Genomic DNA, 72089 nt, shown 5'->3' with positions numbered 1-72089 from the left:
AAAATTGATGACTTAGATGTGCAACACACGAAGTAACGATTTTCTTCAATCAATGAAGAATATCACTCGAAGTGTGAAGAAATTAATGAAGAATTTGGTTCTCAAGGTCCTACGGCAATTGTACGCGGCGCCTGAAATCATCATTCGTATACGGTGGGTCACGCCCCCACCAAATTTTGAAATTCTTCAAAGTTGAAATTCTTCAATCCGAGACTTTTTCACAAATTCTTCAAAATTTTCAAAGTCCTCAAAATTTCCAAATTCTTCAAAAACAATTCTGTGATGATCTTCATTGACTATATATTATATATTGAGATTTCAATATCCTCAACAATATTCACTTATTGCTAAGTCTTCAATTTGGTATTTCTTCTAAGTGAATGTGATCGGACCCATTTCCCCTCTATGCTAAGCTCAACCCGGTCTATTCTTAATTCCTCATATGCGTTCTGTTTGACACTTGTTCAAAATCCTCACTAAGTCCTTGCAGCTGAGGACTTTGCAACAAAAACATCAAAATTCAAAAATTAATTTTAATGTTACCACAGTAACCGCACCCACTACTCACAATTGGATTAACACGATCTCCACCGCTTCGATCATGGGTAGCACATGTCATGCAGAGACGAAAGGGCAAGGGCAGTTTCGTCCGAAGTTTTCACTTCAGACCGTTTTCACCTAAGCTATAAATAGCCCCCTACCCCCTTCAGCCAAAAACTCATCTCTCCCTCTTGACTCCTCCGCTCGAGATCAAAACCTAGCACCGCCGCTAGCATCCTCGTCGCCGGTGAGGAACTGCTTCATTGCCTTGACCTAGCCATCGTCGGACTCACGCCGACTATAGAACATCTTCCTCCGTCGCCGTAGTAGCCGTCTTCAGTCTCCAATTAGGGCACTGAAGATCTGAGCTGGAGAACTTCCGTTTTTACCTCCCGGTCCATCGTGTTCTTCATATAGGGTAATTAAAATCCTATTTTACCATCCTTGTTTGATCCACTTTTGATTCGTGAAATCAGTTTTTCCTCAGAAAATCTCTCAGCAGTGCACACCCATGACTAGAACACTTGATGAATTTCACTAAGACCCTAAATTCTTCACGAGATTCCTCAATTGTGTAAATTTCGGAATCTGCACAACTCTGGAACCCAAGATCATAATGCTTAGTCAAATTCCTCAACACACTTGTCAAATTCCTCAACTTAAGAAATTTTTTTAATTTCCTCAAATCTGAGAACGCATATGACCTCTCCAAATTCTTCGCACCTATACTTTGTTCACAGGTACAAAATGTTAGCTGATGAATCACTAGGTTCTCATCAACTTAACTCATTTCCAGCATTTCTTGAAGAAACATTACCCGTGTCCTCATATTCCTCAAGAATACAAATTCCTCAGCAAAAACCTGAGCTGAAGAAAATGGAGGAAGACAAAAAACAGAAGGGTGGCAAGAAACTATAACAGAACACTACTTTAGAGATCCCACGGGAGATATATGTTGAGTATTGCACGTCGGATGAAGAAATTCATGGAAAAGAGACAATGGCAAAACGCAAGATAAGGCTCCAAAGGATTGAACACATATGGGCAAAGGAGTGGAAGGTATGTCACTCCAAAGTATGCCAAGAAGTTTGCCCTCAAACCGCCTTGCAAAAGATTGCCACAGGGAGACCAACAAGCAGCACATCCCTCCAGTGTAGCCACAATTGAGGACTATCCTGATGAAAAACACTAGTATTTGTGTAAGCTGCAGAAAAAGGCAAAAGTTGATGTCACAATGTTTAATGAGGACTCTGCTGTTGCAGCAACTGTTGCTACTTCTTCGGCTACTGAGGCTTCTGCTACAGAACAACCTCAGAAAAGGTCCTCATGAAGAAACCAAGTCTATAGGCAAAAACCATCAATAGCACTGTCAAAAGAGCAAATTCCTCATAAAGTTGCTATAACGGCCGCCAAGTCCTCAACTGTAGCAAAGTCTTCACCTCCTCTGCAGTCACGTCATCAACAGGAAATCCAAGTTCCTCACTACCATCTGCCTCAGGTTCAGCTCTAAAATCCTCACCTAGCATACTGAAGACAAAGATGACTGCTAGAAGAGGAACAAGGCCAAGCCCAAGCAAGATTGTCAACATTCCTTCTGCATCAAAAGGGAGTGAAGAATATGATGATGAAACTCTGCAAGCCATAGTCAAAACAAGCAAGAAAGGGTTGCACAAGCTACTTGCAACACCATTCCCCTCACACTGGATCTGAAAGTTGTGCTGAACTTCATCAATCTTTGGTATGAGGATCCAAACACTCCAATTGATGACTTGAAACTTCCACCTCGACTCAGCCATATGGTCACCTCATTTATCAATGAAGCAAAATGGAAGTATCAGCAAGCCAAAAATCTCGGGCTGCAAAGGTTAAAAAGGAGAAGTACTTGAAGTAAAACATCCTTGACCTGACGCCTGAGAAACTTGTTTCTACTCACGCAGAGCTAAAAACTCTCACTGATGCATACACAAGTCTTCATGCGGACTGAAAGGGTGTCAAAGTGAGGTTTGTCAAAGCCACAACTGATGCAATTCATGAATAGAACATCAGGGTTGCATCCCCAAAGCTACTAAAAAATCCTCATCCCAACTATATTGTACAATTGTCTAATTATGATGAAGGTGACGAAGCAGCTGCTGATGAAATCACTCAGCATATTCCTGCTGAAGAATCTGCCAAGCCTCACACTTCTCAAGCAATGCGTGATAAAAATGCTCATTCACCAAAGTCTTCAAAGGTGAATAAAGTGACTCTTCCGTCTACATCAGAAGTGAAGAAAACAAAGGTTGTTGAGAAGAAAGCAAAGAAGAGAAAGGCATCAACACCCTCAAAGTATTTAGGGCAAAACGCTTGAAGACTCTGCCTACTACATCATCAGCTCCAGTGGATGCAACTCCCCTCAGTGTTGCACCATCATACATGATTGTTCCATTTGGTGAAGAACACATCATTCCGTAACAGGATGAGGAAATGGATGACAATCGATGTGCTGCATCCACAACAATTGATGAGGAAATTCAAGCTGATCAAATTCCTCAAGTCTCAACACCTCCTCCTCACAACCCAGAAATGACTGCTGAAGAAAAGGAGGGTGATGAAGACATTGGTAGCAGAACACTTGTTATTCATGATGAGTTTTGGGAAAAGGCTCACCCAAACTCGCCAACGGCCACTCAAATTCCTCAAACTCCTGCAGCCATTGAAATTCTAATTAGCTCTGATGAAAAGAGCTCACATGTGAAATCAGCACCAGACCAAGAATCAACTGCATCAGCTGAAGAAACTGAAAAGGAAACTGCTGCACCACAAACTGCATCTGCACCTTCGTTACAGATAATTCCTCAAACTGAAGGAGAAGCTCCTGATGAAAATGCCACAGCTCAGGATAGAAATACTACTAATGAAACTGCAATTGTGGTTGAAAATCCTAAAACTGCAATTTTGGTGGCCAAAACTCCTCAATATGGTCAACATCATAATCTTCAACCAAAGCCTCATCAGCCCTTCTCAAAGAGGCCAAAGTTTCTGAAGGAATACTTCTATGATGAACATCATTTCTTCACTGGAGAAAATCCTTACTATAGGCTTTGTATCAGGCACAGAAAGTTCTGGACCGGAACTCAACTTACTTACTATGCTTCTATGCTTTATGGGAAAAGGAAGATATTTCATCACACCCACATTACTCATTGTGGCATGGAGGAAATTCCTTGCTTCACCCGAGTACTGAGTGTTCTTCACGATGGAGGGCTACTCCCATTCTGCACATATATTGGTGATTGGAATACTGATATTATTCTTCAGTTCTATGCCACACTACATATCTCTCGTGACCCCAAAGACAACAACTCTTGCGTCTTGGACTGGATGACACAGCACACTCACTACAAAGCTCTAGCCACAGAATTGCTTCGAGCCCTACCTATCTCAATTCCTTCCGATGATGCAGTCAAACTGTATGATGAAAGAGAATTGCCAAATAAGCTCATCGAGGTCCTCATGAAACCTTTGGCTCTGGGCCAACCTCCAAGGACAAGATCCCTCATGAAGGAATTGAAGTATGTACCCATAACTGTCTACAGAATATTGGCACATTCCATTGCACCTATCAAAGGACATGATAAGGAAGAAGATGTTGTTGGAATCATGAAGAACATCCTGTCAACGTCATTCAAGGCATAAAAATGAAGCTTCATGATTTCTTGTTAAGGACTTTGGGTGACAATGCTTTTTCACCATTTGAGCTAAAGATTGATGCGCCTTGGATCATGAGATTCATCACAAACAGATCCTCCATCAACTACCAAGCTGACTATCAGAATCACCTCGGTTATCTGCCACCTCTCAAAGTCATCAAGAAATCTTTTGAACCAGTTGAAGGCAAAGGCAAGTCAGTGATTGATGAAAGAAATCAGCCCCTGGATGGTTGATACGTCTCCGTCGTATCTACTTTTCCGAACTCTTTTGCCCTGGTTCTGAACTCTAATTTGCATGACTTGAATGGAACTAACCCGGACTAACGTTGTTTTCAGCAGAATTGCCATGGTGTTGTTTCTGTGCAGAAATAAAAGTTCTCGGAATATCCTGATAATTTACGGAGAATTTTTCTGGAATAAAAGAAAAATACCTGCGCAAAGGTCCACCGGATGGGGCATGCCAGTGGGCCACAAGCCCACAGGCCGCGCCCTGAGGGCTTGTGGGGCCCACGTGGCACCACCGCCCCGAAACTCAGCTCTATATCTTCCGTCTCGCCCGGAAAATAATCAGGGAGAAGAATTCATCGCGTTTTACGATACGGAGGTGCCGCCACCTCCTGTTCTTCATCTGGAGAGCAGATTTGGAGTCCGTTTTGTGCTCCGGAGAGGGGAAATCGTCGCCATCGTCATCATCAACCTTCCTCCATCGACAATTCCATGATGCTCTTCACCGTTCATGAGTAATCTCATCGTAGGCTTGCTCGATGGTGATGAGTTGGATGAGATCTACCATGTAATCGAGTTATTTTGACGGGGATTGACCCTAGTATCCACTATGTTCTAGATTGATGTTGCTACTACTTTGCCAGGCTTAATGCTTGTCACTAGGGCTCGTGTGCCATGATTTCAGATCTGAACCTACTATGTTGTCGCCAATATATGTGTGTTTTAGATCCTTTCTTGCAAGTTGTAGTCACCTACTATGTGTTATGACCCGGCAACCCCGGAGTGGCAATAGCCGGAACCACTCCCGGAGATGATCATATTATGAGGAGTTCATGTATTCACCAAGTGTTAATGCGTTGGTCTGGTTCTTTATTAAAAGAAGAACCTTAATATACCATAGTTTCCATTAGGACCCCGCTGCCACGGGAGGGATGGACAACAGATCTCATGCAACTTATTTTCCCTAAGCACGTATGACTACATACGGAATACATGCCTACATTAGATTGACGAATGGGAGCTAGTTACATATCTCTCCGTGTTATAGTTGTTACATGATGAATCACATCCATCATACTCATCCATCACCGATCGACTGCCTACGAGTCTTTTACTACTAGTCCTTGCTACATTACTTTGTCCAGGCTTGTCCCTTGCTACAAAAGGGATTGGGCCACTTTGCCACTACTGTTGCTACTGTTGTTACTCTGCTGTTGCTGCTACTGCTATTCCTTGCTACTTCGCTGTTACTTGTTGCAAGACCTTTTTCGACACCGTTGCCGGGGAAGAATAGTTCACCGTCCATATGCAACTTACTGGCGCCATTGATACAACAGTTAGAAATAGTCTGTAGTCAACAGATCTGTTTCTGGCACCGTTGCTATCATACTACTTTGCTAATAATACTTTGCTTGCAGACACTAATCTTTCAGGTGTGGTTGAATCTGACAAACGCAGCTGCTAATACTTGACAATATTCTTTCGCTTCCCCTTGTGGCGAATCAACAAATTTGGGTTGAATACTCTACCCTCGAAAACTGTTGTGATCCCCTACACTTGTGGGTTATCAAGACCTTTTTCTGGCGCCGTTGCCGGGGAACCACAGCTATATTCTCTGAGTCACTTGGGATTGACGTCTGCTGGTCACTATGAGGAATTCGAAAGATCCAAGGACTAAAATCTTGCCTTCCACTAAGAGGAGAGGTAAGGAACTACCATCTAGCTCTGCACTTGATTCACCTTCAGTTATGAGTAAGTTTGCGACATCACGTCCTGCTAGAAATCTTCATATGTCGCCTGTGCTTGATGATGCTACTTCTGCTGCCCATGATGCTTATGATGATGCTATGCTTGATACTATGCCTGAAGATGCTATGCTTGATACTATGCCTGATGATGCTATGCTTGATACTATGCCTGATGATGCTATGCTTGATACTATGCCGGATGATGCTATGCCTGATACTGCTTTGCCACTAGGTGCCCTTGATGCACAAATTGCTAGAGTTGCTGCTAGATGTGATGGTACTTCTGAAACTGCAGATACTATTGAAGTAGAACCTGCTACTATGCCTGAATTGCCTGTTATGCCTGATACGCGCTATGTTATGGAGGGAGAGATAGTTGAGGATTTTCTTGCGTGTAAGGATAACTATGATGTTGAGAAATTACTGCGCAAGTGGAAAGAAAAATCTCTCAACGCTAGGATGAAATACGACCCAGAGTTTGCCACTTTGCCTATCTTTTGACCGATAAGGATTATGAATATTCTGTCGACCCTGAGTTAATCACTCTAGTCGAATCTGATCCTTTTCACGGTTATGAGTCTGAAACGGTTGTAGCCCATCTTACCAGACTGCACGATATAGCCACCCTATTCACTAGTGAGGAAAAGATCCGCCACTACTACATGCTCAAGCTGTTTCCTTTCTCGCTAAAGGATGATGCTAAGACCTGGTTCACTTCTCTTGCTCCTGGTTGTGTGCGTAGCCCCCAGGATATGGTCTACTACTTCTCTGAGAAATATTTCCCTAGCCATAAGTAGCAAGCTGCCTTGCAGGAAATATACAACTTTGCTCAATCTGAAGAAGAGAGTCTCCCACAAGCTTGGGGGAGGCTCATCCAGCTACTGAATGCTTTGCCTGATCACCCTCTTGAAAAGAACGAAATACTTGATATCTTCTATAGTGGACTTACCGATGCTTCCAAAGACCACCTAGATAGTTGTGCTGGTTGTGTTTTTAGGGAACGAACTGTAGAAAAAGCTGAAATCCTATTGAATAACATCTTGTGCAATGAGAATGCTTGGACTATTCCCGAACCACCTCCTAAGTCAACTCCAAAGAAAAGAGGTATTCTATTCCTCAGTCCTGAAGATATGCAAGAAGCCAAGAAATCTATGCGAGAGAAAGTCATTAAATCTGAAGATGTCAAAAATCTACCACCTATCGAAGAGATCCATGATCTCGATAACCCGATACAGGGAGTAGAAGTAAATTCTCTGCGTAGGTTTGATGAGAGTGATATTCCTTTTGATAAACCTGCTAGGCTATGCCTGGATGAATTTGATAACTTTGTTGTCAAACAACAGAGTTTCAATGATTATGTTAGCACACAATTGGAACAGAATGCTCGTATGCTTAGTCATTTATGTGCTTGTGTGGACAGAAACGTCAATGATCTTAAGCTTCTAAGTAAGCATGCCTCTATGGTTACTACTCAGGTAGAACAAGTACTTAAAGCTCAAAATGACTTGCTCAATGAGTTGAATGACAATTCTGTCAGAGTCATTACTAGAGGTGGTAGAATGACCCAGGAACCTTTGTATCCTGAGGGTCCTCCGAAGAGAGTTGAACAAGATTGTTAAGGAGTTAGCACTGATGCACCTAGTCATCCTAGAAAGAAGAAGAAAGATGATAGGAACCTGCACGCTAGCAACCCTGTTGCTGCTACACCTGAGAGTCCAAACGATGTCTCTGTCTCTGATGTTGAAACACAATCTGGTGATGAACATGAGCCTAATGATAATATCAATAGTGATGTTCATGAAGATGCTCAACCTAGCAATGAAAAGGATGTGGAGATTGAACCAGTTGATCTTGATAACCCACAGCCTAAGAGTAGAAGATACGATAAGAATGACTTCACTGCTAGGAAGCATGGTAAAGAAACGGAACCATGGGTTCAGAAACCTATGCCCTTTCCACCCAAACCATCCAAGAAAAAGGATGATGAGGATTTTGAGCGATTCGTTGAAATGATCAGACTTGTCTTTCTGCAAATGAGTTTGACAGATATGCTCAAGATGTCTCCGTATGCTAAGTACATGAAAGATATTGTGACTAATAAGAGGAGGATACCTGAGGTTGAGATTTCCACCATGCTTGCTAATTATACCTTCAAGGGTGGAACTTCTAAGAAACTAGGTAATCCTGGTGTGCCCACTATACCTTGCTCCATTAAAGGCAACTACGTTAGAACTGCTTTATGCGATCTTGGAGCCGGTGTTAGTGTTATGCCTCTCTCTCTTTACCGTAGACTTGAATTGGATAAGTTGACACCCACTGAAATCTCTCTCCAAATGGCCGACAAATCAAATGCTTTCCCTATCGGCATTTGCGAGGATGTGCCTGTTGTGGTTGGTAACGTCACTATCTTAACAGACTTTGTTATCTTGGATATTCCCGAGGACGATGCCATGGCGGTCATCCTTGGAAGACCCTTTTTAAACACCGCAGGGGCTGTTATAGATTGCAACAAAGGCAATGTCACTTTCCATGTCAACGGTAATGAGCATACAGTGCATTTTCTGAATAAACAATATCGAGTACATTGCATCAATGCTATCGAAAAGACTTCATCGATTCTTATTGGGAGCTTTGAATGCCCTATTCCTCGTGTCAAGATGAAGGATTATTTGCTTGTTGGGGAGATACACATCCCCATTGAGGTAACCTAGTGACTATTCGAAAATTCTCCGTCTTCTTTTGCGATTCGAGAAAGTTTTTTCGAGGGGATTTGATCAACCCCATTGACGGATTTCTTTCGATGACCATGAGATGGATGAATCAAGGAGTCACAAACCTCTGTTTTAAGCTTTCACTTTAGTTTGCTTAGAAGAAAAATGAGAGATTTAGTTTAGTTTTCCCTATTTTCTATTTTAGCGTCTAGTAGAAAAGTACCCTGAAAATAAAAGTTATCCGAACGTACTGAAAATCAAGTATGATCTTTTCTGGAATTTTTGAAAAATTCTGAGACAAAGAGCTTGCCCGGGGGATGTACCAGTGGGCCACAAGCCTAGGGGGCACGGACACCCCCTGGCTGCGCCACCCAAGCTTGTGGGGCCCACAGGCACCCCCTCCACTCATTCTTGCTCTTATCTGGTTCTCCAACCTCCAGAAAAAATCGTTTCGCAGCTCAAACCCGTGGTCTTGCTCCTCTTGCTGGGATTTTCGATCTCTTTGCTCAAATCACCATTCTCCGAACTATTTTGTGGAAATTACTCCTTGGTAAGTGACTCCTTCATTGGTACAATTAGTTTTTTCTCTAGTGCCTTATACTCCGCGTATTTTTGTTGCCTTGGTGACCATGTTCTTGAGCTTTGCATGCTGATTTTAGCTGGTCCCAAGTAGTTTTGATGCGTAATATGGCCTCTAGGCACTAGTTGGATTAGTTGCTACGAGTTTAGTTGAGCCTTGTTCACTTTTCCTTAGAGTCACTAAAAATTTCAGAATTTTCGGAGATAGAAAAGGGAAAAGATGAGGAGGTTCTTAAGAGGCTCTTCAATCTGTGACCCAAGGATGATGGGAGTGAGAAGAAGCCCAAGTATCTGGTCCCTCGGGTCACAGAAGTTCGAGCATGCGAGTGGCCAAGCGACGTGTTCTTATGCGCCGCTGGAATTTATGAGGACTTTTATCACTTGGTGGAGAATGCAGGCCTTACCGCCTTCGTTGAAGATAAGTGTCTGCAATACCTCCTCCTCACTAATATCTTCGTACAAAGCTTTAACTTCTATCCGAGGAAGAATCCTCCTATGGTTGAGTTTAAACTTTATGATATCCCCCAGAGCATATCACTCTAGGATTTTTGTAATGTTTGCAAATTGCCTTATGTTGGGGATATTCATGAACCTCGTCCACGGGACTTGGAAGCTTTCATCGGTACTATTGCTCTAGGAGAGGAGAGAGGAGTGTCTTGTGCTAGAGCTGCTAACATTCATTTTCCCGTGCTTCGGTACTTCTCATTATTTGTGGGAAAATGTTTGATTGGCCGTGGGAAATCGGGGGTCACTTAGTTGCCCAGATCTTGCGATCTTGCGCGAAGCCCTTTATAATGATAAAACTTATAGCTTGGGCGCTATAGTAGCTCAATGGTTGAACCTTAACCGTTCTAAAGGTGTTGTATATGGAGGTATCTATGCTACTCGTCTTGCTAGACACTTTGAGATACCTATTAGACTGGACGAGGAAGAAGAGATTCTTCTTCCTAAGAGATATCTAGATTACGATAGCATGGTTTGCCATGACTTTCTTGATAGAGATATTAATAGAAGGATGATTTATAACCTGGTATTTAGTCAGGGTACTCGTGAGACTATCACTTTTCCTGCTCCTTCTTTTTTCAATCTTCATGCAGGCAGGTACATTATTATGCCCTCGGACATCTATGCATATTGGGGCCTAGCCCAACCACAGGTGCCCGTGCCCGAGCCACCAATCGATTACGAGACGCCAGTTTATTGGTGGGAGCCAGATGAGCTGACATAGCAGTGGCATCCTCAGTCCACTCCGGAGTACCCCGGAGCTGGTTATTTCCCTCCATGGGAGTAGACCAAGTTAGGCCAAAAGCCTAAGCTTGGGGGAGTACGTGTTCTCACCGACTTTACATTCTTGCTTATGCTTTCACTTTGTTAGCCGGTGTTCACACTTTGCCACTATATCATCCATGCTAGTTTATTTTCTTTTTCGTGTTTTCTTTTCGTGTGTCTGTCTAGTTTGAGAAAACCCAAAAAGATTTTCTTTTCTTCTTTTGCTTGTTGGGATCTTTCCTATGTAGATAGTTTTCTTTTTCTTTGGGTCAAGGTAGACGATATTGGTTACGATGTTTAGTGGCTCTTGCATGCATACCTGTTTAGCTTTCAAAGAGCCATATTACTTTGTCTTCTCCTTTGTGTTTGCCTGCAGATTCCAGCTTTAGCCCAATGCACGAGCATGCTTATTATTGTTCACATCATTCGGTCGTGCAAGTGAAAGGCAATAATGACGATATATGATGAAGTGAGTGAGCCTGAAAAAGCTGGTATGAACTCAATCTATTTTGTTTTTGTAAATATGACTAGCTCATCATGCCTGATTCAACTTTGTTGTGAGAGAAACATGTTTGCAATGACAACTTAGAGATGATAGTTGCTTATGCCATGCTTACTTAGATAGGAGCTTATAATGGTTTGTCTTGGATGCCAACATGAATGTTGAGATGACTATGATGTAGTATGATAGGATGGTATCTTCCTTTGAATGATTCAAGTGGCTTGACTTGGCGCATGTTCACGCATGTAGTTGAAACAAAATCAACATAGCATCTATGATATTCATGTTCATGGTGATTTATGTCCTACTCATGCTTGCACTCAATGTTAGTTAATCTCAATGCATTTTGATGACTGTTGTCACTCTCTAGTTGGTCGCTTCCCAGTCTTTTGCTAGCCTTCACTTGTACTAAGTGGGAAAACTGCTTGTGCATCCACTTCCATAAACCCAAAGTTGTTCCAGATGAGTCCACCATACCTACCTATGTGCGGTATCTACCTGCCGTTCCAAGTAAATTTGCATGTGCCACTCTCCAAACCTTCAAGAAATAATCTGTTTTGCATGCCCGAACCACTCATGTGGTGACAGGGGGCTATTAGTATCTTCCATGTTAGGCATGTTATCCTCGATATGTATTTATTCACTATCATTCACGAGAAAGGGGCTCGTAATTGGAATTCCCAGTTCCATGCTCAAATCGAAAAGATAATTGCAAACAAAACTCCCCCGGATTGATGTTAGTATGGACGGTACCCGAGGATTTGGCTAGCCGTGGAATATGATTGATTGGTGGTGGGGGAGTCAAAACTTTACTTTTATGTTTGGGAACCGCCTATAGCATGTGTAGCGTGGAAGATGTTGAGAACTCTTAGTCATTGCATTGACAATGAAAGCATGCCACCCAAAATTGTTATCTCTATTTTCAAAGCTTGAGCTCTGGCACATCTGCAAATCAATGCTTCCCTCTACGAAGGGCCTGTCTATTTATGTTCCTGTTGAGTCATCCTCCTCTTACAAAAGCACCAATTAGAGAGCACCTCTGTCATTTTTATGCTTTGTTTTTAACTGTGTTGAGTATTACTGTGACTGGATCTTCATTGCCTTGAATTACAATGTTTAATCAGCCCTTGGTCTTTGAAGGTGTTGTGCATTTATGTTTTGCGGTCTCAGAAAGAGCTAGCGAGATACCATCTATTCGTACTGCTACATGTTGTTTTGATTGAAGTGTTGACGTTTGAGACTTATTATTATTTGCTCGGTAGCTGATTATGCCATTGATATGAGTTTACCGTGAGACCTAGATGTCATTTGCTTATGTGGTTTGTTTGTGATCTTGCTGAAACTCTGGATATGAGTTAGACATAGTTGCAACAACAAGATCAAACTGAGTTTGTCAAAGTTTTTCTTTTGTCTCTTTCAGTTTGTCAACTGAATTGCTTGAGGACAAGCAAGGTTTTAAGCTTGGGGGAGTTGATATGTCTCGGTCGTATCTACTTTTCCGAACTCTTTTGCCCTTGTTTTGGGCTCTAATTTGCAAGATTTGAATGGAACTAACCCGGACTAACGTTGTTTTCAGCAGAATTGTCATGGTGTTGTTTTTGTGCAGATATAAAAGTTCTAGGAATGTCCTGAAAATTGACAGAGAATTTTTCTGGAATAAAAGAAAAATACATGCGCAAAGATCCAACCGAGGGGGCGTGCCAGTGGGCCACAAGCCCACAGGCCGTGGCCACCCCCCTAGGCCATGCTTAATGTTATGACCAATATATGTGTGTTTTAGATCCTATCTTGCAAGTTGTAGTCACCTACTATGTGTTATGACCCGGCAACCCCGGAGTGACAATAGCCGGAACCACTCCCGGAGATGACCATAGTATGAGGAGTTCATGTATTCACCAAGTGTTAATGCGTTGGTCCAGTTCTTTATTAAAAGGAGAACCTTAATATCCCGTAGTTTCCATTAGGACCCCGCTGCCACAGGAGGGATGGACAATAGATGTCATTCAAGTTCTTTTCCCTAAGCACGTATGACTACATACGGAATAGATGCCTACATTAGATTGACGAATGGGAGCTAGTTACATATCTCTCCGTGTTATAGCTGTTACATGATGAATCACATCCGCCATACTCATCCATCACCGATCCACTGCCTACGAGTCTTTTACTACTGGTCCTTGCTACGTTACTTTGTCCAGGCTTGTCCCTTGCTACAAAAGGGATTGGGCCACTTTGCAACTACTGTGGCTACTGCTGTTACTCTGCTGCTGCTGCTACTGTTGTTCCTTGCTACTTCGCTGTTACTTGTTGCAAGACCTTTTTCGACACCGTTGCCGGGGAAGAATAGTTCCCCGTCCACGTGCAACTTACTGGCGCCATTGATATAACTGTTACGAATAGTCTGCCGTCAACAGATCTGTTTCTGGCACCGTTGCTATCATACTACTTTGCTACTGATACTTTGCTTGCAGACACTAATCTTTCAGGTGTGGTTGAATCTGACAAACTCACCTGCTAATACTTTAGAATATTCTTTCGCTTCCCCTTGTGGCGAATAAACAAATTTGGGTTGAATACTCTACCCTCGAAAACTGTTGCGATCCCCTACACTTGTGGGTTATCAATGGTCAATTTCACAAGATTGCCTCCGATTCCTCATATGATGACACTGCCACTCAAGAATCTGATGGCAGTGCAAACCCTCCAAGCCGAACTACCCCAAGGGTGATTACTAACAGAGAGCTTCTCCTCAGTCTTCATTAGAAAGTCGATCACAATCACAAGTGGGTAAAATTGCAGTTTGGCTCCATTGTGGAAACCCTCAACGAGACTCAAAATGTTGTGAAGAAAAATCACTATTATCTTCATAAGGTATTTGATTGCACTTGGGACATATTGTCTCACCTGAAGACTCCACATGAACTTGTAGAATTGGAATTCATTCATGACTTTAATTGGTCATGGCCACCAAAGAAGAAATTCAAGACTATTCCAGTTCCTGACTTGGTGGATAGCTCATTTTCTTCATTCTGCGGTGCTAATTCAGACGAAGCACCTGTGGATACTGCAACTGGTCCAACGAGGAAGTCTAACTCGAAGAATTCTCATGCCTCTTCCTCAACATAGAAGTGAAATTATTCACGGGCGTTAGTCCTCAGTTTCGTCCCTTTTCGTCACTTGATGACAAAGGGGGGGAAATCTGAGAGTTAGTCTTCAAGCGGGATAAATTTATGGGCTTATAAACTTTATTAAGTTACAAACAATTGGTTCTTCTGAACTTTTTGATGTAATGAGTTGTAGCTTAAGCCCGATTGTGTTCTAACACTTTTGAACGACTTTCCTCGCATGCTTATTCCTCGAGTTAATTAATGCATGCATGCTGAAATTCGTCAGACACCATTTTTCATCATGCATTTCAAATTCCTCATACTATATGTCAAATGCATGCATGAATTACAAGATACACGAGGGGATCGAGGTAAAACTATGTGCATTTGATGTTCAAAGCAAATTCCTCAAAACATGCACATCTTCAGGGGGAGTTTCTCTCTATCTTACCTTCAAATTCCTCAAACTCAGTACTTACATTTCATATTACTATCCCCGTTGAAAACTTAACCTATTTGTCATCAACAACCAAAAAGGGGGAGACTGTAAGTGCATCCAGTGTCCCTTAGTGATTTTGGTGGTTTGAAGACTTATAGGTTAAGACACTGATATGTTTGTGAGTGTACACAGGCTCTATAAGTCGCTGAGGAGTTTGAGTTATTCGATAAAAATTGAACCCTAAAAATGTATGTCTTCGGGTGAAGACTTTGATCGCAAAGAAATTGCGGAAAAAAATGATATTCCTCCTGAAGATATTGAAGATGAGGAATTCGGTGTGTCCTGAAAAAAACACTCTGAAGACTTTGAAGCTTGAAGATTTACTCTTTATGTTTCCTTTTCTTTACACTTGAGTCATAGGAACACTTTACTATTAAAGGGGGTCGAGGTAAATCTATGGAACGAATTTCCTCATGATGCTCAACCCAAACCTACATCTACCAAATACTCAAAGTGAGGAATATGAGAGACATGAGGACTTTCACAGTAGAAAGTTTCGACCTTTGCCACGCCACGCGCCACGTGTCCCAGATCTTATCCACCCAACGGTCATATTATTAAAGGGAATTTATGTCAAATCATGCTGGGATGCTACCAAGCTATAAAAAGCCAGCCCCCACAACCACTAGCTGGTTGGCTGCTCCGAGAGAAACTGACACTAGTCATTTAGAGCAACCCAAATTCCTCAGAACCTTTGAGCGAAAATCTTCAAGTGATGAAATACCCCAAACACCCAAACTCAAACCAAAACCCAAGTGATTGAGCATTAGTGAAGAAGTTATTCATGTGTGGAACCGACGCTTGTTACCTTTGAGGACTGTGCATCCTCCAAACGGTTAGGCATCATTGTCTAGAGCATCCAGCAGACAATTGTGGGTCGTCGGATGACAGAGTCTCCGGACCCATCTATAGAAGGAGCCACCAATGGCGCTGGCGGGTCACGCAAAACGCCGACTCGCGCTATGAGGGCTCTGGTGGCCGATGTGGCCAAACTTCTTGAGGGTCCTCTCATGGTGGAAAACCAGGAAGAGCATAACGTGGCATTAGAAAAACTTTGCATACAGATGGACAAGGTCCAATAGGATATAGACACCGAGAATACACGTACGACTAAGTTGCAGGCTCAAACCCAAGATGGGTCAGATCGTTTGAGAGCAAGTGGTTGGTGGTTGCTTCGACGGAACGCTCATGAGGAAGTTCACCAAAGGAGGCATCTACCCCGGATGCCACAAAACCTAACATCGACCCGTTTATTCGCCAATCCACACACACCTCGTGCACCTAATGCTGCGCAAAATCCACCACCTAGACAGGTAGATCCGGCTCAATTGCCACCGGCCCAGCCTCCTCTAGCTCAAGCATCACCACAACATTTTTATACACCAAAGGATCATTTTTTCAACCCTGTTTACCATAGGCTGGCTGCAACGCGCAACTTGGAGGCACTTCCCATACACGGTAACACCCCAATTGAAATTGAAGCTAGAAACACTATTGAGATGTTGAAGATAGTTGTGGCCCAGCAAGCGCAATTCTCAAACAGTTGGGATTGGATGCATTCTACTCCCAATATCAGCCATCATGAAGAATTGCCAGTTGTTCCCAGTAACGGGCAGCGACAGCAGCCCCGGGTTTCCCCAACCTAGCCAGGATTACAGAATGCCCAAGACTTAGTTGACACGGCAAGAGCCGCCCATCAGATAGAGGCAGAAGAAGCTGCAAGAAGGCCGTCTCAACCTCATGCGACGGAACCTCAGTCAGCAACATAAGGAGGTAGAAATAGCACCACGACGATCGGCGTTCCCTGCTTATCCCCGGCATTTTGTGGCGAGCCCATGCCTAGGGATTTCAAAGGACCTCGCAAGGTGCCAAGATACGCAACAGATCTTGAGCCGGTAGCATGGATTGAAAGTTATGAGCTCGCCATGGATATGCTCGACGTTAGAGACGCGGTGTGTGGGAAGTATTTGACAATGATGTTAGAAGGTATGGCTCGAACATGGTTGAAAAACCTTCCACCCAATTCCATTAACACTTGGGCAGAGCTGAAGGAACGGTTCATCAAAAATTTCCAAGGAACGTGCAAGCGCCCAATGACAATTGTGGATCTCCAGCATTGCGTTCTGCGCACGGGTGAGTTAGCGCATCATTGGACTCACCGAGTTGCAGAAATCATCCATTCATAGGATAGTATAACAGCCTTAAAAGCCATCCAAATATTGGAGAAAATTGTCACTTCCATCCACTGGTTCTTAAGCCAGGTCGTCTGAAGTGGAAGACTCAAGATATGGGTGACTTGATGGATGTTCTGACAAGGTATGTTGAGTCAGATGGCACGAATGATCCCGGCTCAGATGAGGACAAGGCTTGCAAGGGCAAGAAAGGTGACGGTGGTAAGGGTAACTAGCAAAGTGGAAACTAGGGAAACCACAATAATAAACGGAAACAGCCTTAGGGCGGTTCATAGTTTGTGGTTAATACCAACACTGGTTTCAAGCACAAGCGTCGTTCCGGATGGCCTTATAACGGGAATAAGCCGCGGAATTATGAGGAGGCACTCAAAGCGCCCTGCCCAAAGCATAGTACCAAGGATAAGCCATCTAATCATTCATGGGAGAACTACTATGTCATGAAGGAGTTTAGGAATCAAGCCTTCCAAGGCCACCAGGGGCTAATGGTGGACATCCGGGGCAGTATGGACAACTTGGCTCGCAAGGCGGCTCATGTGGAGGTTTCCAAGGGCCAAGGTTTAACAAACCAAGTGGCTCTAGACAAGATCAACATCAAGGGAATACCGGTAATAGGCAGCGTTCTAACCAAGGAAATCAACAAAATTGTAACCACTATGGATTTCAAAGCAATCCCAAGCAGCTGAATAATGGTGAATACCACATCTTTACCACCAATGGTTGCAAATTCGACAGGAAGCATAAGCAGAAATCCATTAGCATGGTTGAGCCGACAGTCCCCAGATATCTCAACTGGTCCAAACAACCAATTATTTGGAGAAGAGAGGACCATTCACCCCGTGTTGGTAACTCGGGAGATCTAGCTTTGGTAGTAGTACCTCAGGTTGGCGTTTATACCCTCATAAAGGTCCTCATGGATGGAGGGATTAGTATCATTATTTTATACTATGACACTTTCCGGCGAATGAACTGTTGGGGAACGTTGCATGGGAAACAAAAAAATTCCTACGCACACGAAGACCTATCATGGTGATGTCCATCTACGAGAGGAGATTTGGATCTGCATACCCTTGTAGATCGCACAACAGGAAGCGTTAAGAAACGCGATTGATGTAGTGGAACGTATTCACGTACCTCGAACCGCCCCATGTATCGTCCCACGAACTGTCCCGCAATCTGTCCCACGATCCGTCCCACGAATCGTCTCGCGATCCGTCTCATGATCCGTTCCGATCTAGTGCCGAACGGACGGCACCTCCGTGTTCAGCACACGTACAGCTCAATGACGATCTCCACCTTCTTGATCCAGCAAGAAGGGGCGGAGAGGTAGAAGAGTTCTCCGGCAGTGTGACGGCGCTCCGATGGTGGTGACGATCTAATCCTGCAGGGCTCCGCCCGAGCTTCGCAGAAATACGATCTAGAGGAAGAACTATGGTGTCTAGATCTGAGTTGCACGTGGCAAACAGTTGTCTCAAATCAGTCATAGATCACCACTATATATAGGAGGGAGTGAGGGGAGGAGGCAGCCTCAAAACCTCAAGGTTTGGCTGAAAATGGAGGTGGAGGAGTCCTACTCCAATCCTACTTGGAGTAGGATTCCACCTTCCCACTTAGAAACTCTTTCCACCTTGTATTTTTTCCTTCTCAAACCTTATGGGCCTTAGTGGGAACTTATTCCAGCCCACTAGGGGATGTTTTATATCTTCCCATATCCCATGAGACCCCTTGGGGCGTGGCACCCCTCCCGATGCTCCCCGGCACACCTCCCGGCACTCCCGGTAGACTACCGATGAGCCCAAAACTTTTTTGATGACCAAAACTTCCTATATATTAATCTTTACATCCGGACCATTCCGGAGATCCTGGTGACGTCCTGGATCTCATCCGGGACTCCAAACAAATTTCGGTTACCAACACCTATAACTCAACTATACCGAAACATCATCGAACCTTAAGTGTGCAGCCCCTGCGGGTTCGAGAACTATGTATACATGCCCCGAGGTACTCCTCGGTCAATATCCAATAGCGGGACCTGGATGCCCATATTGGATCCTACATATTCTCCTAAGATCTTATCGGTTGAACCTCAGTGTCAAGGATTTATATAATCCCGTATGTCATTCCCTTTGTCCTTTGGTATGTTACTTGCCCGAGATTTGATCATGGTATCCGCATACCTATTTCAATCTCGTTACCGACAAGTCTCTTTACTCGTTCTGTAATACAATATCCCGTGACTTACACTTAGTCACATTGCTTGCAAGGCTTGTGTGTGATGTTGTATTATCGAGTGGTCCCCGAGATACCTCTCCGTCACACGGAGTGACAAATCCAAGTCTTGATCCATACTAACTCAACGGACACCTCGGAGATACCTGTAGAACACCTTTATAGTCACCCAGTTACGTTGTGACGTTTGATGCACACAAGGTATTCCTCCGGTGCCAGTGAGTTATATGATCTCATGGTCATAGGAAAAAATACTTGACATGCAGAAAACAATAGCAATAAAATGACACGATCAATATGCTACGTATATAATTTGGGTCTTGTCCATCACATGATTCTCCTAATGATGTGATCCCGTTATCAAGTGACAACACTTGCCTATGGCCTCGAAACCTTGACCATCTTTGATCAATGAACTAGTCAACTAGAGGCTCACTAGGGACAGTGTGTTGTCTATGTATCCACACATGTATTTGAGTTTCCAATCAATACAATTCTAGCATGGATAATAAACGATTATTATGAACAAGGAAATATAATAATAACTAATTTATTATTTCCTCTAGGGCATACTTCCAACATTCTCCCACTTGCACTAGAGTCAATAATCTAGTTCACATCACCATGTGATTTTAACGAATCCAGCACCCATGTAGTTCTGGGGTCTGATCACGTCTTGCTCGTGAGAGAGGTTTCAGTCAACGGTTCTGAATCTTTCAGATCCATGTGTGCTTTACAAATCTTTATGTCATCTTATAGATGCTGCTACTACGTGCTATTCAGAAATACTCCAAATATCTACTCTACTATACGAATCCATTTTACTACTCATAGTTATTCGAATTAGTGTGAAAGCTTGCATCAACGTAACCCTTTACGACGAACTCTTTAACCACCTCCATAATCAAGAAAATTTCCTTAGTCGATTAGTTACTAAGGATAACTTTGACTGTTGTTCAGTGATTCAATCCTGGATCACTCTTTGTACCTCTTAACAGACTTGTGGCAAGGCACACATGAGGTGCGGTACACAGCATGGCATACTGTAGAGTCTACGGCTAAGGCATAGGGGACGACCTTCGTCCTTTCTCTTTCTTATGACGTGGTCGGGATTTTGAGACTTACTCAAATTCACACCTTACAACACAGCCAAGAACTCCTTCTTTGCTGATATATTTTGAACTCCTTCAAAAACTTGTCAAGGCATGTATTTCATTTGGAAGTGCTGTTTAGCATTTTGATATATCTCCATAGATCTTGATGCTCAATGTTCAAGGCTCTATCCAGGTCTTCCTTTGAAGAACCCCTTTCAAACAACCTTTATGATTTAAAAAAATTCTACATTACTTCTCATCAACAATATGTCAACCACATATACTTATCAGAAATTATATAGTGCTCCCACTCACTTCTTTGGAAATACAAGTTTCTCATAAACCTTGCACAAACCCAAAAGCTTTGATCATCTCATCAAAGCGTATATTCCAACTCCGAGATGCTTGCACCAGTCCATAAAAGGATCGCTGGTGCTTGCATACTTGTTAGTATCCTTAGGATCGACAAAACCTTCTGGTTGTATCACATACCATCTTTCCTCGAGGAAACCGTCGAGGAAACAATGTTTTGACTTCCTATGTGCAATATTTCACAAATAATGCAGCAACTACTAACATAATTCCAATAGACTTTTAGCATCGCTATGAGTGAGAAAGTCACATCATAGTCAACTTTTTGATCTTGTCGAAAACATCTTTGCGACAAGTCAAGCTTTTCTTAATAGTGACTTATCACCATCATCGTTTGTCTTCCTTTTGAAGATCCATATTACTTAATAGTCTTACTACCATCAAGTAGTTCTTCCAAAGTCTACACTTTGTTTTATACATGGATCCTTGATAACCCACAAGTATAGGGGGTCGCAACAGTTTTTGAGGGTAGAGTATTCAACCCAAATTTATTGATTCGACACAAGGGGAAGCCAAAGAATATTCTCAAGTATTAGCAGTTGAGTTGTCAATTCAACCACACTTGAAAGATTTAGTATCTGCAGCAAAGTAACGGCAGTAGCAACAGAGTAACAGTAGCAGCAGTGACAGCAGTAGCAGCAAAGTAACGTAGCAAGGACCAGTAGGAAAAACTCGTAGGCATTGGATAGGTGATGGAAAATTATGTCGGATGCTATTCATCATGTAACAGTTATAACACGGATAGATATGTAACTAGCTCCAGTTCGTCAATGTAATGTAGGCATGTATTCCATATGTAGTCATACGTGCATAGGGAAAAGAACTTGCATGACATCTATTGTCCATCCCTCCCGTGGCAGCGGGGTCCTAATGGAAACTACGGGATATTAAGGTTATCCTTTTAATAAAGAACCGGACCAACGCATTAACACTTGGTGAATACATGAACTCCTCATACTATGGTCATCTCTGGGAGTGGTTCCGGTTGTTGTCACTCCCGGGTTGCCGGGTCAAAACACATAGTAGGTGATTACAACTTGCAAGATAGGATCAAGAACACACATATATTGGCGACAACATAATAGGTTCAGATCTGAAATCATGGCACTTGGGCCCTAGTGACAAGCATTAAGCATGGCAAAGTAGTAGCAACATCAATCTCAGAACATAATGGATATTGATCAATCCCCGTCAAAACTAACTCGATTACATGATAGATCTCATCCAACCCATCACCGTCCAGCAAGCCTACGATGAGATTACTCACGAACGGTGAAGAGCATCATGGAATTGGCGATGAAGGAAGGTTGGTGATGACGATGGCGACGATCTCCCCTCTCCGTAGCCCACAACGGACTCCAGATCTGCCCTCCAGAGGAAGAACAGGAGGTGGCGGCGCCTCCGTATCGTAAAACGCGATGAACTCTTCTCCTTGATTTTTTTTCCGGACGAAAGGGACTAAATAGAGCTGAGATTGGAGGCGGTGGAGATTCGTGGGCCCCACAAGCCTATCAGGCGCGGCCAGGGGGGCCGCGTCTGGTGGGCTTGTGGGCTCCACGCTCCACTTCCTCCATTGATTCTTGCGCCAGAATTTTTTATATATTCCACAAAAATTCCCCATAAATTTCTAGGTCATTCTGAGAACTTTTATTTCTGCGCCAAAACAACACCATGGCAATTCTGCTGAAAACAGCGTTAGTCCGGGTTAGTTCCATTCAAATCATGCAAATTAGAGTCCAAAACAAGGGCAAAAGAGTTTGGAAAAGTAGATATGACGGAGATGTATCAACTCCCCCAAGCTTAAAACCTTGCTTGTCCTCAAGCAATTCAGTTGACAAACTGAAAGAGACAAAAAACTTTTACGAACTCGGTTTGATCTTGTTGTTGCAACTATGTCTAACTCATATCCAGAATTTCAGCAAGATCACAAGCTAACCACATAAGCAAATGACATCTAGGTCTCACAGTAAACTCATACCAATGGCATAATCAACTAGCGAACAAATAATAATGAGTTTCAAACGTCAACACTTCAGACAAGCATGAAGCAGTGTAAACAGATGGTATCTCGCTAGCTCTTTCTGAGACCGCAAAACATAAATGCAGAGCACCTTCAAAGACCAAGGCCTGACTAAACATTGTAATTATGGCAAAGAAGATCCAGTGACGGTCATACTCAATAACAGTTAAAATCAAAGCATAAAATGACAGAGGTGCTCTCTAATTGGTGCTTTTTATAAGAAGAGGATGACTCAACAAGAACATAAATAGATAGGCCCTTCGCAGAGGGAAGCATTGATTTGCAGAGGTGCCAGAGCTCAAGCTTTGAAAAGAGAGATAATAATTTTGGGTGGCATGCTTTCATTGTCAACGCAATGACTAAGAGTTTTCACCATCTTCCATGCTACACATGCTATAGGCGGTTCCCAAACAGAAAAGTTAAGTTTTGACTCCCCCACCACCGATCAATCACACTCCATGACTAGTCGAATCCTCGAGTGCCGTCCATACCAACAACAATCCAGGGGAGTTTTGTTTGCAACTATCTTTTCGATTTGAGCATTGAACTGGGCATTCCAATTACCGGCCCCTTTCTTATGAATGATAGTGAATAAACACATATCGAGGATAACACGCCTAGCATGAAAGATACTGATAGCCCCCTGTCACCACATGAGCGGTTCGGGCATGCAAAACAGATTATTTCTTGAAGGTTTAGAGAGTGGCACATCCAAATTTACTTGGAACGGCAGGTAGATACCACATATAGGTAGGTATGGTGGACTCATATGGAACAACTTTGGGTTTATGGAAGTGGATGCACAAGCAGTATTCCCGCTTAGTACAAGTGAAGGCTAGCAAAAGACTGGGAAGCGGCCAACTAGAGAGCGACAACAGTCATCAAGATGCATTGAGATTAACCAACATTGAGTGCAAGCATGAGTAGGACATAAATCACCATGAACATGAATATCATAGAGCCTATGTTGATTTTGTTTCAACTACATGTGTGAACATGCGCCAAGTCAAGCCACTTGAATCATTCAAAGGAGGATACCATCCTATCATACTACATCATAGTCATCTCAAAATTCATGTTGGCATCCAAGACAAACCATTATAAGCTCCTAGCTAATTAAGCATGGCATCAGAAACTATGATCTCTAAGTTGTCATTGCAAACATGTTTCTCTCACAACAAAGCTGAATCAGGAACGATGAGCTAGTCATATTTTAAAAAACAAAATAGATCGAGTTCATACCAGCTTTTTCAGGCCTAGTCACTTCATCATATATCGTCATTATTGCCATTCACTTGCACGACCAAACGATATGAACAATAATAAGAGTGCTCGGGTGTTGGACTAAGCTGGAATCTACAGGCAAACACAAAGGAGAAGACAAAGTAATATGGCTCTTTGACAGATAAACAGATATGCATGCGAGAGCCACTAAACATTGTAACCATGGTCTTGTACCTTGACCCAAAGAAAAAGAAAACTATTTACACGGGAAAGCTCCCAACAAGCAAAAGAAGAAAAGGAAATCTTTTTTGGTTTTCTCAAACTAGACAAACACACGAAAAGAAAACGAGAAAAAAAAATAAACTAGCATGGATGATACAGTGGAAAAGTGTGAACACCGACTCACAAAGTGAAAGCGTAAGCAAGAATATAAGGTCGGTGAGAAACACGTACTCCCCCAAGTTTAGGCTTTTGTCCTAAGTTGGTCTACTCCCAAGGATGGTTCGGGCGATACCCAAAATCATAATGGGGGTTATACGGAAGCGCCGCAGCCACTGCCTGAATAGCTGCCTCACGGAGACAAGCAGCCTTTGCCTCCCTCTCATACTCCTCTGCCTCTCCTCTGGTTATGTAATATCTCCGTTTTACCTGAAAGTCAAAGAAGGCAGGAGCAGGAAGGGTAATATGGAAAACACGATGTTGGTTAAGTATTAACCGATATAGGAGGGATTCATCATCCCTCTCAAGGAACTGATAGCGTGTCAAAGCGGCGCGATCAAGGAAAGTTGTATAGAGTGGGGGATCTCCTTCGCGAATGGGTACTCCAAGAAAATTTGCTATGCGAGTGGCATAGATCCACCAAAGAAATCCCCTTCATTAGCATTATTATTCAGCCTCCTTGCTATTATGGCTCCCATGTTGAAACTTCTATCACCCATTACTGCGCTCTTAAGAATACTAAGGTCGGGTGTGCAAAGGTGACAATGCTCAATCTTGCCGTTAATGCATCTACCTATGAAGAGGGCAAAGTAATGCAAGGCAGGAAAATGAATACTCCCCATGGTAGTTGTGTAATATCTCTAGTTTCTCCAACAGTTATACCAGATAAAAAAATCTCTAACCGAAGATTTAGGAGGATCATTGAGACTACCCCAAACAGGTATCTTGCAAATTCTATTGAAATCCTCTAAATCCATGGTATACGATTTTTCATAGAGATCAAACAATATAGATGTGTCATGGCCAGCTGAAAATTTGAATCTACGAACAAAAGAGGCAGTGAGAGTAACATACTGTTCACATTTATCGGAGATGAATTCTTCAAGTCCAACATTGTGAACAAGTGTATCAAACTCGTCTTTGAAACCTGCCTCAATCATGAATTCATCAGAAGGCCATTCACATGGTTGTACCTGTGCGTTCCTTGGTTGGTAAGGATCGGGCTCCCGAATCGCGAGACGGGGACCTCTCTTGCTTGAGGAACCACCATGATAGTTTCTCCTGAACATCTTCCTTTTCTGAAATTTTCAGTGACTCAAAGGAAAAGTGAACAAGGCTCAACTAAACTCGTAGCAACTACTCCCACAAGTGCCTAGAGGCCATATCATGCATCAAAACTACTTGGGACCAGCTAAAATTAGCATGCAAAGCTCAAGAACAGGCTCACCAAGGCAGCAAAAATACGCGACGTATAAGGCATTAGAGCAAAAACTAATTGGACCAATGGAGGAGTCACTTACCAAGGAGCAATTTCCCCCAATACAGCTTGGTGAATGGTGCTTTGCACAAGGAGATCGAAAATCGCAGCAAGAAGAGCAAGAACACGGGTTTGAGCGGTGAAACGATTTTTCTGGAGGTAGGAGAAGAAGATGGGAGCTATAATAAGTGGAGGGCGTGCACGTGGGCCCCACAAGTCTGGTAGGCGTGGCCAGGGGGTGCCCACGCCTCCAGGGCTTGTGGCCCACTGGTGCAGCCCCCTGACTAGCTCTCCGTCTCAGTATTTTTCAAAAATTCCGGAAAAAATCATACTTGATTTTCACGGCATTCGGAGAACTTTTATTTTCGGGGTACTTTTCTACGGGACGCTAAAAGCAGAAAAAAGGGAAAACTAAAGCTAATCTATCATTTTTATTCTAAGCAATCGAAGGTGAAAGCTTGGAACAGAGGTTTGTGACTCCTCGATTCATCCATTGCATGGTCATCGAAAGAAATCCGTCAATGAGGTTGATCAAGTCTCCTTGACAAACTTTTTCGAATCGCAAAAGAAGACGGAGAATTTTCGAATAGTCACTAGGTTACCTCAATGGGGATGTGCATCTCCCCAACAAGCAACTCATACTTCATCTTAATAGTAAGTATAGGGCATTCAAAGCTCCCAATAAGAATCGATGAAGTTTTTTTGACAGGATTGATGCAATGTACTCGATATTGTTTCTTCGGAAAGTGCACTGTATGCTCATTACCATTAACATGGGAAGTGACATTGCCTTTGTTGCAATCAATAACAGCCCCTGAAGTGTTTAAAAAGGGTCTGCCAAGGATGATCGCCATGGCATCATCCTCGGGAATATCCAGGATAACAAAGTCCGTCAAGATAGTAACGTTAGCAACCACAACAGGAACATCCTCACAAATGTTGATAGGGCAAGCAGTTGATTTGTCGGCCATTTACACAGAGATTTCAGTGGGTGTCAACTTATCCAATTCAAGTCTACGATAAATAGATAGAGGCATAACACTAACACCGGCTCCAAGGTCGCATAAAGCAGTTCTAACGTAGTTGCCTTTAATGGAGCAAGGTACAGTGGGCACTCCGGGATCACCTAGTTTCTTAGGAGTTCCACCCTTGAAGGTATAATTAGCGAGCATGGTGGAAATCTCAACCTCACGTATCCTCCTCTTATTAGTCACAATATCATTCATGTACTTAGCATACGGAGACATTTTGAGCATATCTGTCAAACGCATTTGCAGAAAGACAGGTCTAATCATTTCAACAAATCGCTCAAAATCCTCATCATCCTTTTTCTTGGATGGTTTGGGAGGAAAGGGCATGGGTTTGTGAACCCATGGTTCTCTTTCTTTGCCATGCTTCCTAGGAGCGAAGTCATTTTTATCGTATCTCTTATTCTTAGGCTGTGGGTTATCAAGATCAACAGGTTCAATCTCAACATCCTTATCATTGCTAGGTTGAGCATCATCATGAGCATCACTATCTATATTATCATTAGGCTCATGTTCTTCACCAGATTGTGTTTCAGCATCAGAGACAGAGACATCGTTTGGACTCTCAGGTGTAGCAACAATAGGGTTTCTAGCATGCAAATCCCTATCATCTTTCTTCTCCTTTCTAGGATGACTAGGTGCATCAGTGCTAACTCCTTGGGAATCTTGTTCAATTCTCTTAGAATGACCCTCGGGATACAAAGGTTCCTGGGTCATTCTACAGCCTCTAGTGACGACTCTGACAGAATTGTCATTCAACTCATTCCGCAAGTCATTTTGAGCCTTAAGTACTTGTTCTACTTGAGTAGTAACCATAGAGGCATGTTTACTCAAGAGCTTAAGATCATTGACATTTCTGTCCACACAAGCACTTAAATGACTAAGCATACGAGCACTCTGTTCCAATTGTTTGCTAACATAATCATTGAAACTCTTGTTTTTGGTAACAAAGTTATCAAATTCATCCACGAATAAGCTAGAAGGTTTATCAAAAGGAATATCACTCTCATCGAATCTATGCAGAGAATTTACTTCTACTACCTGTATCCAGTTATCGAGACCATGGATCTCTTCGGTAGGTGGTAGATTTTTGACATCTTTAGATTTAATGCCTTTCTCTTTCATAGATTTCTTAGCTTCTTGCATATATTCAAGACTGAGGAATAGAATACCTCTTTCCTTAGGAGTTGGCTTCGGAGGTGGTTCAGGAATAGTCCAAGCATTCTCATTGCACAAGATATTATTCAATAGGATCTCAGCTTGTTCTACAGTTCGTTCCCTAAAAACACAACCACCACAACTATCTAGGTGGTCTTTGGAAGTATCGGTAAGTCCATTATAGAAGATATCAAGTATTTCATTCTTCTCAAGAGGGTGATCAGGCAAAGCATTCAGTAGCTGGACGAGCCTCCCCCAAGCTTGTGGGAGACTCTATTCTTCAACTTGCGCAAAGTTGTATAGTTCCTGCAAGGCAGCTTGCTTCTTATGGGCAGGGAAATATTTCTCAGAGAAGTAGTAGATCATATCCTGGGGGCTACGCACATAACCAGGAGCAAGAGAAGTGAACCAAGTCTTAGCATCATCCTTTAGCGAGAAAGGAAACAGCTTGAGGATATAGTAGTGGCGAATCTTTTCCTCACTAGTGAATAGGGTGGCTATATCGTGCAGTTTGGTAAGATGGGCTACAACCGTTTCAGACTCATAACCGTGAAAAGGATCAGATTCGACCAAAGTGATTAACTCAGGTTCGACAAAGAATTCATAATCCTTATCGGTCACAAAGATAGGCGAAGTAGCAAACTTCGGGTCGTATTTCATCCTAGCGTTCAAAGATTTTTCTTTCCACTTGCGCAGTAATTTCTCAACATCATAGCTATCCTTACAAGCAAGAAAGTCCTCAGCTATCTCTCCCTCCATAACAAAACACTCAGGCATATCAGGCAATTCATATCTAGGAGCGCTAGTTGTAACAGGCAAAATAGCAGGTTCTACTTCAATAGTATCAGCAGTTTCAGAAGTATCATCACATCTAGCAGCAACTCTAGCAATTTGTGCATCCAGGAATGCACCTAGTGGCAAAGCAGTATCAAGCATATCATCATCACAAGCATCATGGACAGCAGAAGTAGCATCATCAAGCACACGCGACATTTCAAGATTTCTAGCAGGAGGTGGTGTCGCAAACTTACTCATAACTGAAGGTGAATCAAGTGCAGAGCTAGATGGTAGTTCCTTACCTATCCTCGTAGTTGAGGGCAAGACTTTAGTTCTTGGATCTTTCGGACTCCTCATAGTGACTAGCAGACGTAAATCCCAAGTGACTCAGAGAATATGGCTATGTTTCCCGTGCAACGGCACCAGAAAATATTCTTGATAACCCACAAGTATATGGGATCGCAACAGTTTTTGAGGGTAGAGTATTCAACCCAAATTTATTGATTCGACACAAGGGGAAGCCAAAGAATATTCTCAAGTATTAGCAGTTGAGTTGTCAATTCAACCACACCTGAAAGATTTAGTATATGCAGCAAAGTAACAGCAGTAGCAACAAAGTAACAGTAGCAGCAGTGACAGCAGTAGCAGCAAAGTAATGTAGGAAGGACCAGTAGGAAAAACTCGTAGGCATTGGATCGGTGATGGATAATTATGTCGGATGTTATTCATCATGTAACAGTTATAACATGGAGAGATATGTAACTAGCTCCAGTTCGTCAATGTAATGTAGGCATGTATTCCGTATGTAGTCTCACGTGCTTAGGGAAAAGAACTTGCATGACATCTATTGTCCATCCCTCCTGTGGCAGCGGGGTCCTAATGGAAAACACGGGATATTAAGGTTCTGCTTTTAATAAAGAACCGGACCAACGCATTAACATTTGGTGAATACATGAACTCCTCATACTATGGTCATCTCCGGGAGTGGTTCCGGCTATTGTCACTCCGGCGTTACCGCGTCATAACACATAGTAGGTGACTACAACTTGCACGATAGGATCAAGAACACACATATATTGGCGACAACATAATGGGTTCAGATCTGAAATCATGGCACTCGGGCCCTAGTGACAAGCATTAAGCATGGCAAAGTAGTAGCAACATCAATCTCAGAACATAGTGGATACTAGGAATCAATCCCCATCAAAACTAACTCGATTACATGATAGATCTCATCCAACCCATCACCGTCCAGCAAGCCTACGATGAGATTACTCACGAACGGTGAAGAGCATCATGGAATTGGCGATGAAGGAAGGTTGGTCATGACGATGGCGACGATCTCCCCTCTCAGGAGCCCACAACAGACTCCAGATCTGCCCTCCAGAGGAAGAACAGGAGGTGGCGGCGCCTCCGTATCGTAAAACGTGATGAACTCTTCTCCTTGGATTTTTCCAGACGAAAGGGACTAAATAGAGCTGAGATTGGAGGCGGTGGAACTTCGTGGGGCCCACAAGCCTGCCAGCCGCAGCCAGGGGGGGCTCGCTTGGTGGGCTTGTGGGTTCCACGCTCCACTTCCTCCGTTGATTCTTGCGCCAGTATTTTTTATATATTCCACAAAAATTCCCCGTAAATTTCCAGGTCATTCCGAGAACTTTTATCTCTGCGCAAAAACAACAACATGGCAATTCTGCTGAAAATAGTGTTAGTCCGGGGTTAGTTCCATTCAAATCATGCAAATTAGAGTCCAAAACAAGGGCAAAAGAGTTAGGAAAAGTAGATACGACGGAAACGTATCAATCTTCTCTCGGATTTCATGGCCTCCAGCCATTTGTCGGAATCCGGGCCCACCATTGCTTCTCCATAACTCGTTGGTTCATTGTTGTTCAACAACATGACCTCCAAGACAGGGTTACCGTACCACTCTGTAGTAGTATGCGACCTTTGTCAACATACGAGGTTTGTAGTAACTTGATCCGAAGCTCTAATGATCACCATCATCAGCTTCCACTTCAATTGGTGTAGGCGCCACAGGAACATTTTCCTGCGCCGTGCTACACACTGGTTGAAGTGACGGTTCACTAACCTCATCAAGTTCCACCACCCTTCCACTCAATTCTTTCGAGAGAAACCTTTCCTTGAGAAAGGACCAGTTTCTAGAAACAAACACTTTGCTTCCAGATCTGAGATAGGATATGTATCCAATTGTTTTGGATATCCTATGAAGATGCATTTATCCGCTTTGGGTTCGAGCTTATCAGACTAAAACTTTTTCACATAAGCGTCACAGCCCCAAACTATCAAGAAACAACAGGTCAGGTTTCTCCAAACCATAATCTATACTGTGTCATTTCAACGGAAATACGCGGTGCCCTATTTAAAGTGAATGTGGTTGTCTCTAATGCATAACCCATAAACGATAGTGGCAATTCAATAATAGACATCATAGTATGCAACATATCAAAATAGGGCGTGGCTATGACGTTCGGACACACCATCACACTATGGTGTTCTATGTGGAATGTATTGCGAAACAATTTCCACATTGTCTTAACTGTGTACCAAAACTCGCAACTCAGATATTCATCTCTATGATCATATCATAGACAATTTATCCTCTTGTCACGACGATCTTCACTCTGAAATAGCTTTGAACTTTTCAATATTTCAGACTTGTGATTCATCAAGTAAATACTCATGTATCTACTCAAATCGTCAGTGAAGTAAGAACATAACGATATCCACTGCGTGCCTCAGCACTCATTGGACTGCACACATCAAAAATGTATTACTCCCAACAAGTTACTCTCTTGTTTCATGTGGCATGATTTGCATGTCTCAAGTGATTCAAAATCAAGTGAGTCCAAACGATCCATCTCTATGGAGCTTCTTCATGCATTTATACCAACATGACTCAAGTGGCAGTGCCACAAGTAAGTGGTACTATCATTATTACTTCGTATCTTTTGGCACCAATATTATGAACATGTGTAGCACTATGATCGAGATTCAATAAACCATTGAGGGGTAATTATTCAAGAAAATAGAACAACTATTGTTCTGTTTGAATGAATAATCATATTGCAATAAACACGATCCAATCATGTTCATGCTCAACGCAAACACCAAATAACAATTATTTATGTTTTACCACCAATCCCGATGATAGAGGGAGCGTGCGATGTTTGATCACATCAACCTTGGAAACACTTCCAACACTTATCGTCACCTCGCCTTTAGCTAGTCTCCGTTTATACCGTAGCTTTCATTTCGAGTTACTAATCACTTAGCAACCGAACCCGTATCCAATACCCTCGTGCTACTAGGAGTACTAGTAAAGTACACATCAATATCATGTATATCAAATATACTTCTGTCGACTTTGCCAGCCTTCTTATCTACCAAACATCTAGGGTAGCTCCGCCTCAGTAACCGTTCCCCTCATAACATAAGCACTTAGTCTCGGGTTTGTTTCAATCCTGGGTTTCTTCATTAGAGCAGTAACTAGTTTGCTGTTTCATGAAGTATCCCTTCTAGCCCTTGCCTTTCTTGAAACTAGTGGTTTTACTAACCATCAACAGTTGATGGTCCTTCTTGATTTCTACTCTTGTAGTGTCAAACATTGCGAATTGCTCAAGGATCATCATATCTATACTTGATATGTTTATTGTTCATCACAAAGCTCTAGCAGCTTGGTGGCAAGGACTTTGGAGAACCATCACTATCTCATATGGAAGATTAACTCCCACTTGATTCAAGCGATTGTTGTACTCAGACAATCTGAGAACATGCTCAATAATTTGAGTTTTTCTCCTCTACTTTTTAGAGAAAGAATCTTGTTGGAGGTCTCACACCTCTCAACAAGGGCACGAGCATGAAATCTCAATTTCATCTCCTAGAACATCTCTTATGCTCCCCGACGTTTCAAAACGTCTTCGGCGCCTTGCTTCTAAGCCATTAAGTATCATGCACTGAACTATCATGTAGTCATCAGAACGTGTATGTCAGATGTTCGAAACATCCACAGACGACGCTCAAGGTGCAGCACATTGAGTGGTGCATTAAGGACATAAGCCTTCTGCGTAGCAATGAGGACAATCCTCAGTTTTACGGACTTAGCCTGTAAAGTTGCTACTATCAACTTTCAACTAAATTTTCTCTAGGATCATATAAAAACAGTAGAGCTATAGCGCAAGCTACATCATAATTCGCAAAGACCTTTTGACAATGTTCATGATAATTAGTGTTTACCTAATCAAATTACTTAATAAATCCCACTCAAAAAGTACATCTCTCTAGTCATTTGAGTGGTACATGATCCAAATCCACTAACTCAAGTACGATCATCACGTAAGTTGAGAATAGTTTCAGTGGTAAGAATCTCTATGCTAATCATATCAACTATATGATTCATGCTCGACCTTTCGGTCTCTTGTGTTCCGAGGCCATGTCTGCACATGCTAGGCTCATCAAGTTTAACCCGAGTGTTCCGCCTGTGCAACTATTTTGCACCCGTTGTATGTGAACATTGAGTCTATCACACGCGATCATCACGTGGTGTCTCAAAATGAAGAACTGTCACAACGGTGCACAGTCGGGGAGAACACAATTTCGTCTTGAAATTTTAGTGAGAGATCATCTCATAATGCTACCGTTGTTCTAAGAAAAATAAGGTGTATAAAAGGATTAACATCACATGCAATTCATAAGTGACATGATATGGCCATCATGTTGTGCTTCTTGATCTCCATCACCAAACCACCGGCATGATCTTCTTGTCACCGGAGCCATCATCATGATCTCCATCAATGTGTCGCCATCGAGGTTGGCGTGCTACTTATGCTATTGCTACTAAAGCTACGTCCTAGCAATATAGTAAACGCATCTGCAAACACAAACGTTAGTTTAAAGACAACCCTATGGCTCTTGCCGGTTGCCGTACCATCGACGTGCAAGTCAATATTAACTATTACAACATGATCATCTCATACATCCAATATATCACATCACGTCATTGGCCATATCATATCACAAGCATACCCTTCAAAAACAAGTTAGACGTCCTCTAATTTGTTGTTGCATGTTTTATGTGGCTGCTATGGGTATTTAGTATGATCGCATCTTACTTACGCAAAAACCACAACGGAGATGTGCAAATTGCTATTTAACATCTCCAAGGACCACCTCGGTCAAAACCAATTCAACTAAAGTTGAAGAAACCGACACCTGCCAGTCATCTTTATGCAACGAGGTTGCATGTCAATCGATGAAACCAGTCTTTCGTAAGCGTACGAATAATGTCGGTCCAGGCCGCTTCAATCCAACAATAATGCCAAATCGAGAAAAGATTAAGTAGGGCAGCAAATCGAACATCATCATCCACAAAACCATTTGTGTTCTACTCGAGGTAACATCTACGGGTGAACCTAGCTCATGATGCCACTGTTGGGGAACGTTGCATGGGAAACAAAAAAATTCCTACGCACACAAATACCTATCATGGTGATGTCCATCTACGAGAGGATATTTGGATCTACGTATCCTTGTAGATCGCACAACAGGAAGCGTTAAGAAACGCGGTTGATGTAGTGGAACGTCTTCACGTCCCTCAAACCACCCCACGAACCGTCCCGCAATCCGTCCCGCGATCCGTCCCACGAACCGTCTCATGATCCATTCCGATCTAGTGCCGAACGGACGGCACCTCCGCGTTCAGCACACGTACAGCTCGATGACGATCTCCAGCTTCTTGATCCAGCAAGAGGAGGCGGAGTGGTAGAAGAGTTCTCCGACAGCGTGACAGCGCTCCGGTGGTGGTGACGATCTAATCCTGCAAGGCTCCGCCCGAGCTCCGCAGAAATACGATCTAGAGGAAGAACTATGGTGTCTAGATCTGAGTTGCACGTGGCAAAAAGTTGTCTCAAATCATCCCTAAATCACCACTATATATAGGAGGGAGGGAGGGGAGGAGGCAGCCTCAAAACCTCAAGGTTTGGCCGAAATTGGAGGTGGAGGAGTCCTACTCCAATCCTACCATGAGTAGGATTCCACCTTCCCACTTGGAAACTGTAACGACTAAGATGCGGTCCTTTCTGATTTAGGGAACGAGGCCCCAAAATGGAAAGAAGCGCATCTAAGCGTTTCGCAAGCAAGATAAACATAGCACATACATAATAAAAGAATGACAAATAGGGAATCGTTTGCCATCTCATAGATAATATCAGAGTTTACATCCACAGATTTATTCAGACAAGGTAGTTCCGCTACGGACTACATAACATCACAAAAAGGCTATGCTACCCTGCATGCTTGCCCACGATCACGACCACGCCTCTGTCTTCTGGATAGTTCACGTACAGCATTCAGACAAGATAGTTCATGTACACGCGGTCGTTCTCCTCATCGTACTGCCACGCCAGCTGCGTGCCATCGGAATCACCTGTGTCGGGCGTACCTGTACCTGTTGGGGTGTTGAAGTAATATGTGAGCCATAGGGACTCAGCAATCTATGACCTCGGTACCGAAACTACTCAAGTTATTAGGTGAGGAAGGTTCAGTGTTTAGGTTGCAGCATTCTAAGCATTTATGGTGGCTAACTTACGTATAACAAGTTATAGAGGAGGTGGTCTACGCTAGCGGTCGAAGACTAGCTGATCACTAAGTGATCCTGAACACCTACTTATGTGAAACATAACCCCACCGTGCTCCCGATCGAAGAGAGGTCTTCGAAGGGGACAGTCCCGGTTACGCACACGGTTGGCAGTTTTATTAGTGTTAGTTCAAGTTATCTAGAACCGGATGTTAACAAATATTCCAAGTTGCCACATAACCGCGGGCACGGCTTTCCGAAAGATTAAACCGTGCAGGGGTGCTCCAACTAGTCCATCACAAACAGTCACGGGCCGCAAAGTAATCCTCTATCACAAATCTCGTGATCTTGCCGGATTCCTTAGAGGAAAACCTCAGCTCTGGGGAGAACCAAAGCTTCACCGGGATTCCTATACACAAGATATATCGGTAAGGTAAGACAAGACTAGGATGACCTCCTGGTGTGTCGACGACCCCGATAAGAGCCACGTATCTCAGTCTCAGGACAACACCGTCTATGCATAGTGGACAATGACCAATGCCTCAAGTTTCCCCGAGGTGGTATTGCTGACTGCTAGGTGGGTGGACCAACACTCATGAGGAGTACTGGCCCGGGTTGTTGATTAAGTCCACGGGGTAGCTATTCCCTATGCAAATTATTATTAGGTGATTAGCAAATTAAAATCAATGTTGGGTCCTGCCGGACAAGTCTTGACACTACACGATTAATCAAGGGGGTCCCCATAATAACCCCGAATGTGTTAGGAGCGATCAGTTATGGAACCACCGGTAGCCGGAAACTAAGGCGGCAATAACGGAACAAATCACCCGGCAAAAGCTAGGCCTTCCATCATTTACCAAGTATATAGGTGCATTTATTAAATAACAGAATTAACATAATGATATCAAAACTCATGTTATCACATGAGACAATTGCACCTGCAACTAGCAACGCTTACATTAGAAGTTGAGCAAGCCTACTTAGCCATTCAATATTTGCTAGGAGGGGAAAAGTGTTTGGGTTCATGGCAATATCAGGTGGCAAATATATCAGGTGGTATGCAGCGAGCATATGACGAAGGAAACGCGAATCTAGGCATAACAAAGCTAGAGACGGTATCAAGGTCATGGTCATCTTGCCTGTGATGTCTTCAGCTTGGAACTGCTCTTGTTCGTCCTGCACGTACTCTCCCGAATCCACGTACTCAATCTCCGATCCCGGTGCTACCCAACATAAAAATAGCATCCAATGAACAACAGCACAAGATGGTGCAACATACACATGATACATGAGAAGAGAACGATCATGCAACTCCATTTTAATCACTTGCATATGCATGAGAAGAAACTACAAACTTCTGGACAGAACTTCACCCTAAGCTATCTTGACATGCATGAAGATGACATGAACAGGTGTATCACGCGAAAATGATGCAAAAACATATAAAGAACGTTGAGAACGGAGCTACGGATCTACCAGAAACTACGAAACACCATGTGGAGTTCTACGGATCAATTCTACCACAAGCACTCTCCAATGGCATACTTCTGGTATTCCCAGGTTGCCATATCACCAAACAAACAAGTATAGATGGGGTGGTGCAAAGAAACTCACCACACCACCAACAATACTATCATAAGCATCAAAACAACAAAACTATACAATCTGTCCTAAACAGCATCATAGCAGTTTGAGAGCAACATGCAAAGCACCTACAGCCACCCAAATGTGCCAAATAAGATATGTGGCAAAAGCTATTCAAAATCTCTACAAGCATGAGCAACAAGATAATACAAAGGAGTTACACACGGAAAAATGTACAGCTGCTAACTTGGAGAAAAATATCAGTTTCCAGGGACTTAGTGAAAATCTCAGATTCTCACCAGTTGTTTATGCTCTGAAGCATTTTGACAGCCCCCAAAACAATAGCTACAGGAAATTAAATGGAATGAAAATTGACAGAGATCTAGACAAACACAAAAGCTACAACTCTCTAGTTGATTGCAAGGGTTGATTCCCAACACATGAACTTTGGCAACCACAACTACAAGGGATGGAAATATCAGCAGTTTCTCAAACTTAGTGAAAATCTCAGATTTTCACTAAGCTGACAATTTCAGCCACAAGCCTACTTTGACAAAGCACAACTTGCACATATAAACTCCTAAGCATAAAACAAAACCACCATGTTGTAGAGGGGTTCACCCACTACTGCCGCAACAAGGAATCATCCTCTTGGGCTCATCACATCTCATGGAACCAAGCTCTAAACAAAGCATCAAACAGAAAAATGACTTTTCCAGAAAGTGTTCCAAAGGAAAATCTGATTCCACCAATGGATTCCTGGGAAGATTCTACCCCAAAAACATATTAAATACCTAGGTACTTGCATAGAACAAATAGGCACAAAGCTCAGATGAAAATTCTCCATGGAATCACATAGATGCAAATAGTGTCATATCACATGTGTTGCACACTAGTTCATCACCTACACATGCACTTGCACACTCTCATCACTCCAGTGGTGCACATGAGGGGTAGACCCCATGTTCATGTGCCTTAGCACACCACCACACCACCACACACACACTTACCTCAAGTATACATAAACTAGCACCTACACATGCTATTTAAAACACACACACTTACTTACACTCACATCATGCATACCTACACCTACACATACAAGCTTGCACCAAGTGCTCACTAAGGTAAACCATGCCTTGGCATGTGGGTGTCACACACACACATGCACACACACACACACATGCACACCCACATGTAAGTTGCACCACATGATCACCTACACACACACACAAGCACATGGGTGCTTGCACAAGCACACACACATCACCACATGCACCTACACATGCTCTTGGGTGCTTGCACCACACAAGCACACATGCACATAGATGCTTGCACTCACATAGATATCCTACACACATACACTAGCACAACCACATTCATAAGCATCACTAACTACACAAGCACCCTAACTAAAACATAGATGAAAACCTGCTGGTTTATGTCCTTAGGCAAAATATAGGGATGCCCAAGCAATCTACAGCAACTAAACCAATAATCAAAACAAAACAGCAAAAGAAAACAACAAGAAAAATAAAAGGGGCTTGGGGGAATCGAACCCCAGACCTGTTGGTTCAACACACACTACAACAACCACTGGGCTAACACCTGCTGCTCGACAGAACAGAGGGACTATACAGGATAAGCTAACCCTCTGAGCTACTGTGCCCGAAAACAAAATACCCAAAAGAGCGATGCGGTGTTTCGAACCTAGGACCTGTCGAACAGCAAATCCCCGCCTACCACTGTGCTACTGCTATCGATCTTAACAGAGAGGGGGACTCTGCTTTCTTCAGCAACCCCCTCTGGATCTACTTCTGCCCGACAATGGCTGGAACAGGGGAGGCTCACTGCCGGCGATCCACACCGTATTGAGCATGGGCTCGTTGCTGGGAGGAAGAGGGAACATCCCCGGTTCCATTTCAGCACTAAGCACGGCGCGAGAAGCCCTGCAACTACTACTGCAACGTGCACGGCGGCGCCGGCGACAGGGAGAAGAACGGTGGCGTGGCTACGGGTTCTACGTTGGATCTGTCGACAGGGGAAGGGAAGGAGTGGTGCTTCTCACCCACTGGTCGAGGAAGCCGAGCCTGCCGGAGAGGAAGTAGATGACGTCGTGGAAGAAGATCCTGCAGAAGAAGCGTCGGAGCAGAGGAAGAAGAAGGGGACGGTGTCGACGGCGTGGAAGTAGACCCGATCTGCACCTCCTAGCTGCGGGAATGGAGCCTCCTCGTACTGCGCACGCTTCTGGACCGATCGAAGAGGAAGAAGACAAGCAGCATCGGCGGCGAGGACCTTCAACAGGGGTCGATCATGGCGGAGGAGGAGCTCGGGCCGCCCCTGGATCGATTGGGAAGGGGGAGGACGATAGGGAAAGAAGTGGCGGTGGCTAGGGAGAAACCCTAGAGGCCCGGACGCCGAGGAGTTAAACAGAGGGGCGAGGAAGCCACCTCGACGTCCGTGAGCACGGCTTCCACCTCCTCTATCGCTCTCTCTCTGCCAAAACTCGTGGAAAGGAGGGAGGAGGGAGACGGCGTCTACTGGGAAGGAACGAAAGGAATGTGCGGGCCACCTAGCGAGAGAAGAAAGAAGGTGGGCCGACGAGGGGGGAGGCCCGCTCGGTTGGCGCCAAATGAAAGAAAGAACCCACTGGGATTTTTTTTATAAAAATAACACAGAGACAAATAAATTCACAGGCAACACTGTTGACCCTAAAAATAAAACAAAAATTCCCCTGGTCATAAGGAATTATGACCTATTTAAATAAAATGAAAAGGGAATTTTTGGAGAATTTAAATATTTACAAAACAGAATTTGAATAACCTGTTTTGTGAATATTTACCCCACTCAAACAAATTTCAAAAACACAAGAACCCTAGCACCACATCCACTACAAAATACTCTAATTGAACTACATTTTTGAATCAGGGATAGAGCAAGTAAAACTAGAGCTTGAGATAAATAGAGAGGGGGAGTTTTGAAACCTATTAGAAAACTTACAAGTTGCACCCCACTTTCAAATGCACTACTACATCACATCACATCTCATCATCACATATCACATCCATGGAATCACAATAACCACAAACACAAAGAAGGCAAAAGATATGGATGCATGCATGCAAGGGAAACAAAGGTCAGCATCACATGAAATAACACATGCATATCTCACAAGGCACTAACAAGATGGACCCACATACAAGAAGGATCCAAATAAGTCAAGTAACACTGTGGGGCATTACAAAAACTCTTTCCACCTTGTGTTTTTTCCTTCTCAAACCTTATGGGCCTTAGTGGGAACTTATTCCAGCCCACTAGGGGCTGTTTTATCTCTTCCCATAGCTCATGAGACCCCTTGGGACGTGACACCCCTCCCGATGGTCCCCGGCACACCTCCCGGCACTCACGGTACACTACCGATGAGCCCAAAACTTTTCCGGTGACCAAAACAGGACTTCCTATATATTAATCTTTACCTCTGGACCATTATGGAGCTCCTCGTGACGTCCTGGATCTCATTTGGGACTCCAACAACTTTCGGTTACCAACACCTAAAACTCAACTATACCGAAACATCATCGAACCTTAAGTGTGCAGACCCTGCGGGTTCGAGAACTATGTAGACATGCCCCGAGGTACTCCTCGGTCAATATCCAATAGCGGGACCTGGATGCCCATATTGGATCCTACATATTCTCCAAAGATCGTATCGGTTGAACCTCAGTGTCAAGGATTCATATAATCCCGTATGTCATTCCCTTTATCCTTTGGTATGTTACTTGCTCGAGATTTGATCGTCGGTATCCGCATACCTATTTCAATCTCGTTACCGGCAAGTTTCTTTACTCTTTCCGTAATACAAGATCATGTGACTTACACTTAGTCACATTGCTTGCAAGGCTTGTGTGTGATGTTGTATTACCGAGTGGGCCCCGAGATACCTCTCCGTCACACGGAGTGACAAATCCCAGTCTTGATCCATACTAACTTAACGGACACCTCGGAGATACCTGTAGACCACCTTTATAGTCACCCAGTTACGTTGTGACATTTTATGCACACAAGGTATTCCTCCGGTGCCAGTGAGTTATATGAACTCATGGTCATAGGAACAAATACTTGACATGCAGAAAACAATAGCAATAAAATGACACGATCAATATGCTACGTATATAATTTGGGTCTTGTCCATCACATGATTCTCCTAATGATGTGATCCCGTTATCAAGTGACAACACTTGCCTATGGCCAGGAAACCTTGACCATCTTTGATCAACGAACTAGTCAACTAGAGGCTCACTAGGGACAGTGTGTTGTCTATGTATCCACACATGTATTTGAGTTTCCAATCAATACAATTCTAGCATGGATAATAAACGATTATTATGAACAAGGAAATATAATAATAACTAATTTATTATTTCCTCTAGGGCATATTTCCAACATGAACCTGTGCGATAAGAGTTTGAAAACTTCATATATAGTTTTTCATGGAATTGTTCTTGGAAAGTCAGCATACCCGGTAGGGCGGATTAAGCTTAATGTTGCTTTTGGGGATGAGTATAATTCTAGATGTGAACGCCTCATGTTCGAGGTAGTAAAAATAAGAATCCCTTATAGTGCTCTTTTCGGAAGGCCATCTTACGCTCGTTTATGGCTCGCCCTTGTTATATCTACCTCAAACTAAAGATATCGGGTCCAAAAGGCACCATAGCAGTGGGAGGCAACAGGAGGATAGCCCAAGAGTGCGAGGAAGGAGATGCGGCTTATGCTGAGTCGGCATGCGCCACCAAAAAATTAAAATCCCTCACAAATGATGTTGGTAAAGCCCCCCTTAAGTAAGCCACAAGTTCAGAAAATCAACGAAGCCAGCTCATTATCTTCGTATCGACCCCGAAATTCTGTACACACTTCTAGGATGTTTTGAATCTAATAAAGCTCGTTTTTAGCCATAAATTGAGAATGAGTTTTTACCATCTAGTATGTTATCTGGGTGCTACAAATTCCAAAGAAATTATCATGATCAATGGAAATAAGCCGGTTATCTGGGTGCTACCTGCTCCCGGGTTGTTTATCAGTAATAGCATTGTCTTCTGCAATCCTATGTTAGGCCTTTTTATTTGATCATAGGTCACTTGGGGGCTTATAACTCATCAAGTTTAGCTTTCTCACCCTCTTGATCGGCAAAGAAGCTACAAAATGGTTAAACCTGTCGGTATGTTTTGGCGACTCCAATTAGGTGACTCCATGTACTCTTGACTGATCAATCCGTTATGGACCCTGAATCAGTAAGGTTAAAACATTGATATGTCACATGAGAGCCGACATATTGATAGCAAGGATAAATGATGGGTTATTATGCCCGCTTCGTTGAAGCAAGACTTGAGCCTCGAAAGCCGGTCTCTTATTTTTTAACAGCGTCTCACTGGGTCGGCCTACGAATCATGTATGATACTTTGCGTAATTTTGGAAATATTTAAGGGAAGGTTGCCATCTAAAGGTTATTATAAATACAGGGGTTATGGCATGTTACAATCAGTTTAAAATTGTTTCTCCTACAACAATGTTGTGAGAAAATGATGGGATGTGCAACTCAAACTCATTACCAGCTTAAAAGGCCCTACCTCATTACCACGTCTCATTGAGTCGGCCCATCAAACATACCTGATTCTTTGTAGAGTTTACAAATTTTTCAGGAACAAACCATATCAGACGGCTCATCAATAGGAAACCACGATAAAGCAATACCATAACAAGGTTTTCTGTGGTAAGCTAAAAAAGTAAGGACAAACGTGCTCGATGGCACGACCAAAAGCATTCCAGAGTTTTTACTACTTCTATTACAAACTCGCCTCAGGAGTTGATAAAATTCAAAAATGTTTTAAGGGATAATTATATTTATGCCCCTAGTTGTGTCCCACTCACCTGTTTTACCCCTAATTTCCAAAATTCACCGGGTTCTGTCCAAGTCACTTCGCTCCTCTTATGCTTTTGCCATTTGACCGTTTGACCATCAGTTTGAAAACTTCATAACTAATTCATACTAAATCAGAAAAATACAAATAAGATACCAAAATGTTTGGAAAAACATCACCTATATGTCAGTGCCATTTGCATTCATGACAAAGGTGTTGTAAAGTGCCCATCCGAGTTTTCGCTCTTATGATACCACCATGAATAGTAAAATATAACAAAATCAAAATATTCTAAAAACAATTGGTGGCAAAGAATGAGAAATGTTTTAAGTGCTTGCCAAGTTTCATCAGTGAACGACATTCGTGAAAGTCGTGGCAAAAGAAACAATCAGCACTCCAAAATAGATTGTTTTTTGCCATGACTTCCACGAATGTTGTTCAAACTGACGGCCACGAGCTGCTGATTTACAGTTTTGCAAAACCCACTATGGCATGGTGGAAAGATAATTCAGCATATCTTTGATGTTCCGTGGTAGATACTTGGGATTTTTTGCAGCCATGATAGAGTAAACAGGCCCTATGTTTAGATTTTCTACATAAGAAAAGATTGCTTTCAACATCATCAAAGGCAGTTGTACAAGAGACTGATATGTTGGGCCTGCAGACAGAAGGGAAAATATAAAACCTTTCTTGCATCGCCTTGAGGATTAGAACTAAGGAGCACAAGGAATAAAAAGTTGCAAGACTTACCAAAGATGGCGTTCGGCACCTCATTAATTTTCTTCACTAGAGTGGAGTAATTCTCTTTCCCACAGCCAAGTTTCCCCTCAGCTTCTTCAGCACGACCTAAGAGGGTAGTTCTCTCTTATTCAAAATCTTTCTTGACTTGATCAAGACTATCCTGCACTTGATTGACAAAGCTTTGGAGAAGAGCCGTCGTAGATTCAGCTTCAGCCCGAAGCCTTTTTCTCCCTTAAGAAGCCTTTGCAGATCTGCAGCCGTGGATTCGGCATTTCCCACGAGTTTCTGGCAAATATACGAAGCTTATCAGAAATTGGAAGTATGACATGCCTTGAGGATGGTTTATTATACACAATAGTGGCGATAAGCCGGAAGCGGGGCAGAGATAAATAACAAAGAATATAAACAAGTCCCAAGGAGCTTACAAGCAATATACTTGGCACTTGGGGGCTAATGTGTGCCAGTTCTTTAAGGAACATGACATAAGACCCAATTCATCTCAAGGAGATGAGCTGGCCCTTGGGGGCTACAGGTCAAATTCATATTCAAAAATTTAAAGATCCAACTCATCTCAAGGAGATGAGCCGGCCCTTGGGGGTACAGGTCGAATTCATCTTCAACATTTTAAGACCCAACTCATCTCAAGGAGATAAGTCGGCCCTTGGGGGCTACAGGTCGAATTCATCTTCAAAATTTTAAAGACCCGACTCATCTCAAGGAGATGAGCCGGACCTTGGGGGCTACATGAGATATATAGAAAAGACAGATTGAAATGATATTGGAAAAAGTTAAACAAGAGTCTTTACCACATATTTTTCCTTAAGAGTGTGAATCATATCGTCTTCAATATCCTGATTTTCAGAAAACCGGGTCAAGTATTGCCAATGGACCTCTTCAACACCCAATAAAGATACATTTGCAAGCTCCAATTGGCTCTTCTCTTTGTCAATACTTACTATGTCTTCCTTAGCCACAATCTTGGCAAGAGTGGTGGAAGCAACAGGAGCTCAAAATTGTTCCTTAACCAAAACAACCTCTAGAGTACTTTGATCAGCCAATGGATTGGGATCATCCACATGAGTTGTCAGGCTAGGATCTTGAACCGGATTCATTGGATTTGCACGAGGAACAATTAGGGGACATGTAGTTTTTACTGGCTCGTCCATCAAAACCGGCTCATCCATTGAGGTCATTTCAACAATGGTTGCCGGATCAATCGAAGCATCCAAAATACGTTCTTCAGGAGTATCAACTTGGACGGTTGTGTTTTCAGTTTGAGAACCCAAAATGTCTTGTTTCTCAGCACCAGAACTTAACCCGGCAACACGACTGGATAAAATATCTTTGGCCCTACTCAAATCAGAAGTCAAGTAGTACATTAAGAGAGTTAAGGCAGGCAATCAAGGCATGATTAGAACTTACCCACGATTGATGTTGAAAGTGGGAAGTTGAGGTGTCGACAAGGCGCCCGAAGATGGGGAAGATTCCAGATATTAAGGAAAATTAAAGATTGAGCGCCTACTTTGAAATAAGAAATATCAGTTTGAAAAGAAGAGCTGGAAAAATTACTACCTCAACACGAGGCTTGCGAGGAGGTGAAACATTTGACACGCCTGGGTCCAACGCACCCACATCACTCAAGTTCTTGTGTTTGGATTGGCCAACAAGCTGTGTTTTCTTCAAGAGAAAATTGGTAGCTAAATGAGCGGCTTGATTTAACACCTTTACTTTCTAGACGGCTTGCCTAGTACTTCTTGCAAAAAAAACTGAAGAACTAGAAGAAATTGGAATTACCTAAGCATTGCCGGCTTTGCAGGCTTCAAAGTTGCCCTCGAGAGAAGGCATGTCAGCGAGATCAGTAAACAAGCGGCCAAGTGAGTCAAACTCAACCTCGGATTTTTCTTCTAAAGATGAACCAAGAGCCGAGTCACCATGAGTCGGATCATTCCCGTGGCTCATGGAAGGAACATGCATTCGGGGCATAACTTTCCAAAAGTTAGAACCTTCCTACAAACACAAGGATATGATAAACATGGCACGTCAAGACGAATTTAGCGAAGGAACAAAATATGCATAAAGGAGAAGGGATTAATACCTATGAAGGGCATTCAGCAGATATAACGGGCCCAAACGAGTGATATTGCACCGCTCTTTCGAGTTTGAGAAGAATTTCTTCATCTCTTTGTTAAGAGCATCATCGGAAAGATCCTCAGTGGAGAAGGGCTGAACAGCCGATGAGTCTCCCAAATAGTCACACATTAAGCGGGCCTCGGACTGACGGGTTGGATTCGCCATTTAACCAGCAGTGAATCAAATCAATTCCAATAACACCATGGGCAACCAAGGCCCTCACCTTTGTACGAATGGGGGCTATTTTATCCCTCTCTTCCTCTATTTGCAAACCCAGGAGCACCATATTATTGTTGATCATGTCCAATCTGAAACTCTGTAGTGGATTTTCATCTGTAGGAGCGGTATTCTTACAGTAAAACCAGGTCTTATTCCATCCGATGACTCGCCAATTTTGATTAAGGGAACATGTTCTTTTTCCTCTTGTGAAAGAAGATTCTGCCAAGTTCACAAGAGGGACCATTTTTTACTTCAGTCTAGCGGTTAGCATAGAAGAGCTCCCTGAATAGAGTCAAAGACGGCTCGATTTGGAGATATACCTCGCACAAGACTTGAAATTGGCATATACTTGTCATGGAATTGGGGGCTATATCTTGGGGTCTTAGATTCAATAAATGCAGGAGATCCCTAAAGAATTTTGAGCCGTGAGGGCGAAAGCCTCTTCGCAAGTGATCAACAAAAATGACAACTTCTCCTTGTAGACGTTGTGGATAAGGTTTTTCTTTAGGAGCCCACCAGCTTATTTCCGAGATGGAAAAAATCCTTGAGTCCCCGGATTTTTTAAAGTAAGTTTAGACTCTTGAGACCTCGCCCAGTTGCAGGCCTTGGAATTCTTGGGAGACATTTATGGTTTGAGACGGCTATAGAGGGAAATGAGCAAGAATAAGCTAAAGTACGAGACATGAGCGGCCTACTATTTTCACTTGTTAAAAAACACACTGGACTCGCCAAACCTATTATTGAGCAGTATTTTAAGCCGGTCGATGTTAGGACTGGGTGTGTAAACCGGCAAAAACAAGCAGAGAATCTCCACGAGGGACATAGGAGGAAAAGTTGTCACAAACAAGTTTGCAATGAGTGGCCTTCCTCGCAACAGATCTAAGCATGGATAGAAAATAGTGACAATACATGTTCTAAAACTAGCGGAGAAGCCGATGCTCGTGGTATGGTACAAAGCTATTCTAAAAAGGATTTGGTCCACATTTATGCGTCGAACAGGGCGAGATGGGGCTACAACAAGAATATAGATATGCCAGGCTATAGATCTATGAAACATTTTCTCTACGGTGATTCGAAGAACATGATACGAACACGTTAAGAAATGCACAAACCCTCGACAAGAAGTATGTGTACCTGATGTTACTGGAAGAGAAGATTGACGGACTTGAGTAGTCCGACGAAGAAAGTGGTCGATTCATTGAACGCACGACATGCACAGAGAAGTTCGTTCATTGCAACCAAGATTTGACGCGCGCATAAATGGACGAGGATGCAAGGAAGAAGAAGGTGGAAATGATAGAGTGGGGGGTTGCCCACCTATTTATAAGGAAAGGGGGACTAAAATAGAACGGTCGCAGGAAATAAGCGGGTGGGTTTGCACATAGATTTTTGCACAAGACCATAGTTCATTACGAAGCTCTCACAGCTTGGTGGCAGTGACTTTGGAGAACCATCACTATCTCATCTGGAAGATTAACTCCCACTTGATTCAAGCGATTGTCGTACTCAGACAATCTGAGCACACGCTCAACGATTGAGCTTTTCTCCTTTACTTCATGGACAAAGAATCTTGTCGGAGGTCTCATACCTCTTAACAAGGGCACGATCATGAAATCACAATTTCATCTCTTTAGAACATCTCTTATGTTCCGTGACGTTTCAAAACGTCTTCGGCGCCTTGCTTCTAAGCCATTAAGTATTTCGCACTGAACTATCGCGTAGTCATCAGAAACGTGTATGTCGGATGTTCACAACATCCACAGATGACGCTCCAGGTGGAGCACACCGAGTGGTGCATTAAGGACAAAAGCCTTCTGCACAGCAATGAGGACAATCCTCAGTTTTACGGACTAGGTCCGCAAAGTTGCTACTATCAACTTTCAACTAAATTTCCTCTAGGAACATATAAAAAACAGTAGATCTATAACGCAAGCTACATCATAATTCGCAAAGACCATTAGACTATGTTCATGATAATTAGTTCAATTAATCATATTACTTAAGAACTCCCACTCAAAAAGTACACCTCTCTAGTCATTTGAGTGGTACATGATCCAAATCCACTATCTCAAGTCCAATCATCACGTGAGTCGAGAATAGTTTCAGTGGTAAGCATCAACATGCTAATCATATCAACTATACGATTCATGTTCGACCTTTCGGTCTCTTGTGTTCCGAGGCCATGTCTGCACATGCTAGGCTCGTCAAGTTTGACCCGAGTGTTCCACGTGTGCAACTGTTTTGCACCCGTTGTATGTGAACGTTGAGTCTATCACACCTGATCATCATGTGGTGTCTCGAAACGACGAACTGTCGCAACGGTGCACAGTCGGGGAGAACACAATTTGAGTGTAGCGACCCGACTCAAAACGAGTCAAGCCTCTGTGTTTCTATGCCATCCCTGGATCAGTATGCTGGCACACACAGTACATCAATGTATATATCAAAGTGCAATCACATGTAAATAGCGTAAAACTGATATATACCTTAAATATCTCAGCGGAAGCAGTCAAGGGAGTGGAGTCCCAATAAACACCAACGGCAAGTTGAGTGTAGACCGTAACCCTGAATCGTACTCTTACTCGTCGAAGAAAAATATCTGCAACATAAGACGTTGCAGCCGTGTAGGTCAGCATATTGAATATGCCGGCAAGTCACATAAGAGAGGGGTGAAAAGTAATCATCTATACTATATGCATATATGGTAGGTGGGGCTATAAGTTTTTAGCGAAAAGCAAGTTTTCTCCTACATCATGATGAGGGTTAAAAGCAAAATGTTACTACGTTGTTTGTTGTTAACGAGATGGTTCCGCCAACCAATTCTCGTACCCGAGTTGTCAATAATTCCCACATCAATATTATTATTTGTGTTGAGAATTTCAGATAACTTCAGTTCCTTTGGCTCAAGTTGTCCATGACCGTGGACACGGCTAATCGATTAGGTTTGAGTACTCTGCAGAGTTTTGCACACGTTCCCCACAAGATTTGATCGCCTCCGTGTATGTCCTCGCACTTCAGGGTGTTTGAAGACCGGATGATCAAAACATGGTCTTTCAACAGGTCCCTCTGAATCCCTGTCGGTGCCCATCCAATCCTACCGTTCTTCTACATCTGCTAGCACCGCCTGTCCAGAGTCGCCGCGTTGTCCAACCAAGCCAGAGCCCATAATGACTTGTGGTTGTGCAGGTAAGCCTTGGGTCTTGAAAATATCCGTCCGTCTCTTTGAGCCTGGGTGAAGCTTTCCGCAGGATGTCATGGCCTCTCCAGCATCCCGGGTCATCCACTGGGTTCTCCACGGAGCCGATCAGCCGTCCTTCACCCAGAGTTGCATTGCGTCCGAGGTCTTGAAAATCTTGTCTTAACCGGTCTTGATTATTTAATCAACCTCGCATCACTCGTGTTGTGCACTCAACCGAAATCCCGTCTACTCAAGCATAGCAATATGAAATTTGTCGTCCCGGGGCCAAGTATCGGGGTTGTTGTGTGCCTACCACATGATACTACAATCTATACTAAAATTTCCAAGTACCTACTAAGCATGCAATTGGGCATAGGATGGTAGAACTACGATGCATAAAACATAGGTGATAGTATGATCAAAGTGACTTGCCTGGTGATGTTGACGAAGAAGAATTTCTCGAGAAAATATCTTGATAGACTACTCGTCACTCTCCGATGAAATCTATATAACAAACATATCATTCACATAAGCAATCATACTAGCAATCATTCTAGCAATCAAAACAAAAGAGAGAGCGAATAGGAATCCGAAGGAAGCTTCAAATAAGACTAGGGAGTCTTCTACTACATCAAACACTAAATAGTTTTTTTGTCCGACGGAAAATAATAACAGGGAACTAAGATATAAATTTAACTAAGATAGAATAAAGTATTTTTTCACAAAACTTTTTCAAAGTATTTCCAAACGGGATTTGAAACAGTGGAGAAACCAATTGCAAGTTACTAAGGAACTAGAATTGATTTCATGATAACAAATAAAAACTTGTTGCAAAACTACTGTTAACTAACAGAAACTAAACATCATCTTTCTGAAATAATAAAGAAAATATTTTAAAAGCAATTATAGAAAAGGAATTAGCCGTAATCCTAAAAGAGGTGAAACAGAAATTGTTTCACAAGAAACCATAAGCTAAAATACTCAAACAAATCTTAAATTTTTACCAATGATAAATAAAACCACTAGTGATCAGTAGCAAAAGGAACCAAATTAAAAGCTATTTTTAAACTCCTGAAATAAGCAAAACAAGGTTTAAACTAAATCTGATCTAATTCAAATTTTAAAATTTCAAACATAGACAACTTATATGTTTCTAAAAACTACAGAAAATTTGTGATCTACTGGTAAAAGAATCAACTCCATTGGAGTTGTGGATCAAAAGTTATGATCCAAACAAAATTGAAATTTTCTCTGTTTTTGAATTAAACAGAAAAAATGAATAAAAGCTAACTAATGAACGGGCCACGTGGCGATCTCCGGTTGGCTTAGACCTGTGCGCTGTGGTGCTAAACTAACAAACGTCCGCACATTAGAAGAAAACGGTTTGGCTATTAAGTGATCTATTAGGGGCCTTAGGATCAAGATCTAACGGTGAGCTAAATAAACAGAATACAAGGAAGAAGAAAAAGGAAAAAAACAAAACAAAAGGGGGTTACCTCGTGCTAGAGAGGAAGCACGGTGGCAGGGAGGAGCAGCGGCGAGGAGGGGCACTCCGGCGAGGGGCGAGGTCGCCGCCGAGGGTGGGGCGGCAGAGGATGGTGCGGGCGACGGAGGGGGAGTGGCGGCGAGGCTCCAGGAGCTCCTGGTCGAGCAGGGGCGAGGGAAGTGCTCGTGGCGAGGCTCCTGGCTCGTCCTGGACAGGGGCTCCGGCGAGGGGTGAGGTGGAGGGAGGTGTTGCGGGGTTTGGGGGGAATGGGGTGCGGAGGGGGTGGCGAGTTCTCTGGTGGCGTCGGGGTGTGGGGAGGCGAGCGTGGCGAGGCAGGGCGAGGGGGTTCCTCTGGAGTTGCTCCGGCGAGCAGGGGGCTCGGGTGTAGGGGTGGCGGAGGCTCGGGCTGGGGCAGGGGAACGGGTGCGGTGGCGAGGGGGGGCTTTATAGGGAGAGGGGGCCTCGGGAGGGAAAGGAGGAGGGAGATCCGGGGAGGGAATCGGCCGGGCTCGGGCTCTGGTTAGGTAGGAGAGGGGCGAGAGGAGGAAGGTGACCGAGCTGAAGGTCGGGTCGGCGCTGGATCCCACGGGCAGTGAGGGAGAGAGGGGCGCAGGGGGATCGGCCTCCCGATTCGAAAGGATCTCGATCCCGGCTAAGGTGGGATTCGGCCCACAGCTATAATGCGCCTAGGCGCGGTTTCTAAAAAAAATAACTTTCCTATTTAGCCTTTTTAATAAAACAGAAACTAAAAGGGAATAAAAAGGAAACAGATAAAATAATTAATATGGGGTATTATATACCAAAAAAATCAGAAAAACATCCTCTACTCGATTAACGTTTTTCCACGGCAAAAATAAAAACTTCAGAAAAAATTATTTTCACAAAATTGCCTAAAAGATTTATTTTCTTTTGCAAATAATTTTCAAATGACCCTCTAAGTTTTAGGGTTCAAATAACTTTCAAAATGCCCGTGTGTTTGAGGGTCATGCTCCTCCTCTCTTTGCTTTTAAATGATTGAATTTGAATTCACCGGAGAAGGGGAAAGTCATTTTATTCAGAAGTTTTTGAAAAGTTTCAAATTTCACACAAGTTTCAATCACTCAAGCAAACAAACAAACAATCTAATAATTATTTTAACATTCCAAAATTTGGGATGTTACAAACCTACCACACTTAAAATGAATCTCGTCCTCGAGATTCGAAGAGGCTAGAAAGAAAGGTTTGGGTTTGGGGGTCTTCTAACAATCCAATCTCTTGCAAAGTGGGATGCTACCACACTTAAAATGAGTGGTACTGGTCCCTTAAGATTTTAACAATCCTCTGGGGTTTTGGCATCTGACTCCTCACAGTCTTCATATCTTCCGTTATATTCATAACGTCTCCATCAAAAACGAGGGCTCGTCCGTTGATATAAGCTTCTTCCGTTACTGGGTCTTCTTAACTGACAGTCTCGTGGTTAATTCTAAATAACATATCGATGGTTCTCATGGTGGTCTACCATTTGTGGTTATCCTGCAGAGGGAGGGGTCTCGGTTTCATCCTCACCGTAAAATTTCCTACGCGTGACAACAAATGCCATGTACATGGGCTTTTCTTATACCATTCTAAGGCTTAAACAAAAGCTTCAAAGAACGTCGTCTCTCTATATGGGTAAGTCTCTCAGATTTACCATTCCGAATAGCAAGATAAATGATAAGAGTAAGTCGTCATGGTGATCAATCCATTCCGCACCCAAATCATTTCTCTGTATAAGGTTTAGCGAATCTCGCATTCTAACACTTGGGCATCCTCATAAGCGTTGCAGAATTTCTCTTGTCCACGAACGAAGTTCGGATAATCCATTGGTTCTGCAAGCTGAACAAAACATCTATCGTATCTTCACAACTCTCAGGTTTTCGTATGCTCCTAAGAAAATGTTTGTTGATCCATCATAGCTTCTTCCATAAATCATATTCATTTCATAATCAATCCTTTATTACATCCTTTCTTTCTTCAAAATTCTAACTCAAAAGTAATTTATTACAAATGCTGCCACCCACATTGTTCGGTATGGTCGAGCATTTCTGCCAACATTATTCATCTATATCTCTTGGAGATATTTTAGTTCCACTCGAACTTTCCGAGGTGCTCCTTGAAATCATCCATCTTTTGCTTCATCATGGTGGTCATGAGCTTCATCTCCATCATCTCCGCACGTACCTCACTCAGGTATTCCTGGGTATGACGGAGTCTTGCTTCAAGTATTTCTCCAATCTGACGTATGGCTTCCATGGCAGCTTCACGAACAACATCAAAGAAGGTTGCTCGTGGTACACGTGAAATGAAAAAGTATTGCCCCATAGTCTTTGGACAAACTCCTTTCACATGGTGGAGGTGTACTTCCACGTACCAAAGTTCTACTCCACTTTCCATGAATGGGTAGCCTTTGTAGACTGCATCCCCTTCAAGATGAATGTGCTTCATCATGTCCTTCAGGATTTTCGGGTAATCATGACCACTGGTCAGGGTCATGATCGTTTCTGGGCCCTTGAGGAATGACTCGTAGAGAGTTGTCATCTGCAGGTGTCAGTAAATAGGTACTCAGAGGAATGTATATGTCTCCTTGGTAATCATGGTACACTCCTACTCAATGGATCCTGTGGATTTACCGATTACTACCACACTTAAAATGAATTATACTCATGCCTGCATAGACCATATTTTCTCATATCCTCATAATGTTCAGAGATCTTTGTTCGAAGAGAAACAACGCATACAGTTTCAACATAGGCAATCATGAGACAATAAATTCCATTTATTCACGATGTTATTACAATCTCAGGGACTTCTGTTACAAAAATTTCACTCCATGATCTTATGAAAAACAAGAGTGCTTCGGATTACACTTATTGCCATGGTCAAAACTTAACTACTCCATTCTAGCTTTCTTCCTTTGCGGACAATCGCTAGCAAAATGTCCTGCTTCCTTGCAACGAAAGCAAATGAGTTCTGACAAGTCTCGAGGCGTCTTAGTGTTTGCTTTTGCTCCTTTGGTTTCGGGCTTCCTTCCTGAGCACATGTATTTGTGGTGGCCGAATTCCATACACTTGTAACATCTGACATGACTCAGGTCTATGTCTGCAGAGATTTGGCTTTTCCGAGGGTACTTTTTCTTCTTTCCGGACTCCTTTATTTTGGCCAGTTCTTCTATCTCAAGTGGATCAAACTCCACTTTTTCCGTCGGGAAGTTTCCCAGATACTATTGGCTTCTCTTCGTGCAGTCCTGTGAATAATGTCCTTCTTCTCCACATGAGTAGCATGCATTGGAGAAAAATCTGGTCAGACCTTGTTCATCAGGGTCTTCTATATTTTCAATCATCACAGGTTCTTCTAGAATCTTCTTCTTGGGGGTTTCCTTCATTGCTTCTTTTTGCTGCTGGACAACTTGTTGCACCTTGGGGTAAATGTGACACTGAGCTTGGTAGTGGGTGGTTCCTTCACAAAGAAAACAAGTCACCTGACTACTTGGGCACTCCTCAGCTGGGTGATTTTCTTCACAATGAGTGCATCCATCCTTGTGTTCTTCCTGGGTGTGTCCTATTTCTCCACAGATCTTGCATGCACAAGTCTTCTCCTTCGGATTATCATAGCATTTCCGAATAAGTCGGGATCTTAACAGAGTGTTCTTGAATTCGTCCCAAGTTTCTGCTCCACTAAATCCTTGTATCGCATGGTGCATTTTCCACCAGATTGCAGCACTTTGTGTAAAGTACTGAAGAGCGTGTTCCACTTCATACTTCCTTGAGATCAAGTTGCTCCCGAAGTGGTTCTCCATGTTTTGAATCCATATATCAGCCTCCAACTGGGTCATTGGTCCAGAGACTACAAGTCCAGCTTCATACTCCATCTAGTAGGGTTGATGTTTTGGGGATGAGACGGGTAAGAGAGGGAGGGAGATACACACAATACAAACAATATTTTTGAGGATAGGTTTTCTTTGTGGCCATCGGAAAACACACACCAATGACGGCTCACAAATCATCATAACTAACGTGGGTATATAAGAGGGGTTTGGACTTCTAATGGTCATATAAATATTCGAACGCTTCACGGTCTTCGAATTCTTCGGGTCTTGAGATTATTCAATTGGTGCAGCTTCAGTTCTTCAATGCATGATGAAATCCTCTTTACTTTGAAGTGGGACTCAGTTGATCCTTCATGTCATCAAAGGGGTAAGGGTATTGTCTAACTATTTGAGGTGAGAGAGAACATTTGATGAAATCAGAAGAGATGAGAAGTAAAAGGTGTTGTTGAAAATAAAAATTTTGAGAGATCCTTTCCTAAGAAATTTCCAGTTTCTAGGGTCACGTCCTACAGTCAACATGTGCTCTGATACCATTTCTGTAGCGACCCGACTCAAAACGAGTCAAGCCTCTGTGTTTCTGTGCCATCCCTGGATCAGTATGCTGGCACACACAGTACATCAATGTATATATCAAAGTGCAATCACATGTAAATAGCGTAAAACTGATATATACCTTAAATATCTCAGCGGAAGCAGTCAAGGGAGTGGAGTCCCAATAAACACCAACGGCAAGTTGAGTGTAGACCGTAACCCTGAATCGTACTCTTACTCGTCGAAGAAAAATATCTGCAACATAAGACGTTGCAGCCGTGTAGGTCAGCATATTGAATATGCCGGCAAGTCACAAAAGAGAGGGGTGAAAAGTAATCATCTATACTATATGCATATATGGTAGGTGGGGCTATAAGTTTTTAGTGAAAAGCAAGTTTTCTCCTACATCATGATGAGGGTTAAAAGCAAAATGTTACTACGTTGTTTGTTGTTAACGAGATGGTTCCGCCAACCAATTCTCGTACCCGAGTTGTCAATAATTCCCACATCAATATTATTATTTGTGTTGAGAATTTCAGATAACTTCAGTTCCTTTGGCTCAAGTTGTCCATGACCGTGGACACGGCTAATCGATTAGGTTTGAGTACTCTGCAGAGTTTTGCACACGTTCCCCACAAGATTTGATCACCTCCGTGTATGTCCTCGCACTTCAGGGTGTTTGAAGACCGGATGATCAAAACATGGTTTTTCAACAGGTCCCTCTGAATCCCTGTCGGTGCCCATCCAATCCTACCGTTCTTCTACATCTGCTAGCACCGCCTGTCCAGAGTGCCGCGTTGTCCAACCAAGCCAGAGCCCATAATGACTTGTGGTTGTGCAGGTAAGCCTTGGGTCTTGAAAATATCCGTCCGTCTCTTTGAGCCTGGGTGAAGCTTTCCGCAGGATGTCATGGCCTCTCCAGCATCCCGGGTCATCCACTGGGTTCTCCACGGAGCCGATCAGCCGTCCTTCACCCAGAGTTGCATTGCGTCCGAGGTCTTGAAAATCTTGTCTTAACCGGTCTTGATTATTTAATCAACCTCGCATCACTCGTGTTGTGCACTCAACCGAAATCCCGTCTACTCAAGCATAGCAATATGAAATTTGTCGTCCCGGGGCCAAGTATCGGGGTTGTTGTGTGCCTACCACATGATACTACAATCTATACTAAAATTTCCAAGTACCTACTAAGCATGCAATTGGGCATAGGATGGTAGAACTACGATGCATAAAACATAGGTGATAGTATGATCAAAGTGACTTGCCTGGTGATGTTGACGAAGAAGAATTTCTCGAGAAAATATCTTGATAGACTACTCGTCACTCTCCGATGAAATCTATATAACAAACATATCATTCACATAAGCACTCATACTAGCAATCATTCTAGCAATCAAAACAAAAGAGAGAGCGAATAGGAATCCGAAGGAAGCTTCAAATAAGACTAGGGAGTCTTCTACTACATCAAACACTAAATAGTTTTTTTGTCCGACGGAAAATAATAACAGGGAACTAAGATATAAATTTAACTAAGATAGAATAAAGTATTTTTTTCACAAAACTTTTTCAAAGTATTTCCAAATGGCATTTGAAACAGTGGAGAAACCAATTGCAAGTTACTAAGGAACTAGAATTGATTTCAGGATAACAAATAAAAACTTGTTGCAAAACTACTGTTAACTAACAGAAACTAAACATAATCTTTCTGAAATAATAAAGAAAATATTTTAAAAGCAATTGTAGAAAAGGAATTAGTCATAATCCTAAAAGAGGTGAAACAGAAATTGTTTCACAAGAAACCATAAGCTAAAATACTCACACAAATCTGAAATTTTTACCATTGATAAATAAAATCACTAGTGATCAGTAGCAAAAGGAATCAAATTAAAAGCTATTTTTAAACTCCTGGAATAAGCAAAACAAGGTTTAAACTAAATCTGATCTAATTCGAATTTGAATATCTCAAACATAGACAAATTATATGTTTTTAAAAACTATAGAAAATTTGTGATCTACTGGAAAAAGAATCAACTCCATTGGAGTTGTGGGTCAAAAGTTATGAGCCAAACAAAATTGGAATTTTCTCTATTTTTTGAATTAAACAGAAAAAATGAATAAAAGCTAACTAATGAACGGGCCACGTGGCGATCTCTGGTTGGCTTAGACATGTGCGCTGCGGTGCTAAACTAACAAACGTCCGCACATTAGAAGAAAACGGTTTGGCTATTAAGTGATCTATTAGGGGCCTTAGGATCAAGATCTAACGGTGAGCTAAATAAACAGAATACAAGGAAGAAGAAAAAGGAAAAAAACAAAACCAGAGGGGGTTACCTCGTGCTACAGAGGAAGCACGGTGGCAGGGAGGAGCAGCGGCGAGGAGGGGCACTCCGGCGAGGGGCGAGGTCGCCGCCGAGGGTGGGGCGGCGGAGGATGGTGCGGGTGACGGAGGGGGAGTGGCGGCAAGGCTCCAGGAGCTCCTGGTCGAGCAGGGGCGAGGGAAGTGCTCGTGGCGAGGCTCCTGGCTCGTCCTGGACAGGGGCTCCGGCGAGGGGTGAGGTGGAGGGAGGTGTTGCGGGGTTGGGGGAATGGGGTGCGGAGGGGTTGGCGAGTTCTCTGGTGGCGTCGGGGTGTGGGGAGGCGAGGGTGGTGAGGCAGGGCGAGGGGGTTCCTCTGGAGTTGCTCCGGCGAGCAGGGGGCTCGGGTGTAGGGGTGGCGGAGGCTCGGGCTGGGGCAGGGGAACGGGTGCGGTGGCGAGGGGGGGGGCTTTATAGGGGAGAGGGGGCCTCAGGAGGGAAAGGAGGAGGGAGATCCGGGGAGGGAATCGGCCGGGCTCGGGCTCTGGTTAGGTAGGAGAGGGGCGAGAGGAGGAAGGTGACCGAGCTGGAGGTCGGGTCGGCGCTGGGTCCCACGGGCAGTGAGGGAGAGAGGGGCGCAGGGGGATCGGGCTCCCGATCCGAAAGGATCTCGGTCCCGGCTAAGGTGGGATTCGGCCCACAGCTATAATGCGCCGAGGCGCGGTTTCTAAAAAAAAATAATTTTCCTATTTAGCCTTTTTAATAAAACAGAAACTAAAAGGGAATAAAAAGGAAACAAATAAAATCACTAATATGGGGTATTATATACCCAAAAAATCAGAAAAACATCCTCTACTCGATTAACATTTTTCCACGGCAAAAATAAGAACTTCAGAAAAAATTATTTTCACAAAATTGCCTAAAAGATTTATTTTCTTTTGCAAATAATTTTCAAATGACCCTCTAAGTTTTAGGGTTCAAATAACTTTCAAAAGCCCGTGTGTTTGAGGGTCATGCTCCTCCTCTCTTTGCTTTTAAATGATTGAATTTGAATTCACCGGAGAAGGGGAAAGTCATTTTATTCCCTCTCATTCAAAAGTTTTTGAAAAGTTTCAAATTTCACACAAGTTTCAATCACTCAAACAAACAAACAAACAATCTAATAATTATTTTAACATTCCAAAATTTGGGATGTTACATTGAGCTTGAAATTTTAGTGAGAGATCACCTCATAATGCTACCGTCGTTCTAAGCAAGATAAGGTGCATAAAGGATTAACATCACATGCAATTCATAAGTGACATGATATGGCCATCATCAAGTGCTCCTTGATCTCCATCACCAAAGCACCGGTATGATCTTCTTGTCACCAGCACCACACCATGATCTCCATCAGCATGATCTCCATCTTCGTGCCGCCATCGAGGTTGTCGTGTATGCTATGCTATTACTACTAAAGCTACGTCCTAGCAATATAGTAAACGCATCTGCAAACACGAACATTAGTTTAAAGACAACCCTATGGCTCCTGCCGGTTGCCGTAGCATCGACGTGCAAGTCGATATTAACTATTACAACATGATCATCTCATACATCCAATATATCACATCACGTCGTTGGCCGTATCACATCACAAGCATACCCTGCAAAAACAAGTTAGACGTCCTCTAATTGTTGTTGCGTGTTTTTACGTGGTTGCCATGGGTATCTAGTAGGATCGCATCTTACTTACGCAAACACCACAACGGAGATGTATGAATTGCTATTTAACCTCTCTCCAAGGACCTCCTCGGTCAAATCCGATTCAACTAAAGTTGGAGAAACCGACACTCGCCAGTCATTTTTGAGCAACGGGGTTGCTCGTAGCGATGAAACCAGTCTCTCGTAAGCATACGAGTAATGTCGGTCCGAGCCGCTTCGATCCAACAATACCGTAGAATCAAGAAAAGACTAAGGAGGGCAGCAAATCGCACATCACCGCCCACAAAAACTTTTGTGTTCTACTCGAGATGACATCTACGCATGAACCTAGCTCATAATGCCACTATTGGGGAACGTCGCATGGGAAACAAAAAAATTCCTACGCGCACGAAGACCTATCATGGCGATGTCCATCTACGAGAGGGGATTTCCGATCTATGTACCCTTGTAGATTGCACAGCAGGAAGTGTTAACAAACGCGGTTGATGTAGTGGAACATCCTCACGTCCCTCGATCCGCCCCACGAACCGTCCCGCGATCCGCTCCGATCTAGTGCCGAACGGATGGCACCTCCACGTTCAGCACACGTACAGCTAGACGATGATCTCAGCCTTCTTGATCTAGCAAGAGATACGGAGAGGTAGATGAGTTCTCCGGCAGCGTGACGGCGCTCCGGAGGTTGGTCATGATCTTATCTCAGCAGGGATCCGCCCGAGCTCCGCAGAAACGCGATCTAGAGGAAAAACCGTGGAGGTATGTGGTCGGGTTGCCGTGGCAAAGTTGTCTCAAATCAGCCCTAATACCTCATTATATATAGGAGGGAGGGGAGGGGCCTTGACTTGAGGCTCAAGGAGACCCAAGGGGTTCGGCCGAAGGGGGAGGAGGAATCCTCCTCCAATCCTAGTCCAACTAGGATTGGAAGGTGGAGTCCTTCCCTTCCTTCCCACTTCCCCTTTTTTTTCTTTGATTTTTCTTATCTCCTGCGCAGGGGCCTTCTTGGGCTTGCCCACGAGACCACTAAGGGATGGTGTGGCACCCCTAAGGCCTATGGGCTTCCCCGGGTGGGCTGCCCCCCCCCCTCGGTGAAGATCCGGAACCCATTCGTCACTCCCGGTACATTCCCGGTAATGCCGAAAACTTTCCGGTAATCAAACGAGGTGATCCTATATATCAATATTCGTCTCCAAACCATTCCGGAAACCCTCGTGACGTCCGTGATCTCATCCGGGACTCCGAACAACATTCAGTAACCAACCATATAACTCAAATACGCATAAAAGAACGTCGAACCTTAAGCATGCAGACCCTGCGGGTTCGAGAACTATGTAGACATGACTCGAGGGACTCCTCAGTCAATATCGAATAGCGGGACCTGGATGCCCATATTGGATTCTACATATTCTACGAAGATCTTATCGTTTGAACCTCAGTGCCAAGGATTCATATAATCCCGTATGTCATTTCCCTTTGTCCTTCGGTATGTTACTTGCCCGAGATTCGATCGTCAGTATCCGCATTCCTATTTCAATATCGTTTATCGGCAAGTCTCTTTACTCATTCCGTAATACAAGATCCCGTGACTTACAATAAGTCACATTGCTAGCAAGGCTTGTGTGTGATGTTGTATTACCGAGTGGGCCCCGAGATACCTCTCCGTCACACGGAGTGACAAATCCCAGTCTTGATCCATACTAACTCAACGGACACCTTCGGAGATACCTGTAGAGCATCTTTATAGTCACCCAGTTACGTTGTGATGTTTGATACACACAAAGCATTCCTCTGGTGTCAGTGAGTTATATGATCTCATGGTCATAGGAATAAATACTTGACACGCAGAAAACAGTAGCAACAAAATGACACGATCAACATGCTACGTCTATTAGTTTGGGCTAGTCCATCACATGATTCACCCAATGATGTGATCCAGTTATCAAGCAACAACACCTTGTACATAGTCAGAAGACCGTGACTATCCTTGATCAACTGGCTAGCCAACTAGAGGCTTGCTAGGGACAGTGTTTTGTCTATGTATCCACACATGTATCTAAGTCTTCATTCAACACAATTATAGCATGGATAATAAACGATTATCTTGATACAGGAATTATAATAATAACTCATTTATCATTGCCTCTAGGGCATAATTCCAACATTATCCCACTTGCACTAGAGTCAATAATCTAGTCCTCACATCGCCATGCGAATTATATTGTAATAAATCTAACACCCATACAGTTCTAGTGTTGATCATGCTTTGCCCGTGGAAGTTGTTTGGTCAGCGGGTCTGCCACATTCAGATCCGTGAGCACTTTGCATATATTCACGTCCTCCTCCTCGACGTAGTCGCGGATGAGGTTGAAGCGTCGTTTGATGTGTCTGGTCTTCTTGTGAAACTGTGGTTCCTTTTCTAAGGCAATGGCACCCGTGTTGTCACAAGACAGGGTTATTGGATTCAGTGCGCTCGGCACTACTCCAAGATCCGTCATGAAGTGCTTCATCCAGACACCCTCCTTAGTTGCCTCCAAGGCAGCCATGTACTCCGCTTCACATGTAGAATCATCTATGACGCTTTGCTTGGAACTGCACTAGCTTACCGCACCCCCATTAAGAATAAATACGTATCCGGTCTGCGACTTAGAATCGTCCAGATCTGTGTCAAAGCTTGCATCGACGTAACCTTTTACGGCGAGCTCTTCGTCACCTCCATACACGAGAAACATCTCCTTAGTCCTTTTCAGGTACTTCAGGATATTCTTGACCGTCGTCGAGTGATCCACTCCTGGATTACTCTAGAATCTGCCTGCCATACTTATGGCCAGGCTAACGTCCGGTCTAGTGCACAGCATTGCATACATGATAGAACCTATGGCTGAAGCATAGGGGACGGTGCTCATATGCTCTCTATCTTTATCAGTTGTTGGGCACTGAGTCTTACTCAATCTTGTACCTTGTAAAACTGGCAAGAACCCCTTCTTGGACTGTTCCATTTTGAACCTCTTCAAAACTTTATCAAGGTATGTGCTTTGCGAAAGTCCTATCAGGTGTTTTGATCTATCCCTATAGATCTTTATGCCTAGAATGTAAGCAGCTTCTCCTAGGTCCTTCATAGAGAAACTTTTATTCAAGTAATCCTTTATGCTCTCCAAAATCTCCATGTTGTTTCCAATCAGCAATATGTCATCCACATATAATATTAGAAACGCCACAGAGCTCCCACTCACTTTCTTGTAAATACAAGATTCTCCAACCACTTGTATAAACCCAAATGCTTTCATCACCTCATCAAAGTGTTTATTCCAACTCCGAGATGCTTGCACCAGTCCATAAATGGATCGCTGGAGCTTGCACACTTTGTTAGCATTTTTAGGATCGACAAAACCTTCGGGTTGCATCATATACAACTCTTCCTTAAGGAAACCGTTAAGGAACGCCGTTTTGGCATCCATCTGCCAGATTTCATAATCGAAAAATGCAGCTATTGCTAACATGATTCGGACGGACTTAAGCATCCCTACGGGTGAGAATGTCTCATCGTAGTCAATCTCTTGAACTTATGAAAAACCCTTTGCCACAAGTTGAGCTTTATAAACGGACACATTATCGTGAGCATCCGTCTTCTTCTTAAATATCCATTTGTTCTGAATAGCCTTGCGGCCTTCAGGCAGTACTTCCAAAGTCCACACTTTATTTTCATACATAGATCATATCTCGGACTTCATGGCCTCCAGCCATTTGTTGTAATCCGGGACCACCATTTCTTCTTCATAATTCGCAGGCTCATTGTTGTCCAACAACATAACTGATAAGACGGGATTACCGTACCACTCTGGAGTAGTACGCGGTCTCGTCGACCTGCGAGGTTCGACAGGAACATGATCCGGAGTTTCATGATCATCATCATCAACTTCCTCCTCAACCGGCGTCGCAACAACAGGGGTTTCCCCTTGCCCTGCGCCACCATCCAGAGGGATGAGAGGTTCGACAACGTCATCAGGTTCTATCTTCCTCCCACTCAATTCTCTCGACAGAAACTCCTTCTCGAGAAAAGCTCCGTACTTAGCAACAAACACTTTGCCCTCGGATTTGACATAGAAGCTATACCCAACTATCTCTTTTGGGTAACCTATGAAGACGCACTTTTCTGCTTCGGGTTCCAGCTTCTCAGGCTAAAGCTTTTTGACATAAGCATCACATCCCCAAACTTTAAGAAACGACAACTTTGGTCTTTTGCCATACCACAGTTCGTATGGTGTCGTCTCAATGGATTTTGATGGTGCCCTATTTAAAGTTAATGCAGCTGTTTCTAATGCATAACCCCAAAACGATAACACCAAATCGGTAAGAGACATCATAGATCGCACCATCTCTAATAAAGTACGAGTACGACGTTCGGACACACCATTACGATGTGGTGTTCCAGGCGGTGTCAACTATGAAACAATTCCACATTGTCTTAAGTGAGCACCAAACTCGAAACTCAGATATTCACCCCCACGATCAGGCCGTAGGAACTTGATCTTCTTGTTACGATGATTTTCAACTTCACTCTGAAATTGCTTGAACGTTTCAAATGTTTCAGACTTGTGCTTCATCAAGTAGACATAACAATATCTACTCAAATCGTCACTGAAGGTGAGAAAATAACGATATCCGCCGCATGCCTCCACACTCATCGGACCACACACATCGGTATGTATGATTTCCAACAAGTCACTTGCATGCTCCATTGTTCCGGAGAACGGAGTTTTAGTCATCTTGCCCGTGAGGCATGGTTCGCAAGTGTCAAGTGAATCAAATTTAAGTGACTCCAAAAGTCCATTGGTATGGAGTTTCTTCATGCGCTTTACACCAATATGACCTAAGCGGCAGTGCCATAAAAACATGGCGCTATCATTGTTAACTTTAACTCTTTTGGTCTCAATGTTGTGTATATGTGTATTATCACTATCAAGATTCAATATGAACAATCCTCTCACATTGGGTGCATGACCATAAAAGATATTACTCGTAGAAATATAAGAACCATTATTCTCTGACTTAAACAAGTAACCGTCTCGCAATAAACAAGATCCAGATATAATGTTCATGCTTAACGCAGGCATTAAATAACAATTGTTTAAGTTCATAACTAATCCTGATGGTAACTGAAGTAAAACTGTGCCGACAGCGATTGCATCAACCTTGGAACCATTTCCCACGCGCATCGTCACTTCATCCTTCGCCAGCCTTCGCTTATTCCGCAGTTCCTATTTCGAGTTGCAAATATGAGCAACAAAACCGGTATCGAATACCCAGGCACTACTACGAGAGCTGGTTAAGTACACATCAATAACATGTATATTAAATATACCTGATTTTTCTTTGGCCGCCTTCTTATCAGCCAGATACTTGGGGCAGTTGCGCTTCCAGTGACCCATACCCTTGCAATAATAGCACTCCGTTTCAGGCTCAGGTCTAGCATTGGGTTTCTTTGTCGGATTGGCAACAGGCTTGCCGCTCTTCTTCGAATTACCCTTCTTTCCTTTGTCGTTTCTCTTGAAACTAGTGGTTTTATTCACCATCAACACTTGGTGCTTTTTACGGAGTTCTGACTATGCGACTTTCAGCATCGTGAATAACTCGCCGGGTGACTTGTTCATCCCTTGCATGTTATAGTTCAACACAGAGCCCTTATAGCTTGGCGGCAGTGATTGAAGAATTCTGTCAGTGATAGCCTCTTGCGGGAGTTCAATCCCCAGCTCAGCTAGACGGTTTGAGTACCCAGACATTTTGAGCACATGTTCACTCACAAACGAATTCTCCTCCATCTTGCAAGCATAGAATTTATCGGAGGTCTCATACCTCTCGATCTGCGCGTTCTTCTGAAAGATAAACTTCAACTCCTCGAACATCTCATATGCTCCATGACGCTCAAAGCGACGATGAAGTCCCGGCTCTAAGCCATACAAGATTGCACATTGAACTACTGAGTAGTCCTCCTTACGTGTTAACCAAGCGTTCTTAACATCTTGGTCAGCCGTAGCGGGTGGTTCATCTCCTAGCACGGCATTAAGGACATAATCCTTCTTCCCAGCTTGCAGGAGCAACTTAAGATTACAAGCCCAGTCTACAAAGTTGCTTCCATCATCTTTCAACTTAGCTTTCTCTAGGAACGTATTCAAATTTAGGGTGACTGTCGCGTGAGTCATTGATCTACAACACAAATATATTCAAAGTGGACTTATACTATGTTCAAGATAACTAGAGTTTAACTAATCAAATTACTTGCCAAACTCCCACTCAAAAAGTACATCTCTCTAGTCATTTGAGTGGTTCATGATCCAATTCCACTAGCTTAAGTCCGATCATCACGTGAGTTGAGGATAGTTTCAGTGGTAAGCATCCCTATGCTAATCATATCAACTATATGATTCATGATCGACCTTTTGGTCTCATGTGTTCCGAGGCCATGTCTGCACATGCTAGGCTCATCAAGCTTAACCCGAGTGTTCTGCGTGTACAACTGTTTTGCACCCGTTGTATGTGAACGTTGAGTCTATCAAACCCGATCATCACGTGGTGTCTCGAAACGACGAACTGTAGCAACGGTGCATAGTCGGGGAGAACACAATTTCATCTTGAAATTTTAGTGAGAGATCACCTCATAATGCTACCGTCGTTCTAAGCAAAATAAGGTGCATAAAAGGATTAACATCACATGCAATTCATAAGTGACATGATATGGCCATCATCACGTGCTTCTTGATCTCCATCACCAAAGCACCGGCACGATCTTCTTGTCACCGGCGCCACACCATGATCTCCATCAACGTGTCGCCATCGGGGTTGTCGTGCTACTCATGCTATTACTACTAAAGCTACATCCTAGCAATATAGTAAACGCATCTGCAAGCACAAACATTAGTTTAAAGACAACCCTATGGCTCATGCCGGTTGTCGTACCATCGACGTGCAAGTCGATATTAACTATTACAACATGATCATCTCATACATCCAATATATCACATCACATCGTCGGCCATATCACATCACAAGCATACCCTGCAAAAACAAGTTAGACGTCCTCTAATTGTTGTTGCATGTTTTACGTGGTGACCATGGGTATCTAGTAGGATCGCATCTTACTTGCGCAAACACCACAACGGAGATGTATGAATTGCTATTTAACCTCATCCAAGGACCTCCTCGGTAAAATCCGATTCAACTAAAGTTGGAGAAACCGACACTCGCCAGTCATCTTTGAGCAACGGGGTTGCTCATAGCGTTGAAACCAGTCTCTCTTAAGCGTACGAGTAATGCCGGTCCGAGCCGCTTCGATCCAACAATACCGTGGAATCAAGAAAAGACTAAGGAGGTCAGCAAATCACACATCACCGCCCACAAAAACTTTTGTGTTCTACTCGAGATGACATCTACGCATGAACCTAGCTCATGATACCACTATTGGGGAATGTCGCATGGGAAACAAAAAATTTCCTACGCGCACGAAGACCTATCATGGCGATGTCCATCTACGAGGAGGATTTCAGACCTACGTACCCTTGTAGATCACACAGCAGGAAGCGTTAATAAACGCGGTTGATGTAGTGGAACTTTCTCACGTCCCTCGATCCGCCCCACGAACCGTCCCACGAACCGTCCCGCGATCCGCTCCGATCTAGTGCCGAACGGTCGGCACCTCCGCGTTCAACACACGTACAGCTCGACGATGATCTCGGCCTTCTTGATCCAGCAAGAGAGACGGAGAGGTAGATGAGTTCTCCAGCAGCGTGACGGCGCTCCGGAGGGTGGTGGTGATCTTATCTCAGCAGGGCTCCGCCCAAGCTCCGCAGAAACGCGATCTAGAGGAAAAACCGTGGGGGTATGTGGTCGGGCTGCCGTGGCAAAGTTGTCTCAAATCAGCCCTAATACCTCAGTATATATAGGAGGGAGGGGAGGGGCCTTGCCTTGAGGCTCAAGGAGCCCCAAGGGGTTCGGCCGAAGGGGGGAGGAGGAATCCTCCTCCAATCCTAGTCCAACTAGGATTGGAAGGTGGAGTCCTTCCCTTCCTTCCCACTTCCCCTTTTTTTATTTCTCTTTGATTTTTCTTATCTCCTGCGCAGGGGCCTTCTTGGGCTTGCCCACCAGCCCACTAAGGGCTGGTGCAGCACCCCTAAGGCCTATGGGCTTCCTCGGGGTGGGCTCCCCCCCCCCCCCCCCCGGTGAACATCCGGAACCCATTCGTCACTCCCGGTACATTCCCGGTAATCCCGAAAACTTTCCGATAATCAAATGAGGTCATCCTATATATCAATCTTCGTCTCCAGACCATTCCGGAAACCCTTGTGACGTCCGTGATCTCATGAGACTCCGAACAACATTCGGTAACCAACCATATAACTGAAATGCGCATAAAACAACGTCGAACCTTAAGTGTGCAGACCTGCGGGTTCGAGAACTATGTAGACATGACCTGAGGGACTCCTCGGTCAATATCCAATAGCGGGACCTGGATGCCCATATTGGATCCTACATATTCTACGAAGATCTTATCGTTTGAACCTCAGTGCCAAGGATTCATATAATCCCGTATGTCATTCCCTTTGTCCTTTGGTATGTTACTTGCCCGAGATTCGATCGTCAGTATCCGGATACCTATTTCATTCTCATTTACCGGCAAGTCTCTTTACTCGTTCTGTAATACAAGATCTCGTGACTTACACTAAGTCACATTGCTTGCAAGGCTTGTGTGTGATGTTGTATTACCGAGTGGGCCCCGAGATACCTCTCCGTCACACGGAGTGACAAATCCCAGTCTTGATCCATACTAACTCAACGGACACCTTCGGAGATACCTGTAGAGCATCTTTATAGTCACCCAGTAACGTTGTGACGTTTGATACACACAAAGTATTCCTCCGGTGTCAGTGAGTTATATGATCTCATGGTCATAGGAATAAATACTTGACACGCAGAAAACAGTAGCAACAAAATGACATGATCAACATGCTACGTCTATTAGTTTGGGTCTAGTCCATCACATGATTCACCCAATGATGTGATCCGGTTATCAAGAAAAAACACCTTTTACATAGTCAGAAGACCCTAACTATCCTTGATCAACTGGCTAGCCAACTAGAGGCTTGCTAGGGACAGTGTTTTGTCTATGTATCCACACATGTATCTAAGTCTTCATTCAACACAATTATAGCATGGATAATAAACGATTATCTTGATACAGGAATTATAATAATAACTTATTTATCATTGCCTCTAGGGCATAATTCCAACAGTCTCCCACTTGCACTAGAGTCAATAATCTAGTCCTCACATCGCCATGCGAATTACATTGTAATAAATCTAACACCCATACAGTTCTAGTGTTCATCATGCTTTGCCCGTGGAAGAGGTTTAGCCGGCGGGTGTGCCACATTGAGATCTGTGTGCACTTTGCATATATTTACGTCCTCCACCTCGACGTAGTCGCGGATGAGGTTGAAGCATCATATCATGTGTCTGGTCTTCTTGTGAAACTGTGGTTCCTTTGCTAAGGCAATGGCACCCGTGTTGTCACAAAACAGGGTTATTGGATTCAATGCGCTCGGCACCACTCCAAGATCCGTCATGAACTGCTTCATCCAGACACCCTCCTTAGCTGCCTCTGAGGAAGCCATGTACTCCGCTTCACATGTAGAATTAGCTACGACGCTTTGCTTGGAACTGCACCAGCTTACCGCACCCCCATTAAGAATAAATACGTATCTGGTCTGCGACTTAGAGTCGTCCGGATCTGTGTCAAAGCTTGCATCGACGTAACCTTTTACGGCGAGCTCTTCGTCACCTCCATACACGAGAAACATATCCTTAGTCCTTTTCGGGTACTTCAGGATATTCTTGACCACCGTCCAGTGATGCACTCCTGGATTACTCTGGAACCTGCCTGCCATACTTATGGCCAGGCTAACGTCCGGTCTAGTGCACAGCATGGCATACATGATAGAACCTATGGCTGAAGCATAGGGGACGGTGCTCATATGCTCTCTATCTTTATTAGTTGCTGGGCACTGAGTCTTACTCAATCTCGTACCTTGTAAAACTGGCAAGAACCCCTTCTTGGACTATTCCATTTTGAACCTCTTCAAAACTTTATCAAGGTATGTGCTTTGTGAAAGTCCTATCAGGCGTTTTGATCTATCCCTATAGATCTTTATGCCTAGAATGTAAGCAGCTTCTCCTAGGTCCTTCATAGAGAAACTTTTATTCAAGTAATCCTTTATGCTCTCCAAAAACTCCACGTTGTTTCCAATCAGCAATATGTCATCCACATATAATATTAGAAACGCCACAGAGCTCCCACTCACTTTCTTGTAAATACAAGATTCTCCAACCACTTGTATAAACCCAAATGCTTTGATCACCTCATCAAAGCGTTTATTCCAACTCCGAGATGCTTGCACCAGTCCATAAATGGATCGCTGGAGCTTGCACACCTTGTTAGCATTCTTAGGATCGACAAAACCTTCGGGTTGCATCATATACAACTCTTCCTTAAGGAAACCGTTAAGGAACGCCATTTTGACATCCATCTGCCAGATTTCATAATCGAAAAATGCAGCTATTGCTAACATGATTCTGACGGACTTAAGCATTTCTACGGGTGAGAACGTATCATCGTAGTCAACTCCTTGAACTTGTGAAAAACCCTTTGCCACAAGTCGAGCTTTGTAAACGGTCACATTACCGTCAGCGTCTGTCTTCTATGAAGCATTTTCTCTACATAGATATGCCAGGCTATAGATCTATTCTAAAAAGGATTTGGTCCAGATTTACGCGTTGAATAGGGCGAGATGGGGCTACAACAAGAATATAGATATGCCAGGCTATAGATCTATGAAGCATTTTCTCTACAGTGATTCGAAGAACATGATACGAACACGTTAAGAAATGCCCAAACCCTCGACAAGAAATATGTGTACCTGATGTTACTGGAAGAGAAGGTTGACGGCCTTGAGTAGTCCGACGAAGAAAGTGGTGGATTCATTGAACGCGCGGCATGCACAGAGAAGTTCGTTCATTGCAACCAAGATCTGACGTGCGCATCAATGGACGAGGATCCAAGGAAGAAGAAGGTGGAAATGATAGAGTGGGGGGTTGCCCACCTATTTATAAGGAAAGGGGGGACTAAAACAGAACGGTCGCAGGAAATAAGCGGCTGGGTTTGCACATAGATTTTTGCGCGAGACCATATTTAATGTTGTTTTCAAAAAGATTCGCCATGATGACCTAGGACAACGACAGTCAGCTTGGTGACGTCATGTCATTAAGGACTAAAAAGATGTTTAGTCTCTAAGGGGGGAGCAATGAGCCGGCAATACTATCGTCCCTTATCTGTGAAAAACTTAGATTCGGGTTGAAAGGCATGCCGGATTATTGCTTGATCAAGATAGATTGATGTGGACAAGTTCAAATCAACCTCAGGCCTAATCGGGGATATAATCCCAGGATGTAACCCGCCCTATGGGGCCGGGTCAAGATACAGAGGAGTAGTAAGAAGGTGGGCCGCCAAGGCTTTGTCTCAAATCACCATACGGCCCAAACATGAGAAGACGACGACTTAAGACCCAGAGGGCAGAAGACGCGAGAAGCTTTCCTACCTTGGGAAGAAAGATATGATGGATTTATAGTAGGTCATGGATGTTAGTCCAACCCAGCCTCTATTGTAAACTTGGGACCTCTACCTATATATAAAGGGGAGCCCTCAAGCCAAAAAGATTAAGGAAGAAACCCTCAAGAGCTGGGTTTGCGATTATGCATCCTTGTAATCGATATTCCCATCAATACAGACACAAAAGTAGGACATAGGCTTTTACCTCCATTGGAGGGGCCGAACCTGGGTAAATCTGTCTCTCGTCCCCAATCAACCCCTTTGAGTCGCCACACCGCGATGATGGCCTCACCACTAAGTTCGTTCACGAGGACATCTCCGTGACAAAACCACGACACACGCCCTATTAGCTTGTGGGGCCCACATGGCTCCCCTGACCCTAATTCCATTCCTATAAATTCATAATTACGGAGAAAAAATTCAAGGAGAAGTTTTCATTGTGTTTTATGAGATGGATCCACCACCACCTCGTGTTCTTCCTCGGGAGGGCTTATCTGGAGTCCATTTGGGGCTCCGGAGAGGGGGGGTTCATCGTCGTCATCATCACCAACCCTTCTCCATCAACAATTCCATGATGCTCACCACCGGGAGTGACTAATTTCTTTGTAGTCTTGCTGGACGGTGATGGGGTTGGATGAGTTTGATCATGTAATCGAGTTATTTTGATAGGTCTTGATCCCTAGTATCCACTATGTTCTCAGATTGATGTTTCTATGACTTTGCTATTCTTAATGCTTATCACTAGGGCCGAGTGCCATGATTTCAGATCTGAATCTATTATATTTTCTCTGAATATGAAAGTGTTTAGATCCTATCTTGCAAGTTATATGCACCTATTATGTGTTATGATCCGCATCCCCAAGGTGACAATTATTAGGATTCTTTTCGGTGATTGCTATAGTATGAGGATTTCATGTATTCACCATGTGTCAATGCTTTCTTCTGGTTCTCTATTAAAAGAATTCCTTAATATCCCTTAGTTTCCTTATTGACCCTGCTGCCACAGGAAGTTAGGATAAAAGATGTCACGCAAGTTCTTATCGCAAGCACGTGTGACTATATACGGAATACATACCTACATTATATTGATGAATTCAAGCTAGTTCTGTGTCGCTGTAGAGTGTAGCTGTTCCATGATGAATGTCATCCAAATCTATTCATAGCTGATTCACATCCTACGCTTTTCATATACTAAGTTTTGCTAAGTTACTATTGTTGCTGCTACTGTTACAATCATTAAAAATGTTTTCATTACCGTTACTACTACTATTCTGTTGTGCTACTAAAATATTTGCTACACATCGATATCCCTGGTGTGGTTGAATTGACAACTCAGCTGCTAAGACAAATAAATATTATTTGGCTCCCCTTGTGTCGAATCAATAAATCAGGGTGTAATACTACACGGGAAGACTGTTGTGATCCCCTATACTTGTGGGTTATCACTCGGGTAGGTATCTTATACCCCGGCTCCCAACCTTCTTTTCCACAAGGGACAAAACCGTTTTGATAGCCTTGGCAATTTAACCTGATGAAGTGTATGTATGTGTCTGACAAAAACCATCAAGTTC

Source organism: Hordeum vulgare, chromosome 1H, assembly GCF_904849725.1.
Source record: "Hordeum vulgare subsp. vulgare chromosome 1H, MorexV3_pseudomolecules_assembly, whole genome shotgun sequence".
Classification (NCBI taxonomy): Eukaryota; Viridiplantae; Streptophyta; class Magnoliopsida; order Poales; family Poaceae; genus Hordeum; species Hordeum vulgare.
The sequence above is the reverse complement of the archived record's forward strand: the minus strand, read 5'-3'. Positions refer to the sequence as shown.